Raw genomic sequence first — 72,089 nt, 5'->3', positions numbered from 1 at the left:
TATCAGGCCCTTCATATGTGATGTCGTGCTACATGCAGATCCTGCCTATAAGCCAGTCCTTAAAGTTCATGCCATGTCAGTATCTGAGCTGATTAGTCCAAGAATGAGACTGAGTGGTTGTGACTTTTCTTCATCACCGCCTTCCTGCTTGTCCAGGTTGCATTCTTTTATGTATTTAAAAGTAGGAAGGCCCAAGGATGAGATTGTGGTCGGGGGACAGAGAAAGCAAGACATACATGTTTACACGATTCGCAGCATTTAAATCAGAAAAGATTATCATAATAGTATTTCATCCAAGAAACACATTTGCAGCCCAAAGCCTAAAGTAAAATATAACTTATATTGAAATATTCCTAAGTAGGTTAAGTATTCAGGTTGAAAATATATAAACATGTAGTAACAAAAATGGACCAATAAATTCTGCAGGAGGAAGGAGTGGATGGATTATTAGAGGAAGAGTAACATTGAATTACAATTGTAATAAAATTAGTAAACAACTCTGCATTCCTACATTACAGGAACTTAAAATACATATAAATTTTATCATGTAAGCACTTTATTGAGCACCTGTACCAGATAAGAAATGGGGGCTAAGAAATGGAACATTCTCATTCTGCATTTTAAAGGGTTGATTTTAATCGCTGTTGCCTTTATAGCTGTAGGTATAAACAGTTGTGAAATTCAGCAGATTGCAAAAGGCATTGTCTAAACTGGCTGCAGATATTAACTCTCCTTGACTGTATGATTTTGAACTTTGTGACATCAATGACATTGTCATATGACTGGGGGAATGTGAGGCACAGTCTACTTGGCTCAGGGATATTTGTCAGCAGAGTAGATCAACAACAGGTCATGGACAGCAAATATGAAGTGGCGGAAGAACGTGAGACAAGTTATCTGTTTATTAAATGTGGGACTAGGGAGAAGTGGAATATGTGAATGATGATACTGTCATCATCTTCAATTGTTTCAGCCCTCATGTTAGCCACATCCTCAGTGATGGCTATAGCAATGCTGACCTCTGCACCATCATTTGCACCAGCATCGTGACAATATCCAGCCTTCTCCCCCCAACAGCTGCTTACAATTATCTGCTACTTTCACGTATGATGAATAAATTTCCTTCCAATTCTTCGTATTCCATTTTGTGTTGTCATCACTCTGATTCAGATGACCTTTCAGCCTTCCTCCATTTTCTTGAGTCCTTTACCTAACCAATAATGGCCCCAATTTTCTCCCCAGAACCCGTGATTTTGGAGATTTCCATACTCTTGTTGGTCTTACACCTTCTCCATATAGAGGCCAGTTACAATGACCTGTATGTGTCCCACTTTTAAAGCTCGCAGTCCCCTTCTATTTACTAGGTTCCACCTCACTGTCTTTGATTGCTCTCCCTCTTTCCTCAGAGATCCAATGCAATGAAACTTATTCCCAGAATTGAATTGCCTGCTTACCTCAGGACTCTCTGCTGTGTCATTTTCTTTGTGTTAAAATCTTTTAAACTCTGTAATATATTAATGCAGTACCTCTGTACTGCTAACTGGGCAATTTTCCCATTTTTTCTGTAGCCAAGATGGAAGTTTTCTATATTCTGAAGACAAAATCAAGTTTCTCCACATTTTCATGAGCAAAATGTTCATCTTTTTCCACGACTTTGCCAAATAGAGCTTTTCCTGCCAAACTCTCCAAAATGGCTGCAGCAAATGTAAATCAAGAACAGCTTCAATCACATGAATACTCCATTAAATAGCCGCAAAATAGGATGCATCTTGCTCACAACACTTCTTTCAAGAATGAATTGACCAAATTTGATATCCTGACATTGAAATCAGCCTGTTCAGGTTGGTATCATTAGGATAGCATCCATTCAAGGTCTTAGGTACGAGGCTACTGAATGTCATGTGTGAATACATGAAATAATGGCAGAAGATTCTCAAAACCCAGAGGTGTCTTCCCTATATGTAAAAAGAGAAAATATAAGACAAATCTTTGTATGAAGATTCAGCCCCATCATTATGTCTTCTGACTCACAAGCATTAGACATAATCACATTTTAGACTTGGAAAGGTTAGGACTCTTTGAGTAAAATGCAACTTGCCATGTTGCCTGTTAAAGAAATTGCTTTAGACTGATGTCCATATACACATCATGTGACTGTCCAGCGCTTCTGGGAAAGTTATCTCCTCATCAGTTGAGCATAACATTTGTTTTCTGGTAAATTAGTTCCTGGATGTTTATAGACAATAGATGCCAGCTATCTCTCCTATCAAACACTGAAGGATTTCTCCAGCATTCTGAGGACAAATCTAGGCAGATTTTATTAAAATAATGCAGGATCTGGTAAAGTAAACTGACAGCAGCTACATCTAGGTAAACCTACAGCAGAATAGTAGGGGGTGGGGGGGGGGGGGGGGGGGGGTTCAAAATACAATTGGTGAGAACACAGGCCCAACATGTTCCCGAAAGAGTGAAATGTAGAAGCAATCCGTTCAAAGAGTCCTGGATCTCTCAGAATATTCAGAACTAGATAAGACTGAAAAGGGAGTCCTTTAACAGGTACTAATAGAATAAATCAGTGGAGGCCTTCATGGAATAGAGAAAGTGCAAGGGGAATGAGGACACCAAACAAGGGTCATGCTAATACACTGGCAGGTAAGATGAACAAAAATCCCAAGATATTCTGGAAGTATACCAAGGAGAAGAGGATAACCAGGGAAAGAGTTCGGCCCTTTACAGTTCAAGTGGACAACCTGTGCTTAGAATCGGAGGACAGTGGTAGAATGATTAGATTCCCTACCATGTGGAAACAGGCCCTTCGGCCCAACAAGTCCACACCGACCCTCCGAAGAGCAACCCACCCATTCCACTACATTTACCCATGACTAATCCAGCTAACACTATGGCAATTTAGAATGGCCAATTCACCTGACCTGCACATCTTTGGACTGTGGGAGGAAACCGGAGCACCCGAAAGAAACCCACACAGACACGAGGAGAATGTGCAAACTCCACACAGACAGAACATGGGTCCCTGGTGCTGTGAGGCAGCAGTGCTAACCACTGAGCCACTGTGCCTCCCATAAGAGAATGTTATATGAGTACTTCACATCTGTCTTCAGTTTGGAGAAGGACGATGAAGGTACAAAATTTCATAAGAGTAGCTGTGAGGTTCTTGAGCAGATTGAGATAGGGAGTGATGAGATATTGGAGGCTTTGCTGGGATTAAAAATGGACAAACCCCCCAGGTCCAGATGATTTGTATCCCAGGCTGCTGTGGGGGGATGAGGGAGAAAATTGCAGGGGCTTTGACCAAAATTTTTAATTTTTCTCTGGCCACAGGAGAGGTGTCATAGGATTGGTGGAAAGATAATGTGGATCCACTTTTCAAGAAGGTCTCACATCAGTGATAGTGAAATTATTGGAAAAAATTCTGAAGGAAAGAATTGATATCCACTTGGAGAGGTGAAGTTTGATCAAGGATAGTCAACATGGCTTTGTCAGACAGAAGTTTTGCCTAACAAATTTGATTGAAGTTTTGGAAGAGGTGACCAAGTATGTCGATGAATAATGTCTTTTATGTGGATTTCAGCAAAGCCTTTCACAAGATCCCACATGGGAGACTGATAAAGAAGTTAATAGTATATGGATTCCAATATAACTTGGCAAGTTGGATCCAAATTTGACTTAATAAGAGGAGACAGAAAATGGTAGAAGGCTGTTTGTGTGACTGGGGCTTAGTGTCCTGTGGCATAGCAAAGGGAACTGTGTTGTTTCCCTTATTGTTGGCAGTATATATGACATGGAAGAAAATGTGTATCATGGGATGTAAGAAGTAATAAGTAAATTTTTGGATGACACAAAGATTAGCTGGTTGGTTGACAGTGAGGAAGAATGTTTCAGGTTGAGGGAGGATATAGACAGATTGGTCATGTGGGCAGATCATTGGCAGATGGAACTTAACCCTGATAAATGTGAGGTGCTGCACTTTGGAAGAAGTAACAAGATTCAGTGAATGGCAGGACAATAAGATGCTCAAAGGACCAGAGGGAATTTGGAGTGCTTGTCCACAGATCCCTGAAGGTAGCAAGGCAGGTTAATAGAGTGATTAACAAAACCTACAGGACACTTGTGGCAGTCACAGCCTAGATTCTATGAGCAGTGAGGTTATCTTGGAGCTGTACAGGACTTTGATGAGCCTACAGCTGGAATACTGTCTGCAGTTCTGGTTATTGCGCTATAGGAAGGATGTGAATACACTGGAGTAGGTGCAAAGTGGATTCACCAGGATGTTGCCTGGAATGGAGCAGTTTAGCTATGAAATGAGGCTGAATAAGCTTGGAGTGTTTTCTTAAAAGCAAAGAGGAGGCTGAAAGGGGCCCTATTTGAAGTAGTAGCTTATTAGGGGCATGGACGGGACAGATAGTAAATTGCTGTTCCCCTGAGTTGAAAGGGCAGTAACATGGGAGTAAACTTTTCAGATGAAAGACAAGAGGGGATCGGAAGACTTTTTTTACCCAAGGGTAGGGGAACTCTGGAATGCACTGCCTCTGAGGGTAAATGAGACAGAAAACTTCACAATTGTTAAAAAGTATTTGGATAATCACTTGAAATGTCATAACATTCAAGGCTACAGGCCAAGTACCGGAAAGTCGGATTAGTGTAGAATTAGACAAGGTTTTTGTCAGTGCAGACCTGATAGGCCAAAGGACCTCTTCTGTGCTGTATGACTCGATGATTCTTACTCAAGAAAATGGACAATATTAAGGCAGATGGAACACAGGAGCTACAAGAGATGGTTTCTTACTCCTGTATCACAACTGAGGTTGGAAAAGTGCATTGATTCCTTTCTGAGCCTACACTTCTACTGATAATTGCAAAATGTTCAATTAATCGCCATGGTGATATGGGCCATTAGACAGGCCTCAAGCTAAATCAGGTTTAGTTTTCGAAACAAGTCCATCAGGTTTCCTCAGTCAACAAACAGTGACTAGATTATTACAAATAAAACTTGCTCATTGAAAATGCAAAGATTATTGATGAATAGTTTGAGCTATGGAAATATATAGAAAACTGTATTTCTAATAGCTAACACATATACAGAAACATGCATACACAACTGCAAGTCAGAGGAAAGACAAAGATAACTTAAAACTCTGTAGATTGTTAATGTAAAACTATTTTGGCCAAATGACTTGGAAGGAAAGGAATAGTCATGATTGTCCCAAATGATGATCTGTACCCAAAGCTATTCTGCACCTACAAGCTACTGGAACTGGGGTATCTTCCTGGAGCAATTGTAGTTGTCAGAATACTCTTCCTGGTGACAATGTTCAGCACCATGCATTACTCCTCAGACACTTAATCAGTCCATGGCCAAGTGCAACAAGGAATGGACAATATCCAGACTTAGGCTGACAAGTGGCAAGTAACATCACATCACACAAATGCTAGGCTGTGCTCCTCAGATGCTGCCTGACCTACTGTGCTTTTCCAGCACTATACTCTCAACACAAATAAGGGACTATCTAACCACTGCCCCTTAACATTCAATGGTGTTACCATCACTGACACCCCACTATCAACATCCTGGCAATTATCATTCTTCAGAAACTCAACTGGACTCACCACATAAATGCAATAGCTACAAGAGCAGGTCCAAGGCTAGGAATATTGTGGCGAATAACTCACCTCCAGATTGTTTAAAGCCTGTCCATCATCTACAAGGCTCAAGTCAGAAGTGGGAGGATGCTGCTCCTTTAACAAGGTTATTCCATCCTTGGGTATTTTTCCGAGAGGGGTCATAAAGACAGAGGTTCCAATACGTCTGAAAATATCTAGTTGCAAAAGCTTTTTAGTTTGCTTTAAAAACACTTGTACAATGAAATGGGAGTGATTAATTCTCCCAGTTCAGGGTTTTGTTTTCTAGTTTTGGATTAGTTTTAAATGGGGACCCAAAGAAACAGCTCCATGCGGATACTCTCCCTCTCTCTGATAAGAACCTATGTTTGAATTTACCTTTTTGCCAAGTAGCGTGTTTATGGGATGTTGAAGGAAATTAGAAGAGATCTTTGCAAATTTGTGTTTTCGTGTCGGTTAGGTTTTCAAATAGTTATGTCATGCTAAATTCAGTTTTCTGTTGTTTGTGTATAAATAACTTCTGATTTGTTTAAAACTGAGTGGCTTGGCCAGCTGCATCCTTCCGGGAATATTCACTTTACATCTGCTTAAAACAACTAGAAAAGTTAGGTTCCTGGCTACCTTCTTAAAATGTTTTGAGGGAGTCTGGGCTGGTCCATTATAGGAGTGTGATGGAATACTCCCCACTTGCCTGGATGAGTGCAGCCCCAAAACACTCAAGAAGCCTGTCACCGTCCAGGACAAAGCCACACACTTGATTGGCACCACATCTGCACTCCTTCCACCACCAACACTCAATAGCAGCAATGTGTACTGTCTACAAGATGCACTGCAGAAATTCACCAAAGATCGGCAGACAGCACCTTCCAAACCCATGATCACATCCACCAAGAAACAACAAGGGCAGCAGGTATATGGGAACACTACCACCTTCACATTCCCCTCCAAGTCACTCACCATCCTGACTTGGAAATAAAGTTGGTTCTGCTGTAACGCGATAGTTCCATTCTCACACAACCCTGTGTTATAAGAAAATCGTGTAATAGCAGCACCATTTATACTAATGGGGCCAGAATTGCAGTATAACCAATACACGCTTTAAAAGTTTATGTTTTAGAAACAGTGTCCCCAATTTGTCAATTGTGTTACAGAGAATTCACATTAATGGAATGTGGGTTATAGCAAAATAACCTATATATCATTGTTCCTTCACTGTCGCTGGGTTAAAATCCTGGAATTCCCTCGCTGATCACATTGTAGGTCAACCTTCAGCAGGTGGACTGCAGCGGTTCAAGAAGGCAGCTCACCACCACCTTCTCAAGGGCAACTAGGGACAAGCAATAAATGCTGGCCCAGCCAGCGATGCCCACCTCTCACAAAATGAATACATTTTTTTTAAATGAAGGAGGTTATAAAATCCTCTTCAAGAACTCTCCATGAGTACTAAAGACAGTTTCAAGTGGGTTTTCAGCTCCTACGCATTGCTGAAAGGATTTGCAAAGAATGGTGGAAGGAGCGAAAGGCTGTTGTTCTTTAAGTAAGTTGTCTCAAAATCTGTCTGACTGGATTCAAAGGAAAGAACATTATTCCACCCACAAGTCAGGTCACATGACAGTTCTCCAAAAATCTTATACGCTGAATGCATCAAACTGAAGTCCCGGCTCCTTGGAAATTTGACACTGTTGCTGTTTTACCATAGGATTTTTGTAGTATGTGATGTCATCAGGACCCTGGAGGAACCTTGTAATGATATCACAAAGTTGCACATCACTGAACATAAATAGCAGAGTGCGGATGCTTTAGACTACATAATACTACACTGGACTAGAAGTTCAAAGAAGCTTACAAGCATTTGCATATAAACACACAAAGATTAGTTTTTAATCTAATGTAACTATAGGTCAGATTCTGATATATCAATGTTTACCATGTACAGCAATATTTATTATGAATGTATAATAGATAGTGCTGCATTGGAGTCTCAGCCTGAAGAAAGTTCTTGACTTTGCATTCTACTTGACCAGCCTGACTTGAACCCAAACTCAAATGTGGCTTCATGCCATCTGGTTACAATATCCTTCTACTTTGAAAAATGTCCCTTTTAAAAAGTTTTATAAAGTGTATCTGCTGGTCCAGTCAAAATTATTATAAATTCATTTTTGCATCATATCTTTTATAACACTTAGTTGGAACAAAGTCAGACAAGAATGGAAATGTTAGATGTGAATGGAATTAAGGGAGGAATTAAATTGCTGAGCCACAGGTAATTAATTTGTAGTTGGATATGGAATGTTCAGCAAAGCTGTCACCTGATCTGCATTTGCTCTCTCCACTCAGGAAGGACAACATTGTGAAGAGAGGATAGAATATGCTTAGCTGACAGAGGTATCTCACATTTGCTTGAAGTGCTACACTACAATGTCAGAAAAGATGAATAAAAAGTTAACAGAGTACAACTTTAACATCATTCTGTCCATTTTGTGCACCTGAAATTATGCAAAATTAAGTCCAAGGATCCCTATTTGATCGTCACAATTGCTTAGCCTATTCGAAATTAATAAAGGACATTTTTCAGATAGCCCTGGTGGCTTCCTGAAATGAGCATAGACATCCTTTTAATATTGCAATGAATATGTTGCATTCATTTAAACCCCTGTTCCTAAATTTACTTGTCATAGAGTCATACAGACATAAAGAGGTACAGCACAGATACAGTCTAACTCGTCCATGCTGACCAGATATTCCAAATTTATCTAGTCCCATTTGTTAGCACTTGGCCCATATCCCTCTAAATCTTTCTATTCATATAGCCACCCAGATGCCTTTTAAATGTTGTAATTGTACCAACCTCCACCACTTCCTCTGGCAGCTCATTCCATACATGCACTACCCTCTGCATGAAAAAGTTTTCCCTTAGGTTCCTTTTAAATCTCTCCCCCCTCACCTCTTGGTCTGGACTCCCCAAGCCCAAGGAAAAGACTTTGTTTATTTACCCTATAAGATCACCCTTCAGCCTCTGATGCTCCAGGAAAACAGCCCCAGTCTATTCAACCTCTCCCTATAGCTCAAATCCTCCAAGCCTGACAATACCCTTGTAAATCTTTTCTGAACTCTTTCAAGTTTCACACATCTTTCCTATAGGACAGAGACCAAAACTGCATACAAGTGGCCTAACCAATGTCCAGTACAGCCACAACATGCCCTCTGAACTCCCATACGCAGTGCTCTGGCCAATAAAATAAAGCATACTAAACACTATTCTATCGACTTGTGCTCCAAGTCTCTAAGTTCAGCAACACTGCCCAGGACCTTACCATTAAGTGTAAAACTCCTGTTCTGCTTTGTTTTTCCAAAATGCAGCACATCACATTTATCTAAATTAAACTCCATCTCCCATTCCTTGGCTCATTGGCCCATCTGATCAAGATCCCATTGTACTCTGAGGTAACCTTTTTCATTGTCCATTACAGCTCCAATTTTGATGTAATCTGCAAACTTACTAGCTATACCTCCTCTGTTCACATCCAAATCAGTTATATAAATGACAAAAAAAATCTTTTTCATTTATACTTTCACTGACAAGGACAATATTCGTTACCTTAACTGCCCTTGAACAGTACTATGGGTCTGAAGGCACATGTAGGCCAAGTGTTTTTTTTAAAAACAATCAGTGATACTTTCATGATCACAATTATTGAGATTAGCTTTAAATACCAGTTTTCTTTTTAATTAATTTGCATTTGAATTCCACCAATTGCCACAGGTGAGATTTGAACCCACATCCTTTGAAGCATAAGCCTGGGTAGGTAGCTTATAAGTCCACTGATATTACCACAACACCGCTACTCCTACAGAAAACAAATAACTAGGAAAAGGTAAGATGCAAGGTGAAAGGGTGATTTGGCAGAACAGCGACAGATATTCGCCTCAGGCAAAGGTAAGTAAGAAACAGAAGAGAGAAATGATTTTGGAAAGTGGAACAGACAAGAAGATGGGGCTAGGAGTGAGGAATGGAAAAGGGGAATGACAGGGAGAGGAGGACGTGAGAGGGGATTGGGAAGGCCTTGGTCACAGTTTTTTATCATTTAACTTGTGTTTATTTCAGATTTATTTTCTGACTCGCATGGGTGAAATGTTAATAATGCTCCAGTGAATGGAAAATCCCAGTGGTTGAGCAATTTGTTTTTGTGGTTTGCATGTTAAATTGATAACAAGATAAAAGTCGTTTTTCATAAACCAATTTTTTGCCTTCAGGATTTTAGAAAAAAAGAAGTACTTTGGCCCTTTTCAGTTTGGTAACTAATGTTATTTAAGGTAACTTATGGCAGTGGTTATGTTTGGCAGAAAGACTGGTCATTCATAACTGATATTTCTTGGCACTCCTGTTTCTACCCGCATTCCAAAGGATGGAATGACTGTAAATCGAATACAGCTGCTTTCAAAGTAAACATAACACTTTATTGAAGCAGTCATGTTCACAACAACATTTCCATAGGGTGTGGGCATAGAAATTGGATTTTTAATATTTATTGATGCAGCAGTGATATTCACTTAACTATGGTTCACAATTTTTTTCAGGAACAAATTATGAAATAATTAATTTGATGTTTACAGAAGTTTATTAGAAATGTATTCGTTTCGACTAGAGGCAGGAACATTTCTATCATTGTTGGTAGAGCCCAATGATCTAATAATGACCCAGATGCGACATTACATTGCCACTAAAATAAACAAAAAAACTGCAAATGCTGGAGATCAGAAACAAGCTCAGGAAGTGCGAGGGAAACTCAGCAAGTCTGACAATATTTGTGGAGAGAAAACCGAGTTAACGCTTCAAGTCCAGTGAACCTTCTTCAAATCTCTCCCCAGTACAATAAAATAAAATACTTAGCTCTTTAAATCATTTGCTGCTTATGCTATTTGGCATGAAAGTAGTTCCATTTGATAGTTTCAGCAGGTTGACACCTCATTTTAGGTATTCTTAGATTCCAGAACAACACACAATTGTCCAGCTGTGGCCAAATTCACTCCTTAAGTAAGCTTTAACCAATAACTCATCTACACTCCATTTTGCCATCTGCCACTTTACCAGCAAGCTGGAAATTATCTTAGTGTGAGGCGCAAAATCTTATTTATTCCCCGTCCAGTGTCTAACAGAATGCTGATCTCACTCTCTCTGGCTGATAAAATCAGTCAGTGCTACTGTTCCTTTTCATACAAACTTGCAATAACTAACCTGATCAATGGTCATGGCTGAGCAGTCACTGACCACCTTTAATGCGACAGAAAACCAAAAGAGCTCTGGATGCCGAAAGTTAGAAACAACAACAGAAATTGCTGGAAGAACTCAGCAGGTCTAGTAGCATCTGTGGAGACAAATCAGAGTTAATGTTTCGGGTCAAGTGACCCTTCCTCAGAACTGGTGGGAGCTAGGAAAATGTTGGTTTATTTGCAGAAGATAGACTGGGGTGGAAGGAGTAAACAATAGATGGGGATAGAACCCGAAGAGAGAGAACAGTTAGACAGACAAAAGAGTGGATATTGATCTGGTTGGGAGGGTGAATAGCTGTTAATGGGCACCATGTGTAATAACAGACTATATAATAACAAGGCCTGTTGTGAGTAAAAGAAAGAGAAATGTAATTTCTCTGTAACCCGAGACAAATACTAAAATATGACAACAACCATATGCAAATGCAGGTATCAGGTTTCAAGTTTATAAAGGGAGAGGGTCTTGTAGAATAGGAGGGTAAATAATGTGGAGTTTTAAAAAGTTCTTTGAATCCTTGAGTTGTTACAGCTAAACCTGGGATCACAGTTGTTTAGTTGATGCATCTTCAATAGTAGCATTTGTAGAACCCTTGAGTTCTCAGTAAAAGGATGGTTCTCCTATTTGCTTTATCACTGGTTCAAGCTTTTGAGGTGATGAGAAGGAAACGGGGAAAGGTCCTTGCTATTACCAACCCATTTTACTTCCACTGTCTACAACTTTGCCAATCAGCTAATGAAATATGTCTGCTTACATATTCCTAAGTTTGACTTTAATGTCTTTCCATACCAGATAATTACAGGCAACCCTTTCATGTCCAATATGTATAACTACACATGTAAGTATAAATAAAACCACGGGATGTGAGTTTCTTGACACTTGACTCAATTTCCAAACCTTTAGATAAAATGGTAATTTCAGTTCAGACGATATTGTCTATTCACATAGTTGTCTGAACTTACCTCAATCTGTGGTCATATTGGAGTACTTTGGGTCCACATTTATTCCTCCTTAAAAGCCATTTTACTCCATGAAAGCATCAGGTATTAAAATCAAATGGTGGAAGTTGAAAGTTGATCTTCCACATTTTACTATTATCATGAGATATTCCATTAAAACGTGCACTTCATCATAAAATATGAAATTGAAAGTATCATTTACAATAGCCTATAATAGAAGTGCAGCATACCATATTCAATTTCCATTAGCTAATACCCTTGATGATACAATGGCATTGCAAAGCATAAAATATCATTTCATTCAACTAACTGTGACTAATGTCAAGGGGATCCACTAGTAACAAGAAACAGTACAAAACACAATTACATGGAACTTTGAATTATAATTATTAGAAAAATAATGCAATTAACTACTTGTCAGAGTTTTTAACAATTAAAATAGCAATTATTGATAACTAAATAAATATTTCCTCAATATACTGACATTGCTGTACAGAATTTACTATTACTTATTAAAAGTAATTAAAGCAAAGAATATTAGTTATTCATCCAGTTCGAGTTCATTGACTTTCAACAGATAATTCATAAAACTTAAAACAATTCCAGAGTCCCTGTTAAGAATATTCTCCTTGTGTAAAAGCAGCAGCATAGAAATATCATGAACCATCTACCTGGCAATGTATTTTTGTAAATTACAATTCAACTAGATTTATTGTATGTTATTGGGGGATTTCTTTACAAATTAATATCACTGGCAAGAAGCTTAGCTTCATAGAAAGGCAGATCAGATGAACCATAAAGGGTTGTGGACTCAATTTGCAGTCTTTCCAAACTTCTGGTCATTAAATTTAATGAAAAGGATTAAGTCCTTTTCTTTCTTTCTATGTTCCAAATCATAAATAGTATTTGCTGATCTGGTCCTTTTGGGCCATCAACATGGAATTGTTGAGTGAGTATTTCAGTTTGGAACTACCATCAGTATCATTAGTGTTAGTGTTGTCTTGCAATAGAATTAATAATCTGGCATAGAATATACTTCATATGAAATGCTTCCATTCTATATCTAATATTTGGATGCATTTAAGGAGCAGTTTTTAAATTCCCTTTCAGGACAAAGTGGGACAGAAAACATTGAAGCAAGAGTAAAACATTCCCCCCCCCCAAGCCTGCCCTGCCATTCCGTATGATCTGCCCAAACCTCAACTTCTTTTTCATACCAGCGCCCCATAGCCCTCAACATTCCCGTATTCCAAATATCTACCGACTTCCACTCAAAGTACTTTCACTGATCTAACTTCCACAACCCCCAAGGAACAGAATACCGGACTACTTTCTGAGATAAAAAATTCCTTCACATTCAGTTTTAAACTATTATTCAGTAAATATGCCCTCTAGTTTGAGGTTCCCCACGGGTAGTAACATCTTTTCAACACCTATCCTGTCACGCCCCTTCAGAATCTTGTATGCTTCAGAAAGATGACCATTGATTCTTCTAAAGTCTAATGAATAAAAGCATAACCTGTTTAGTCATTCTTGATAGGTCAACCCCTTTCATTCCAGGAATCAGCTCAGTGAATCTTTTTTGAACTGCTTTCAATGTCTGTACATCCTTGCTGAAATATGGGACCAAAACTGCATGCAGTGCTCCAAATGCAGTCTTGTCAACACTCTAAATCTTGTAACAAGTTTTCCCTATTTTAAATTCTAACTCCCATCAATATTTAATATGTCTCCTCGATTACTCACTGCACATTGTGCGTCTCATGGTCAAGAATAAGCAGATCCTTTTGTGTTGCACTTTTTTGAGCTCTTGATTAAAATAATATTCTGCTTTTTAATTCTTCCTACCAAAGCCGCATGACCTCACAGTTTCTGACTAAACTATTAAACTCCATCTGCCAAGTTTTTGCACATTCACTCAACTTATTTATGTCCCAGTTAAGATTCCTTATATCATTATCATGACATATCCTTCCACTTATTTTTGTATCATCGGTAAATTTGGATACTTTATATTCTACCCCTCTCCAAATCGTTAATATACATGTTTGATGATACTATGGCTTTATGAGGTGCATTTTGCCCTGGTTTTCTTTGAAGAGAGGTTTTAAGACAAATGTGCTATGTTGTACATTTAAACCTCATAAAATAAACAGCTTGGGGGGATTCAAGATGGTGGCGAGCTGGGAGGATCATGTTTACTGGGCTCCATCCCACAACATCGGCAGGACAGAGCAAGAACCCATCCCATCCATGTTACTGTGAGTAAAAAAAGTTAAGAGCTACAGAACCTTAACATTTTACTTACCTTCATTTTTGCTGGGGGGAATGTCAAAAAAAGGTGGAAAGTCACCTGGGACTGGGGCTGCGGTTCAATCCACCAAGGCAGCAGGCTTGCTTACTCACCAGGCCTTGGTTGACGAGCTTGCCAAATCTCGCGAGGTCCTCGGGAATCAGATTGAAGAGAAAATCAAGGAATAGCTGGCCCCTGCCTCTGCTATGCTGCAAGACCTGGGAAAAGGGACTGATCAGCTTGAGCGATGGGCCACAGGGATAGAGGCAGAGGCTGGTTCATCCAAGAATCAGTTTCAATCTCTGGAAGCACAGGTCCATGGTTTGTTGGATCTGGTGGATGACCTTGAGAACAAGGGCAGAAGAAAGAACCTCCGTGTTGTTGGCATGCCAGAGGGGACGGAAGGTGAGGGGTCAGTGGAATTCTTTGAGAAGTGGTTCTCAGAATTCCTTAGTTCGGAGGCTGAAAATGGAAGGATAAATATTGAGAGAGCCCACTAGATTGTGGCACGAAGGCCAGGAATGGATCAGCGCCCTCACCCTGTCTTGGTACAGTTCCAACATTATGAAAACAAGCCAAGAGTCATGGAAGCTTCCAGACCCCAAGGAAGGATCCGTGGGTGTTGATGTGCAAGGGCTCCAGGGTCATGTTTTTTCCAAAACATTTCAGTGGTGGTGATTCAGAAAACGGCATCCTACAGTGGCATCAAGCAGAGATTGAGAAAGCTTGGTATCAAGTACTCTCTAAGACGCTCCTGATGAAGGGCTTATGCCCGAAATGTCGATTTTTCCTGCTCCTTGGATACTGCCTGACCTGCTGTGCTTTTCCAGCACCACTCTAATCTCCAGCATATGCAGTATCCAATTCTGCCTACTCTCTAATTAGATTCAGATCAATTAAAATGGATCTGTACATTTATTTGACTTGCCAGAGAAAGCAAGGAACTTTGTGGACATGCTGACTAAAACCAGATGATTATAAAGGCACATATAACAGAGTTGTTCGAGTTTGTCCTTCTTTGGAGAGGACTTGGTGGAGTCCCCTTTTGTTGGTAAGAAGTTGCGTCAAATTATGCTCGGGATGGATAGAGTTAATTTCTAAGTTAAGTTATACCAAGGAATGGGTGATGTATTTTCTTTTAGCTTACTTGTGTATATTACTAACCTTATTTTTTTCTTACCAGGTTGCCTGTGGTTGTGGCACGACCCTAGCTAGTAGGTGTTAAGAGGGTGGTGGGGATGGTTAGTAAGGTTTTGGGATGTGTAGGTATCCCTTTGAATGGGGGCAAATTCCTCTAATTAATGCCTTTGGCGCATTGTGTTTTTCTGTTTTTGGTGTATGTAGTTTTTGCAAGTTTTTTTAAGTTTGTTGATTTTAGTTTATGTATTTTTTGTGTTTTGTGGACTTTCTTGTACTGAAGCTCAGCAATTCGTAGTTTGAGTTCTCTCTCTCTGGAATCTAAATGGTGCAATAGAAAGATATGGCTAAGGATGTGTTCAACTGGAACATTATGGGGAGTCTCTCATCGGTCAAGAGGAAAAAGGTACTTTCCAATCTTAAAAGGAAGAGGGTGGATGTTGTCTTATTGCAAGAAACACACTTAGATGATGCAGAGCATCTAAAACTGCAACACAATGGCTATGACTGGGTTTACTTTTCATCTTTCAATACTAGGAGTTGGGGAAGGCCATACTTGCTAGGAAGAATCTCCGATTTAAGTTGTTAGACTGTATTAAAGTCATACACGGGAGATATGAAATCCTTAAAGCTCTCATAAATGGGGAAGAACACAGGATCTTAATTGTTTATAGTCCCCCCACCCACCCCCTCAAGTTCTTGATAGATGCACTTTCTAAACTGGTTAACTTCACATCTCAGCATATTACCATAGGGGAGGGATTTTAATTGTTTAATAGACCATGCGGTAGACAGATTGCCCATAGACCCCCTGATATCTTCTTTGTGATCTAAGCAATTAAGGGATTTGTGTGTCGAACTAGGATTATAGATGTTTGGAGGCACCTTCATCCTACAGGCATGGATTTTACGTTTTCTCGAGTCCACACAAATGCCATACCAGGATTGATCTCTTTTTGACTCCCTTAGCGTATTTGGGCTTGATGGTGTCATGTGCAATTGGCAATATCACTATTTCTGATCGTGCTCCAGTGTCAAAAATAAGGATACTATGGTTGGTTCGAGGCACTGGCAACTGGATCCCTTCATTCTTAAGGATAGCAAGTTTACTGAATTCTTTTCTACTGAATTCAGGGTTTATTTTTAGACATTAATTTAGACTCAGCCAGTCTCTGGGAAACTGCTAAAGCCTTTGATAGGGGGCTAGTTATTTCCTATTCTGCCGGGAAGACACAGCAGAAGGTTGAGCAGCAACACTTGCTTGAGACATGTCTGAAGGCAGCAGAAAAGGCATACTTCGATCGGTCTTCATTGGCTAAACTCAGACGATCACTGTGCTTTGGTCTACACTGAACTCCATGTTCACACGACCAGCTAAAATGGAGCTTACATTTGCAAAACAAAGGCTGTATGAACATGGGGATAGCTGGGCATGTACTTAACATATCTTGCCAGGAAAAAGAGTGCTCCCCAAGCCATTACCATACTGGAAATCTAACCCACGATTCTAAAAAGATCATGTGGCATTTTGGAAATTTTACTCCAAACTATACCAGTCTGAAAGCTGTGAGCATGGGCGGGTTAGGATGGAGTCTTTTTTTAAGAATTTGGACCTCCCGGGAGTGACCCCTGAGCAAGAGTCTCTCCTCATGCCCCATTATCAGTGCAAGAGGTGCAGGAGGCTGTGAAGCAGCTTCAGAATGGAAAGGAGCCTGGTCCGGACGGAGTTCCCAGTGAGTTTTATAAGAAATTTGTAAGTACCCTGTCAGGACCAATGTTTAGCATGCTCAACAAGTCGTGGCCTCCTCCCACCATCTTTAAGAGAGGCAAACATTTCTCTTATCCTTAAAAAAAGCAGGCCTGGGAAACTCTGCTTCCAATAGGCTCATCTCACTCTTAAATGTTGATTTCAAAATCTTATCTCAGACTCTTGCACTAAGACTAGAAACTGTGCTTTCCTCCACCTTCAAGGAGTATCAGATGGGTTTTATAAAAGGTCTCAGATTGTCAAATAATGTCAGGAGGTTACTTAATATGACTCATGTATGTCAACAATGATCTCCTTAGACGTGGAGAAGGCGTTTGACCAGGTTGAGTGGCCATAATTTTTTATACTTTAAAGCAATTTGGCTTGGGTGAGGTCTTTATCAGATGGATCAAGGTTTTATATAGTGACCCTCTTGCCGCTTTCCTCACCAATAGTTTGGGGTCAAGCAATTTCTATATTCTTAGGGGCAGTCAACAGGGTTGTCCCTTATCACCATTGCTTGTCACATTGGTGATTGAACCACTGGTGGAGGCAATACATAGGGATCCAAACAATCTGCTCTTGGAATGGGGACAAAGTCACATAAGATTGCATTGTGTGCAGATGACGTTTTTGTCTTTTTATCAAACTCAGCAGTTTTGGTGCCTCATCTGATACAATGCATTAATTTGTTTGGTGGCTTTCTGGGTTACAGGATCAATTTTGCAAAATCAGAGGCCTTGCCAACAGGTGGCCTCCTGAAAACGTCTGGGCCTGAGGATGAATCTCAGTCTCCCTTTAGATGGTCACAGGAGGGCTTTCTCTACTTAGTTATATTCATTACTCCTGTCTTTGATCGGCTATTTAAAACCAATTTTACCCATTTATTTGACAGAATCAAACAAGACCTTCGAAGATGGAAGGCGCTTCCGATCTCTTAGTTAGGTTGGATACCCTCATTACAATGAACATTGTCTGCTGTATCCTATGTGAATGCTTCCTCTGCTTTTTACTAAGCAAACATTTAGAAGACTGAAGGGCTGGTTCAGTTCCTTTATCTGGTATCACAAATGACCTCTTATTAAACTGACTAAACTGCAGCTACCTCACAGACTGAGATGACCTAAGATATCATAAACTATCAATTAAAGCTTGTTCCTATTTTACATGAATGACTGGGCCCAGGGGACCCTCACTCACTATGGTTGGATACCGAAGCATCTCAGGTAAGATACCCCCTTACTAGCTTGCTGTTCTTGGACAAAATGAGGACAGCTAAGGAATATTGACATAGCCCAATAGTTAGTAATACTGTTAAAACTTGGAGGGCAATGCGTCAGAGTGAGGGCAATATTGCCAAAACATCACCTTTACACCCATGGTTGGTATGCCAGGTTTTCAGCCGGGGTTGATGGACTCAGCCTGAAACGTCAATTCTCCCGCTCCTTGGATGCTCCCTGACCTGCTGTGTGCTTTTCCAGCACTTTCTAATCTTGACTCTGATCTCCAACATCTACAGTCCTCACTTTTGCCTATGGACAGTGAGGGGTGTGTCTTGCCTGGGTGTCTTATTCGAGGGGGATATACAATGTCTTTTGACCAGTTGGCTCGGAATACGAGTTGCCCAGTAGGAACCTCTTCTGTCTTTTTCAAATTAGAAATTTTAATTCAAAAAGAGACCACACCTCCGATTCTTATAGATCTTACATGGAGAAGAGGGTGCTGAGTACTGAGAACACACTTTCTGTCAGCAATGCCTATCTCTATTTGGAGAGGGTCCTTCTAACGAGTCCGAATGACTGAAAGGTATGGGAGAGGGAGATGGACATTGAGATCTCTTCTGAAATCTGGGAGGATATCTGGGAAAATCCAAGGATGATCTCGATATGCAACGGGACCCATGCCTTGCAAGTGAAAATTCTCCACAGGGTCCACTTGGCTCCAGACCGCCTTTCAAAATTTAAAGCAGGTATATCTCCACTATGTCCTAAATGCAAAATAAGTATGGGTACGCTTACTTGTTGTCTTTGGTCCTGCCACAGACTGTGGGCATTCTGGCACAATGCGGTAGGTGAATAGAGAGGGTCTTGGGGCAGAGGTAGAGATGAACCCGGTGACTCTTTTTCTTGGCCTTGTTAGTCCACTTCCATTAGATGCGCACAAAAAAAAGCTTTTCAGTATCCTCACTTTTGTGCAAGAAAGCGCATTTTGTTAGGATGGGTGCCTGAAAACCCCCAGGGCTGGCGTAAGCTAGTCATGGAACACATTCCTTTGGACTTTCTTAGGTGCACCATAAAACTGAGTATTTTTATAGTATGTGGTGGCCCTTTTTGGACTACTTGGGTACAGATATGTTTGCCATACTAATAAGGGACTTTATATAGCCATGATGATTGTGTTTAACGAATCCAGTATCCAGAGATAAGGAACGATGAACACATGAAAATATATAAAGATAAGCTCTAGATGGTTGAGGGCTATTACTTTGTTTCGTTGAGTTGTTTTATTGTTATTATTAAAGTCATGATTTTTTAATTAGTTGTTAGCTATTCATTTTTATTTATTTATGTAATTAGTGGGTTTCTTTGTATTGTTTTATTTAGTATTTGTTGTAATATCCAAAAAAATATTTTTTTAATAAAAACAGCTTGTGAGGCTTTGGGCTTTTTTTAAAAGCAGGAACAGTAGAAGCAGCCTGAATGGGTGAGGCAAGCTCCACAGAAACCAGGATTTTTAGTTTTAGATTTTCAGTAGCAGTTGCTGAGGTGTTGAAGCTGGATGTGGAAGCTGTTTTCCCTCTCTCTGTTACAGCTAAAAGCTGGGGGTTCTCTTCCTGTTGCAAGAATTGTGTGTGAGATGATCTGTTTTATGTGAGACTTTTCGTTTTGCCAAGGATGTGTTTGTGGGATGTTATCATATTGGAACAGTTACTGTTTAGTAGTTAAATAATCTATTATTCTGTTAAGTTTTCCAACAGAGTTATTATTCCCATTTTTATTGTTGTATTTTAACTATGGTGTATGAATAAAGTGTGTTTTGCTTCATATCTGGTAGTTTGACCAGTCAAATTGCAGCCTGAATGCAACACTTGTCTCTAAAACAAGTAAAAGTTAGGGTCTAGGCTATCTTCTTAAGATATTTAGAGAGGGTTTGGTCTGGTCCATAACACATGGTCAATAACTGAGGTCACAGGACTAATCCTTATAGCACTCTTCTGGTTATTTATAGCCAACCTGTAAATGACCCACTAATACTGACTCTCTGCATTCTGTTTTAACCAATCCTCAATCCATGCTAATATATTATCTAAAACACTAAGCTTCTATCTTGTGCAGAATGCTATTATGTGGGACCTTATTGAATGCCTCCTGGAAATCTGAGTACACTGCAACGACCAGTTTCCCTTCTTCAACTTTGCTTGTAATGCCCTCAAAGAACTCCAGTAAACTTTTCAAAACAATGTTGACCTTGTTTGATTGCATTATATCTTTCTCAATGTCCTTCATTTTTTATTTGCTCACAGGACAATAGCTGGCCAGCATTTATTGTCTTTCTTTCATTCCCCTTGAGAAGCTGGACATGAGCTGCCTTCTTGAACAGCTGCATTCCATGTGTTATAGGTAGATTCACAATGTCATTACAGAGTGAATTCCAGGATTTTGACCCCGTGATAGTAAAGAAATGGTGATCTATTTCCAAGTCAGGTGAGTGGCTTGGAGGGAAACTTGCAGTTGCTGGTGTTCCCATGAATTCATTGCCCTTGTCCTTCTAGATGGAAGTGATCATCAGTTTGGAAGGTGCTTGTCTTCAGTGCATCTTGTAGATAGTGCACACTTTTGCTACTAAATGTTGGTGTTGAAGGGAGTGGATGTTTGTGGATATGTTGCCAATCGAATAGGTCGCTTTGTCCTGGATGGTCAAGCTTCTTGAATGTTGTTGGAATTGCACTCATCCAGGCCAGTGGGAAGCATTCCATCACACTACTGACTTGGGCTTTGTAGATGATAGACAGGCTTTGGGGAGTCAGGCGATGAATTATTTGCGGCAATATTTCTCGCCTCTGACTTGGTCTTGCAGTCTCTGCATTTATATGGCCAGTCCAATGGAGTTCCTGGTCAATGGAAACTCCAGGATGTTAATAGCGGGAGATTTAGTGATGGTTACACAATTGAATGTCAAAGAGTGTTGGTTCGGTTGTTTCTTATTCAAGATAGTCATTGCCTGACATATGTGTGGCATGAATAAGCCTGAATAATATCTAGGTCTTGTTGGATTTGAACCTGGACTGTTTAAATATCTGAGGAGCTGCAAATAGCGCTGAATATTGCTCAATTTTAGGCAACCTTCTGTGCTTCTAGCCTTTTGATTGAGGGAAGGTCATTGATGAAGCAGCTGTAGGTGGTTGGGCCTAGGTCACCACCCTGAGGAACTCCTGTACAGATGTCTTGGTGCTGAGATGATTGCCACTAATAATCATGACCATATTCCTGTGTGCAGGTATGACTCCAACCAGTGGAGAGTTTTCCTCCTATTTCCCATTGATATCAAGTTTGCTAGAGCTCTTTGATGCCACTCTGGATCAAATCCAGCCTTAATGTCAAGTGTTGTCACTCTCACCTCACCTCTGGAATTCAGCTCTTTCGTCCATATTTGAACCAAGGCTGCAATGAGTGGCCCTCGCAGAACCCAAACCGGGTGTCAGTGAGTGGGTAGTTGTGAAGCATGTACTAATTGACAGGCACTGTTGATGACACCATCCATTGTTTTCCAACAGAGTACACAGATGAGGCAGTAATTGGCCAAGTTGGATTTGTCCTACTCTTTGGTTACAGAATATTCCTGGGCGCTTAACCATGTTATCAGGTAGATGCCAGTGTTTCAGCTGTACAGCAACAGCTTGGCTAGGGATGCGACAAGTTCTGGAGCACAAGCTTTTGCTACTGTTAGAGGCTTGTTGAGAGGGCCCATGGCCTTTGCAGTATTTGGTGCCTCCAACTGTTTTTTTGTGACATCACATGGAATGAATGAAATTGGCTGAAAACTGACATCTGTAATGGTGGATGCCCACTGGAGGATGTCTAATGGACTCTTAACATTTTCATAATGACAGATGTCAAACCAAACAGTGGCTTCACATGTGTAGTGGTTTTTTCCATTGTGATAGGGACTGTTGCAAAACCCTTCATCCAATTAGCATCTTGTTTATATAAGATCTTTAAGATGTTTGCAGTATCCTCCGCCATTGCAAAGAATTGGTTTTAATTATCTGCCTTTTCTTTGTTATTAGTTTCCCAGTGACATCCTCTAGTGGCCCCACACTCATTTTACCTACTATTTTTTATATACCAGTAGAATTATTTGCTGTTTGCTTTTACATTTTTGTTCAGTTTACATTCACAATCAATCTTCTCCATCTTTATTAGTTTTCTGGTCATCTGCTGCTGGTTTTTAAAAATTCCTAGTCCTCTGGACTATCACTAGTTTTTGTCTCCTTGTGGCATTAGTTTTTGTTTAGTTATTCTCCTTTATTGCCCTTGTTAACCATTAGTGGTTCATCCTTCTAATCGTGTCTTTCACTTTGATTGGAATAAACTTTTGCTGAGCATTTAGAATTTCTGCTAAATGCCACTGCTTGTCTATTGACATCCCCTTTGTCTATTTTCCCTGCCCACTTTAGAAAATTCTTTCTTCATAGCTTTGTAATTGCCTTTATTTGTGTTCAGCACACTAGTTTGAGACACAAGTAACTCTCCCTCAAACTCAATTTGAAATTCTATAATGTTGTGTTCGCTACCCCATAGAGGATCCTTAACTACAAAATCTCTTAATATCCTATTTCTCCACAAATTACTAAATCTAAAATAGCCTGTTCTCAAGACAATTATGCAAGTTATTGATCTAAGAAACAAACCTTGATGTACTCGACAGCTTTCTGTTCCATGTTACTCTTGTCCATCTGATTTGTCCTGTCAATATGTATATTTTAATTACACATGGCAATTGTATTGCCCTTCCTATGTGCCTCTATATTTCCTGATTTATACCTTGTTCCACAGTGAGGCAAATCTTGGGGTTCTACAGATGACTTCCACCCTCTTTCTCACACAATTCCTTATTTCCCTCCAAACTAACTCCACATTGTGATCTATTGCATTGATATCATTACTCATCTTTACAACACCTTTGATACCTTTGTTTTTTGATAAAACTTCACACCTCCTCCTTTATTTATTTCATCATTTATTTCTATTTGCACCATCAAATAGAGAATTGCTCTATTTCAATGAATGCGAAAACTGTTCCTCGCAGTATTTGATTGACTTGGATTTGATGAATTATGCTATTTTAGCACATTGTATTATAGTACATTGTGACTTTGTACTTGAGCTGCATTTTGCTGCACTGTGTCCTGGGCTATGATATTGATTTGTACATTGATATTGTAGTTAAAGTTGATTTTATTATTGTTAATTAAATTGTCTTTAACTTAATCATCCTTAAATTGCACTGATGCACATTCAACTGAGAAGAAACTGAGTAGATGGTTGAATCTTTCAAGTTTTTGGCTAAGTGTCAGCCAATTTGGTCCAGTTTCATGGAGAGTTCTTGTCATGAAGCATAGCGAGATCTCTTGCTGCCTCCTACCAAATCCATCTCATTAGCTACTACCTCACCTCTCTCACCCAATTTTAGCCCCATTTTACTATCCACTATTCTGGACTCGCCACTTAGCAAACACCTGCTGAAAGACTGGAGCCCGCCATCTTTCAAGGTCAGAGGTCAGGCAGCATCTGAGGAGCAGGAAAATCAATGGTTCGGGCCGGAGCCCTTCAGCAACGCATCCCGGTCCCTGCACTTGAATCCTCTCACTAGGAAAGCCAACTTACCATTTGACTTATTCATCCCCTGTCGCACCTGAAAGCTTACTTTCAGTGACTCCCAAGTCTTGTTCCACCTCCCCCTTTCCCAATCTATTACCATTCAGATAATAATCTGCTTTTCTATTTTTCATTTACATTCATCCAAGAATTTATATCATGAACAATTGAACAATGTCATAACGGTCATCAGATTGATCGAGGAGGTGAAGGAGCAGAACTGTGCAATTTTAGCATTCATGTAATGGCTAAACCCCAGCAAGTCTGAAAGATATCATAATGAACAGAAAGGAAAAAGAACTGAGCTGTTATAAAACCAAATGTACTACTCAAAGAATAGTGGAGTAGCATTCCAAAATGGAATAGAATAACTATATAAAGGCGGAACATTTAAAGAATGAAAGGGGAAGAACAGGATGTAAGATTAATTGAATAAGTCTATGAAGAACCAATGCAAATATGATGTGCTGAATGATCTCCTTCTGTAACTTATCTTTCTAAGACATAGGACTATGAGACCTATGCTTACAACAGCAGCTGGTGTATTCCCTACAAGTAAGCAGTATGAGTGTTTGAGAAAGAAAGGAAGAATGGAGCTGGATTGTAGAAAATAAACATTAAAAATTGATACAGTATATAGCAGTTGTAGTCAAATCCAGTTAAAATGAAGACCATTAGAGCAGAAGAAATAGGAATAGGAGTCGCATATGTGGCCCCTTGAATGTACTTCACCTTACAACAGGATCATAGCTGATCCAACATTCCTCAGATTCACTTTCCTGTTCTTACCCCATAACCCTTAATTCCTCTACTAAGGTAGCTCAACCTTAAACATACACTAGCATCCTGCCCCCACAGATCTCTGCAGGAAGGAGTTCCAAAGACTCACAACCCTTTTCATGTCAGTCTTAAATTGCTGCCCCTTTAATTTGACACTATGCCCTCTGAACCTAGATTCTCACCAGAAGGAAAGCATCCTTTCAGTGTTTACCCTGTAAAACTCATTAAAAATTCTATAAAGTTTCAATGAGGTCACCTGCGATGCTTCTAAACTCCAGTGAGTAGAATCCTAAGCTGTTTAGTCTTTGCCCATAAGACAATCCCACCATACCAGGGATCATCATAATGAAACTTCTCTGAACTGCTTCCAATGAAATGACATCTTTCCTTAAATAAAGGGACCAAAACTGCTCAGAGTTCTCCAGATATGGCCTCACCAGCACCTTATACAGTTGCAGTAAGGCTTCCAGATTTTGAATATCTGGTCACCTTGCATGAGAGTTTTCTTTGGATGAAGAAGTTTGATAGTGAGGAGTTGGAGGAAATCAACAAGCAGATGGCTGACTTTACTGTCAGGCTGTGATGTGACCAATGATACCAATTGCACCCACCTCCTGCTCAAAGGACCAGGATAGAAAAATGTGACACAAAACAGCAATGGGGAGTGAGGTAAACTGGAGGTAATGAACCAAGAATTGGAATAGCCTTGATTTTTACAAATAAACTTTCAAGCAGGTAATTTAAAGTGAACAAGTAAACCCTGCAGCAAGAACACTCAGCAAATTGTAACTCTGACAAGCTCTACTTGACATCTCCTCTTGTGCTAGATGTCCAACAGGCGCCTGCTTAATATGGGTGCTGAGGGAAAAGTATGGCAGCACCGCAAAACGAACCGAATATTAATAATGATAAAAATTAAAGTCACTTAAACGGGTGACTTTGATTTTCACTTGATTCCCCGAAAACGCGCAGTTTCTGTTGGGCAGTGGCGTAGACAGCGACAGTTGCCGGGGTCCTCGCTAGATGCGGTGACGTGGGATAGCGCTGCCACTTCCGGGTCAGAGGACGCTCGGGAACAATTGAGGAGAAGAATAATGTGAGTGGGGGAGGGGTGAGAGGGCGGTGGGCAACAGGAGGGGAGCCAGGGCGCGGGAATGTGAGGAAACAATCCGGGGGGAGAGCGAGCGAGAGAGAGAAAGAACAATGGGTACGGGAGAATGGACAGTGGGAGGGGAGACGGGCTACAGTGTGAGTTGGGGTGTGGGGAAACAATCGGGGGGTAAAGAGAGAGAGAGAGAAAGAACAATGGAGTTGGGGGGGTGGTGTGGATGAGAGAGAGAGAACAGTGAGAGATTGAGGGAGAAAATAATCTGAGGGATTGAGGGGGTGTGTGGACATGGGGCTTTGACTCGTTGGATGTCACTCAGTCTTTAATATAAAAAGTAACCCTGTCCTGTGCCACTTGCTGGTACACTCTCAGGGATTTGCAGGGTATTAACCCCTGTCAGTCATTTTGGTGTTGACATTGCCCATTGATGCCCCCTTCCCCTTCCACCTGTCTCCTGTTCCAAGTTTGATACTGCTTAAAACAGTTCATAATCACAGATAAGCACTAATACTAGCACCTTTATATATGTAACTCATTTTATGTTGGTTAGGTTGTTATTTGTTTTAATAAGTAATATTGTGACTGAACAGCTGGTGGAGGCTCACTAATTCTATGGTTTTTCTCAGGTCAAAGGTCACATTTAAAATCACGTTGACATCGGATCCAAAGTTACCTTACAAAGTGTAAGTTAGTATGGCCAAGAATAGTCTCTGAGAGCTGGTACTTCGTGGCCTGGAACACTTTTTCATCATTTTAATGCATGATCACAAGCGATAGGATTCGAGAAGTGAATCATTCAGGGTCAAGAGTGTGGTACAGGAAAAGCGCAGCAGGTCAGGCAGCATCCGAGGAGCAGGAGAATCGACCTAGGCTCCCTGCCTCATTCCTGATGAAGAGCTTCTGCCTGAAGAGTCTATTCTCCTGCTCCATGGATGCTGCCTGACCTGCTGTGCTCTTTCAGCACCCCACACTCGACTCTAATCTCCAGCATCTGCAGTCCTCACTTCAGCCAAGTGAATCACTCAGTCCATCAAACCTGCTCCACTATTCTATATAAGGTATACAAGATAATGAAGGAATAGATAGAGTCAATAGCCAGAGACCCTTCCCCAGGGCAGGATTGACGAGTACGAGGGGTCATAGTTTTAAGATATTAGGCGAAAGGTATAGAGATGTCAGAGGTAGGTTCTTTATGCAGAGAGTTGTGAATGCATGGAATGCGTTGTCAGCGGTGGTCGTGGAAGCAGAGTCATTAGGGACCTTTAAGCAACTGCTGGACAGGCACATGGAGAGCAGTGAGTTGAGGGGTGCGTAGGTTAAGTTTTATTTTGCATTAGGATTAAACCTCGGCACAACATTGTGGGCCAAAGGGCCTGTTCTGTGCTGTACTTTTTTATGTTCTAATCATTTGAGGTGGTTTTAAAAATACTTGTCATTGATCGTTAAATGTGGAAAAGATCCATTATTTTAGTTACTACTTTTATTAAATGTAATATTTATGATATTCACCTTAGAACTTGAATGCATGCAGCAACTGCAGCAAAACTGATGAACTGGTATTGCAAATCAGTGTGATCTGACAACCATTACAGAGGCATGGTTACTGAATAGCATAGATTGGCACCTGATTGTGACATTTAGGAAACAAACTTGACAGAGGTAGAGAGGTGACTGTAAATAGTCTTTTTAGCACAGAAGAGGGGTGACCTAAGTTCAGGAAACAAGGATGTCAAAGCAGTTTTAGTAGAGATGAGAACCAATAGACAACAAGTCGTTTGAGAGTTGTGTACAGGTAACCTGACAGTGATGATGGTACAACATACTATAAAGTGGGATCTGGCACACAGTTTCAAGAAAACATATGACTGCTGTAAGTGCCTGGGAGAAACCTCTGTCCTGTTAACAGAGATGTTCATACTTTAGAGTTTGACAGGCAAAGCTAATAGATAAAAGCTATTGGTTTTGTTTTGAAAGTTCAGAAGGAAACAAGGCTTTTGTTCAAAGGGAAAATTATTTCTTTTAGCATGGGTATCAGTTCAGGGAACCAGTATCTTTGGCAGAAGTGACCATTAGTCTGGAAAGCTTTCAAGCCAGGTGAGTTTGAAAGAGAAATCTTTTTAAGTTGTTAGATCTGAAAAAAGTTAGACCATCAAAATTATGAACAATTCATGTTATTTGATTAAGAAAAGAATCGTAAAATTATCTCCACATTTCAAGACATTGAAGAAATGCCCTTATTCTTGTAAGTCAGGAATGTGTGTAGCTTAGGTGGAAACTTACAAAGATGGTGTTCCCATGCATTTTCTGTCCACTTCTAGGCAGTCAATGTCATGGGTTTGAAAGATGCTGTAGGAGAATCCTTGGTGTATCGCTGCAGTGCGTGTTATAAAATGGCGTAAACTGCTGTCACTATATGTCACTGGTGAAGGGAGTGAAGGTTGAAGGCAGTGGACAGTGAGACAGTGGGCTGCATTGTCCAGAAAGGTTTTAAGCCTCTTGAATGTTGTAGGGCCTGTGCTCAAACAGAGAAGTGAAGAATATTCCACCACATTCCTGATTTGTGCCTTGTAATTGGTAGATAGACATTGGGGAAACAGAGGTAAAAACAATGACTGCAGATGCTGGAAACCAGATTCTGGATTAGAGTGTTGCTGGAAAAGCACAGCAGTTCAGGCAGCATCCGAGGAGCAGGAAAATCGACGTTTCAGGCAAAAGCCCTTCATTAGGAATACAGCCCTCTATTCCTGATGAAGGGCTTTTGCCAGAAACGTCGATTTTCCTGCTTCTCGGATGCTGCCTGAACTGCTGTGCTTTTCAAGCACCACTCTAATCCGGAATTGGGGAACAGAGCATGAGCTACTCTCCACACTATTCCTAGCATCTGACCTCTTTTAGACATAGTATTGAATAGATGGGGGAATAGCTAGATTCAATATTTGACGTTATGACATGTCACTTCTTATTAGATGATATTCAAGATGCTGCAGATAAACACAAGCTGCTTCAGTATTTTGTAAAGACTACATCTTTTTATTTTGCCGTTGTTCTGGCTGAAAGGAGATAAAGGACTGTTTTGATCTGAGGATTGTGGAATGGATTACTGCCCTTTTTAAAGGAAGTTACCAAAACTGATTGTAAGTGATGTTTACACTGATGCTTTGTTCAAGGATTGCAGACAGGTTGGCACTGGGGGATGTGTACAAAATAAGATTTATCCAGCAACTAATAGCTTATGGTGAAGCTGTGACCAGATGTGGATGTTATATGCCTTCTGCTTGCCAACAACTATGTGGTTAGTTCCTGGGGAGCTCAACAGTTTGTGGATGTGAATAATATTACTGGATGGGGAGATGATGTTTCTCTGCACTAGATAATAGCTGAAGGAAGATAGTTATCTTCTCCCACTAGTTGCTGTAAGCTGTTGCTTTCACCCAGGAAGTCAGGTTTTACAAGTGGTGAGCATATCACCTATACCTTCTGTGAGGATGGACTGAAGGACATTAAGTCTGTGCAAGCAAAAGGATAATTTCAGTAAACCCTGTGGAACAGGCCATTGAATTGTTACCCCAGTTTTATTTCTTGTCCAACCATTGCACCAATGGGTTTTGTCTATCTCTGTCTGTGTTTAGAGATTACAGTTTTAACATTTTATGTCAACGGTTCATAATTGTTTCCTGTAGCTAGAATTTATTTATTTGTAATAAAAAGAAATTCTTGTTAGGAACAGCAACGTGGTCCAAGACCTCAGTCTAAAAGACCGGGTAAATTGGGAAATTCTTGTTTACTTTGATAAATTTTTAAACTTTGTGATAACATCGGGAAGAGCCGAACTTGATTTCCAGTGTGCTACCCTAGTGAGGTGTAACTATCTGAGGTCTTGTAAATGATGCTGAGTATTGTGAAATCATCATATTTCCCCACTTCTGACCTTATGATGGAGGGAAGGTCATTAACAAAGCAGTTAAGGATGGTTGAGCTCAGGACACTTCCCTGAAAAGCTCTTGTATTGATGACCTGGGACTGAGATGATTGTCCATCAACAACCACAATCATCATCCTGTGTTCTAGGTTTGACTCCAACCAGTGGAAAATTTTCCCATGATTCATGTTTACTGTGTGCTCCTTGGTGCCATTCATGTCAAATGCTGACTTGCACTTCAGGGTGGTTGCTCTTCATCTCTGGAGTTTTAATTTCTTCATGTTTAGACCAAAGTTGTAATGAGTTCAGACTGAGTGGCTCTAGCAGTTCCCAGACTGAGCATCAATGACGAAGTCATTGCTTCAGTGCTGAGCAAGTGCCACTCGCTTGTGCTGCTGATAACGTCTTCCATAACTCTTAAGTTTGCTCGCTGAGCTGGAAGGTTCGTTTTCAGACGTTTCATCACCACACTAGGTAACATCATCAAAGGCACTGGTGGCATGGCCCGCTTTTCCTTATGTTTAAGTTTCCTTGGCTTGGTGATGTCATTTCCTGTGGTGGTGTCAATTCCTGTTCTTTTTCTCAGGGGATGGTAAATGGGATCCAAGTCAATGTGTTTTGCTTGTTGTCTGTCAAGTTCGTTAGCTGCTGTTTTAGTGTGTTGGTGAGTTTGTGGGCTACTGCAATGCCAAGAGGTCTGAGTAGTCTAGCAGTCATTTTCGAGATGTCTTTGATGTAGGGGAGAGTGGCTAGGGTTTCTGGACATGTTTTGTCTGCTTCTTTGGGTTTATTGCTGAGAAATTGGCAGACTGTGTTCATTAGGTATCTGTTCATTTTGAATACACTTGGTGATTTTCCTCTGTTCTTCATTGTTCCTCTGTGCTGCAGTGTGTAGTATCTTGTTGAAATAATGTTCTAATACAGCTTCATTTGTGGGTGTTGGGATGATTGCTTCTGTAGTTCAGTATTTGGACGGTATGTATTGTTTTCCTGTTGACGCTGGTTTGAAATTCCCCATTGGCTGTTCGCTCTACTGCGACATCTAGGAATGGCAATTTGCTGTTGTTTTCCTCCTCTTTAGTGAATTTTATGCCAGCAATGATATTATTGATGGTCTTGCAGGTTTCCTCTAATTTGTTTCCCCAAGGAAACCTAAACACAGAAATAAAAAGTAAGCCGTGCTTCATCCGGCGACTCACTGATGATGTTACCTCGTATGGTGCCAGAAGGTCTGAAACAAACCTTCCAGCTCAGCGAGCAAGCTTACAGAACCTCAACCTGAGCTAAAAATCTTCTCAAAACTTGCTATCTTCCATGACTTTACTGATTCCTGAAAGTACACTGAGTAGGTAGCTAGATTTTTGATAAGCAAAAGAATGAAAGGTTATTAAGACAAAAAAGTAATCAGAGGTAGGCAGGCATGCAGAGTAATCAGAATGATTGTGATCTTATTGAATGATGAAGCAGATTCGAGGGACTGAGTGGCCTATTCCTGTTTCTAATTTGTATTTTCCTGATTGTGCTATGGAAATATTTTTTGTGTTTTGAATATTTAAATACATTGTTATTTTCAACACATTTATGATGCTTTTGTTTAATTTGAAACCTCAGTTTAATTTGAAAATGTTTGTATTTATGTAAGATTTCTAAAATTGATTAGTAGTGTTGGGTGCATTTTTGTGTTTTTGATGCAGTGCATGTATTCCATTGAGTGCTCAGGTGATACGTAACTGTCATACAGCAATTGTAATGTACTCAATAAGAGCAAATAATTATAATTTGCAGTACATTATAACTTTACATCTACGAGCAAGATGTGTGTAATTACTTCTGTTTGTGATAAGAAATTGTTAATGAAGACCAGTTTAAAATTGTATAACCCAGACATTGTAAACAGCATTCCTACACCCCCTTCCACAAGCCAGCTCTCCACTTTCAACATTGTCAGAGATTGAGTGACCAACAGTGTGCTTGCAGATGATATTGTTATGAAAGTATCATTCATAATGCGGCCTGCTTGTAGAAGCAACTGTCTTTGGACTACTTGTTCCCAAAGCTTTCCACTATTTATTCTTATCTCATGCTTAGTCATTTTAAACTAATGAATAAAGATTGTTATCATTCTGTTATTATAAATGTTTCCCCTCTTTCCGATTTTCATCTGTAAAATGTCTTAGTCCAGGTTATTGAATAAGAAATTGAAATGTAGTCACGTTCTGGTGGTAAGACCGTATACATCATTGTGTTTCAGATTGAGTGTGCCTGAAGTCACACCTTTCACAGCTGTTTTGAAGTTTGCAGCAGAAGAGGTAAGTACATTAGAATGCATAGTAGAGTTATCGAATTGTGTAGGACAGGAGAAAACCATTGTGTCTGTGGAAGCTCTTTGAGAATTGTTTAATTTCAAATCCATAGAAATAGCACCCGTGATCACATTGTTTTATACCAAATAATTTTCAGTCTATACTTTAATTTGTTATAAGCAAAACCAGAGTGTTCAGCAATGGTGTTTGTAAAGTTTTGACTAACTGCGGTACAACAGTACAGCAATTTTTAAAATAACAGCACTGCTTTTGAGGCAAACATGTAGTCATGATGTACTGGGTGAAGAATGTTATCTGGTACTTACTTGATAATTATTGTGCGTGCGTGCGTGCACCAGAGAGTGGTGAGTGCACGGAATGCACTGCTTGCAGTAGTAGTACAGTCAGAGACATGACAGACTTGCACATGCACATGGATGGCAGTAAATTGAGGGGTGTATAGGTTAGGTTGATCTTAGATTAAGATAAATGCTCAGCACAACTTTGTGGGCTGAAGGGCCTGTACTGTGCCATACTATTCTATGCTCTATGTATTCAATGCAGGGTGCTTGGGCTTATAGTCCTGAGTTCCAAAGTAATTTTCATAACACTGACTTTTAGGATTTAAGATTTTTAAATTGTGTTTTGTACAGATAGAAATAGCTGAAGTGAAAATTGAATCTACTTTTTCACCGAATTTCAAAATGAAGCCCTAGAAACACTGTCTGTAAGCCTGGCCAGGAAGATTTAGTTCAGATATATCTGAAATGTGGAGATACTGTTCTAGATGTGAGATAAATAATGCGTAAAGACATTACATGGCGTTGGAAATTACCTTTACCACCCCACCTTATGTAGCACAGTTAATAGAGTCATACTGCGTGGAAACAGACAGTTTGGTCGAGCTCATCCATGCCGACCAGACATCCAAATCTCACCTTGTCCCATTTGCTAGCATTTGACTTATATCCCTCTCAACACTTTCTATTCATATACCCATCCAGATGCCTTTTAAATGTAGTAATTGTACTTGCCTCCACCACTTCCCCTGGCAGCTCATTCCATACACACAGCATCCTCTGTGTGAAAAAGTTACCCCCCAGAATCTTTTTAAATTTTGCCCCTTTCACCTTGCAGTTATGCCCTCTAGTTTCCACCCAAGGAAAAGGACCTAGGCTATTCACCCTATCCATGCTGCTCATCATATTATAAATTACTATAAGGTCACCTCTCAGCCTCTGACACTTCACAAAAAAAAAGCCATAGCCTAGTCAGCTTCTCCCTATAACTCAAGCCCTCCAGTCCCGTAAGTAAGCAAATAAATATTTTCTGCACCCTCGCAAGTTTAACAAAATTCTTCCTATAGGAGGGCAACCAGAATAGTACGCAGTGTTTTAAAAGTGGCTTCACTAATGTACAATGTGACATCCCAACTCTTATACACAATGTTCTGACAGAATATTTGAAACTTTCCGAGGCATTTGATAGAAGCATTGCTGGATCACGTAAGGAGATGCTGTCCTCGATCTTCTGGTAGGAAGATGGTCTCTGCAGCAACTTTGATGGCAGTTGATGCCAATTTGGATTCAAGGCTTTTCGGTGAAATGCTATCCAAGGCTTTTTTTTTCTGTGGATTGAATTTATTAACTACTTTGTCTTTTTTGTATAAATCAGCTGTTAAGAACTCAGTATTTTTTAATTTTAAAATCAACTTGTCCAGATATATTGTGTCACACCTTTAGATCAGGTGGGACTTGAACTCGTCCTGGTTAAGACTCTACCACTGCATCACAAAAGCACCATTAAAACATCTGTGTTTCTGAATAGATTGCTAATTTATATGCAGAGCCTGTCAGAGACCATGCAGTGACAGCAAAAATTTAATCTTGTAGCTGTTTCTATACCAGTTCCATCTGTCTCCCCATAATATCTATTCAGTCAATTAATTAATCCCATTCAATTGCTTAAATATTTACTTAAAAAGTAGTTACTCATCAGAACAATACGGTCGTCCTGATGCAAATGACCTTGCAGGATCTTTCCATGAAGTTGAAACCTGGTGAGTGGAATCCTCTAAGCCAGTCCCCAACTGTGTGTTAGAGCAGGAAACATGAAGTATTAAAGTAATTCAAACTTCCCATCACTCTTGACTTCCTGTAGAATGAAGAGACTGTAAACTAGGTATAACTGACCCAACTCCTCTCCGCATCCCACAGAACCAACACTCTCCCTGACTATGGGCACAATTTCTCACACTGAGTTTCACCTCAAAAATCTGTGTGATTTTGTTATCTGCTAATTGAGAATAATCAAGACATGACATTTATTTGTTGGGAAAATGTTGGAATCAATTATGAAGGAAATCGCAACCAAAATAGATAGAGAGGAGCCAGTAGATGCGTTATAGTTGGACTTCCAGTAGGTGTTTCACAAGGTACCTCACCGAAGGTTAAATCTTGAGACCTCCAGGGTGTTGGACTTAATATATTGACGTAGATAGAGATTTGGCTAATGAGTAGGAAACAGTGAGTTGGAGTTGGAGTGTCTGTCCACTGCAGAGTTGGCAAACTAGAGATTCAGCATGCTGGTCAGATGTGTTTTTTCAGTTAATTTATTTTGAAAGTAAGGGGTTCTTTTTGGCAACCTGTAGCCAATGGTATTCCAGTGGGATCAGTCCTGGGACCACAACTGTTGACAATATTTGTAAATGACTTGGAGGAAAGAAGTGAATGCGCTGTAGTCAGATTTGCAGACAACACAAAAGTAGGTGGAAAGCCATGCTGTGAAGGGTGTATCAACAGGTTACACCAGACATTGATAGGTTGAGTAAGTGGGCAAATGTTGGCAAGAAAAAGGAGTATAATGTGGGAAAATGTGAAGGTGGTCATTGTGGAAAGGGAAACAAAAGAACAGCATTACTTAAACTGAGATGTTGGAGAAAAGTGCAACTCAAAGAGACTTGAAGCACAGAAAACTAACACACAGGTGCAATGGGTAGTCAGGAATGGTAATAGAATGTTGATCCTTATTTCACTTGGAGTATAAGAATAGGGAAGTCTTTCTGCAACTGTTTAAGATGCTGGTGAGACCACGTCTGGAGTATTGTGAGGAGTTTTCGCCCCTTTTTTAATGGTAATTTTTATTTGGAGACGGTTCAGCAAAGGTTCTCTACGATGATCCTTGGTGTGGAGGTATTTCTAATAAAGAAAGGCTAAACAAGTTTGGACTTTACTCACTGGAGTTGAGCAGGATGACAGGTGATCTCATTGAAGCATGTAGGATTCTGAAGGGGCTTAACAGGATTAATGCCGAAGGATGTTTCCCACATGGAAGAGTCTGTTTTAAGATTAGATTACTTACAGTGTGGAAACAGGCCCTTCGGCCCAACAAGTCCACACCGCCCCGCCGAAGCGCAACCCACCCATACCCCTACATCTACCCCTTACCTAACACTACGGGCAATTTAACATGGTCAGTTCACCTGACCTGCACATCTTTGGACTGTGGGAGGAAACCGGAGCACCCGGAGGAAACCCACGCAGACATGGGGAGAATGTGCAAACTCCACACAGTCAGTCGCCTGAGGCGGGAATTGAACCTGGGTCTCTGGCGCTGTGAGGCAGCAGTGCTAACCATTATGCCACCGTGCCGCCCAACTGTGCCACCGTGCCGTCTTGGACCATAGGACATTGTCTCAGAATACAATGGCATCAATTTAAGACTGAGCGAAGGAGGAATTTCTCAGAGGATTGTGGGTTTTGGGACTCCTCACCAGGGGGAGTTATGGGGACCTTGTATACTTTTAAAACTAAAATAGATTCTTGATCAGTAGGGGAATCTAGGATTACTGGGAAAAGGCTGGAAAGTAGACATGAGGAATGTTGGATCAGTCATGATCCTATTTAATGGTGGAGCAGGCTTGAGTGGCTGAACAACCTGCTCCTCTTCCTATTTCTCATAGTGTTATGGTTTTATCCAATGTCTGTCCTTCATGTAGTCGCTTGAATACTCTTGGGCATTCACACGTGTGCAAAATTGAGAGCGAATAACTTCCAGTACAGAGGCGGAAAAGAGTAAACGGTTTAAAGATCTGTGGGTGTCTTTGAACCATAAGGTTTTAACCTGAGTATACAATTGGGTTATCATCACTAACAAATGTTAAAGTTGTGTATTCTGTTCGCTGTAATCTGTTGCTGTTTTCCAATCAATGATTTCAAACAGGGCATTGAAAGAAGTGAATGTGAAATGAGACCTGGAGGTGTCCTCGTACACCAGTAAGCATGCTGGTTGTGGTCAGATGTGACTCCATACTCTTAACTTCCCTCTGAAAAGTCATTCAGTTCTCATGAAGGTGACTCAACATATCCTGCTTGATGGCATTTAGGGATGGAAATAAAATCTGACCTGCGATTGTTTTAAATATATTTGTTCATGTTATTTGGGTGTCACTGTCTAGGCCAGTACTTATTGCTTTGGAGTAGGTGGTGGTATAAATGCAAATGAAACAGTTAGAAAAATGCTACAAGCCACTGCCAGTTATATAATTCCTTTTGTATCTGTAGTCATTTCTTGCTTAAAGCTGTAGTAGTATTTCTGAAAACAGCAACTTCAAATGAAAACATTACACTAATTGGATTTTTCCATTACAACCAATGTAGAAGCTCCTGTTAGGTTCTGTAGGCCTTTTCTCATCATAAAAATCATTAAAACATTATATCAGTAATTAGAAATACTTAACATTACTAAATCTTTAAGTGAAATTACTTGCAAGTTAAGTTAATTTAATATATATAATTGGAATGCATTGAAGTGACTTGTTAGAATTGCTGCCTATCCAGCATGCTGAATCTCGAGCTCGCCAACTCTCCAGCGAGGTGGCTCTGCAAATTGCTGACCTGTCCCCTTGCTGTTTCTTGCTCCTAAGCCTGTGACTGAGGGTTCATGAGATGAGTAGAGAGAGCAGGAAGAGTAGTTTCAAATTGTAGGTTGCAGACATGAGCCACAAATTGGAGAGATGAGATTGGGGTAAGTTGGCATTGACTGGGGAGGCTGGATTGGAAGATGTTACTTTAAAATGTATCAGTTGAGTGATGTGACCCCATCCCAAACCCGACATTTTATTTTAATTCAAAATGTGAATGCAGGCCATATCACCTGACCGTTAAAGTGGAACAAGTTAAAATAGGTTAATTTAAACAGAGTACTGACTATTTGGAAATTAAAAAGCCTATGCTTCATGAGAATGTTGAAAAAGGCATCAAGGTTTTCTTTTTAAACAAAGATATTTTGAATCATTTTTAAAAAGCAACTTGACTGACTGTGCTTTACTGCTTGCTTCAGGTAAGTTGCTAAAAGGGAGCCTTTAAATAAATCAAATTGTTGAGACATCTCTAGACCAGTGAGCGTTTCAAAGATAAAAGAATAGGATTGTTATTAATTTAAAAGGAAATTAAAGTTATGTTTTTGGCAATGTGCAAGATAAGATTGAAAGGAAAATTCAACAGTAGAATGGTGCATATTCAAAATTCCATTTTATCAAGGGATGCTTTTGAAGAAATTTTAATATGGAATATACATTGAGCTTCTATCACAAAAGTAACACGTACTTCAAAAATTGTGTATGCAAAGTTTAAAATCAGATTGGAGCCAAATTTAAGGTATCTTAGAACATGAAACAAGATAGCATAGGGAAAGCCCTTTAGCCCACCATATTTGTGCCAACCATGTTGCCATTTCTCAACTGATCCCTGATCCCATCTGTCCTCTATTCCCGGCCTGTTCATGTGTCTTTCTAAATACTTCTTAAATGTTGCTTCTACTACCTTCCCTGGCTGCATATTCCAAGCACTTATCACCCTTTGTTTAAAAAAAAACTTGTCTTGCCAATCTCATTTAGATTTTCTCCCTCTCACATTAAACCTATGTCCCCTTGTATTTGACATTTATACCCTGGGAAAAATAGTCTGACTGTCCACCCTGTCTTATCATAATTTGCCCCTCAGTCTGTGATGCTCTGGTGAAAACAATCCCAAGTTTGTCCAACCTCTCCTTAACTTTCCAAATATTGACTGGAAAAGCTGTAGTTTGAATACTTTAGTTGGGCCAGTTTTTGTCCAATGTGTGCAGGAGGTTTCCTGACATGGTATGTAGATAGGCAACAAGAGGTGAGGCCACATTGGATTTGGTACTGGGTAATGAACCAGGCCAGGTGTGAGATTTAGAGGTAAGTGACCACTTCGGTGATAGTGATGATAATTTGATTATGTTTACTTTAGCAGTGGAAAGGGATAGGCATGTAATGCAGGGCAAGAGTTATAGTTGGGGGAAATTATGATGTGATTAGGCAAGATTTAGGATGCATTGGATGGGGAAGGAAACTGCAGAGGATGGGCACAATTGAAATGTGGACCTTGTTCAAGGAACAGCTACTGTGTGTCCTTGATAAGTATATATCCTTCTGGCAGGGAGGAAGTGGTCGAGCGAGGGAGCCGTGGTTTACTAAAGAAGTTGAATCTCTTGTCAAGAGAAAGATGGAGGCTTATGTGAGGATGAAGCGTGAAGGCTCAGTTACGGCGCTTGACAGTTACAAGTTAGCCAGGAACGACCTAAAGGGAGCATGAAAAAGAGCCAGGAGAGGAGGTTAAGTCTTTGGCAGGTAGAATCAAGGAGAACCCTAAAGCTTTCTATAGGTATGCCAGGAATAAAAGAATGGCTAAAGTAAGATTAGGGCCAGTCAAGGACAGTAGTTGGAAGTTGTGCATGCAGTCCAAGGAGATGGGAGAGGCACTAGATGAATATTTTTCATCAGTATTCACACTGAGAAAAGACAGTGTTGGCAAGGAGAATACCGGGAAACAAGTTGTTAGACTAGACAGGATTGAAATCATAAGGAGAAGGTGTTAGCAATTCTGGAGAATGTGAAAATAGATCATTTCTGGGCTGGATGGGATTTATCCTAGGATTCTCTGAGAAACTCGCGGGAGATTGCAGAACTTTTGGCTTTGATCTTTATGTTGTCATTGTCTACAGGAATGGACCAGAAGATTAGAGGATAGCAAATGTTGGCCCCTTGTTCAAGAAGGGGAGTAAAGGCAACCCTGGTACTTACAGACCAGTGAGCCTTACTTCGGTTGTGGGTAAAGTGTTGGAAAGGATTATAAGAGGACGTATAATCATTAGAAAGGAATAATTTGATGAGGGATAGTCAACATGGTTTTGTGAAGGGTAGGTCATGCCTCACAAACCTTTATTGAGTTCTTTGAGAAAGTGACCAAACAGGTGGATGAGGGTGAAGTGGTTGATGTGTATATGAATTTCAGTAAGGCATTTGATAAGGTCCCCTAGGGTAGGCTATCACAGAAAATACAGAGGTATGGGATTGAGGATGATTTTGCAGTTTGGATCAGAAATTGGCTAGATGATAGAAGACAGAGGGTGGTGGTTGATGGGAAATATTCAAACTGGAGTTCAGTTACTAGAAGTGTACCGCAAAGATCTGTTTTGCGGCCACTGCTGTTTGTCGTTTTTATAAATGACCTGGATGAGAGCATATAAGGGTGGGTTAGTAAATTTGCGGATGACACTAAGGTCGATGGAGTTGTGGACAGTGCCGGAACATGTTACAGCTTACAGAAGGACATAGATCAGCTGCAGAGCTGGGCTGAGAGGTGGCAAATGGAGTTTAATGTGGAAAAATGTGAGGTGATTCAAGTTTGGAAGGAGTAACAGGAATACAGGGTACTGGGTTAAGGGTAAGATTCTTGCAGTGTGAATGAGCAGAGAGAGCTCTCGGAGTCCATGCACATAGATCCCTGAAAGTTGCCACCCAGGTTGATAGGGTTGTTAAGAAAACATATGGTGTGTTAGCTTTTCTTGGTAGGGTGATTGAGTTTCGGAGGGATGAGGTCATGTTGGGGTTGTACGAAATTCTGGTGTGGCCACATTTGGAGTATTGCATACAGTTCTGGTCACCGCATTATAGGAAGGATGTGGAAGCTTTGAAAAAGATGGAGAGGAGATTTACCAGGATGTTGCCTGAAGTGGAAGGAAGGACTTATAAGGAAAGGTTGAAGGACCTGAAGCTGTTTTCTTTACAGAGAAGGAAGGTTGAGAGGTGACTTAATTGGGACATATAAGATGTTCAGAGTATTAGATAGGGTGGACAGTGAGCGCCTTTTTCCTCGGTGATGGCTAGCACAAGGGGGCATAATTTTAAATTGAAACATCTCTATGACTTTATGACTCTATGAAGGGTAATAGATATTGGACAGTGGTCAGAGGTAGTTTCTTTACTCAGAGAGTAGTAAGGGCATGGAATGCCCTGCCTGCAACAGTTGTAGTCTCGCCAACTTTAAGGACATTTAAATAGTCACTGGATAAATATATGGATGAAAATGGGATAGTGCAGGTTGGATGCGATTCAGATTGGTTTCGCAGATTGGTGCAACATCAAGGGCAGAAGGGCCTGTACTGCGCTGTAATGTTCTATACAGTTAATACACTCCAACCCAGCCATCATCCTCATTGATATCCTCTCCAAAGCCACTTCCTATAATGTGCCAACCAGAAATGTACATGATACTCCAAATGTGGCCAAAAGTAAATTTATACAGTTGCAACATGACTTGCCAAGTTTTATACTCAGTGCCCTGACTGATGAAGGCAAGCTTGGCAATGCCTTTTTTTCACTGCCTTATTCACTTGTGTCGTCTCTTCCAGGGAACAATGTACTTGCACGGCAAGATCTCCATATATATCAATGCTCCTAAGGGTCCTACCATTGACTGTAACTCTTGCAATTTATCTCCCAAAATGTATCGCCTCTCACTTGTCTGGATTAAGTTCCGTCTGCCATTTCTCTACCCAGCATTCCAATTGAACTATATCCTACTGTATGCTTTAACCATATTCCTCACTCTTCACAACTCCTCCAATATTCATGTCATCTGAAATTTACTAAGCAGACCACCCATGTTTTCATCCAAACTGTTTATATAACATACAAATAACAGGTCCTTGTACTGATCCTTGAGGAACATCGCTTGTCACAGACCTCTACAACTACTTTCTGTCTTCTTTGTATCCAACCTACCAAATCATCGTGGATCCCATGTGATTTAATCTTTTGGACCAGCCTACATTGAGACACCTTGTCAAATGATTCAGTAAAGCCCATACAGACAGTATCCACTGCCCTACCGTCATCAATCATTTTTGTCACTTCTGCGAAAAACTCATTAAGTTTGTAAGACAAGATCTTCCCTGAATAAAGCCATGCTGACTATTCCTAAAGCATCCATTCTTCTCCAAATGTGAGTAAATCCTGGCCCTTAGAACCTTCTCCAGTAATTCCCCTACCACTGATGTAACATCCAGCAGCCTGCAATTTCCTGGATTATTCTTGTTGTCCTTCTTAAACGAAAGAACAGCATTGCCTATTCTCCAGTCTTCCAGAGTCTCACTTGTGGCTAAAGAGGATGCAAAGATTTCTGTCAAGATCCCTTGACTCCTAGTATCTTGGCATAGATGCCGTTAGGTGCTGGAGACATATTTACCTTCATGCTTTTCAAGACACCCAACACCACCACCTCCTTAATAAGAACATGCCAAAGAATATCAACATACCCTTCCCTAATGTTAACACTATCCGTTTCCATCTCCTTGGTGAATACCATAATGAACTGCTCAGTAAAAGCCTCTCTGGCTCCATGCATAAATTCCTTTAGTGGGCCTACCCTTTCCTAGCTATCCACTTGCTCCTAATATGGTAAAAATGACTTGAGACTATCCTTAACCCTACTTACCAAGGGCATTTCATATTCCCTTTTAGCCCTCCTAAATCTTTGTTTAATTTCTTTCCTACATCCTTTAAATTCCTCGAGGGCCTTGACTGATTTCATTTCCTTAAACCTTACATTTGATTCCTTTCTCTTTTTGACTAAACTTTCAATATCTCTTTTCATCCAAGGTTCCTGAATCTTGACATCCTTACCTTTCATCCTCTCAGAGACATGCTGGTTCTAAACTCTGATCAACTGCCCTTTTAAAAGACTTCCACTTGTTGGATGTGGATTTACCCTTAAACAGCCATTCCCAGTATAATTTCTCCATGTCCTGCCTAATGCTGTTGCGATTAGTCATTCCCAATTTAGCACATTCATCTGAAGATCAGTCTTATTCTTAACGATAACTATCTTGAAGCTTAGAGAATTCTGATCACTGTTCCCTAAATGCTCCCCCACTGAAATTTTGATTGCCGAGCAAGACTCCAAATACAATACAAGGGTAGCGGGTTTTGAGAAGATTTGTAGCTCGGTTTGAGGTCCTGGATGTAAGTTTGCTCGCTAGAAGGTTCGTTTTCACATGTTTCGTCACCATACTAGGTAACATCATAAGTGAAACTCTGGTGAAGCAGTGGCAGTATGACCTGCTTTCTATTTGTGTTTAGGTTTCCTTGGGTTGGTAATGTAATTTCCTGTGGTGATGTAATTTACTGTTCTTTTTCTCAGAGGGTGGTAAATGGGGTCCAAGTCGATGTGTTTGTTGATAGAGTTGCGGTCAGAATGCCATGCTTCTAGGAATTCTCGTGCGTATGTCTGTTTGGGTTGAACAGGTACCCAATGGACATAGTCCGTTGATTTCTCAGCAACAAACCCCAAAAAGCAGGCAAAACACATCCAGAAACCTTAGCCACTCTCCCCTGCATCTTAAAAATGGCTGCCAGACTACTCTTGGTAGCCCACACTCCCACCAACACACTAAAATAGCAGCTCATAAACTGAAAAGACCCTGTACAGACAACAAGCAAAACAAACGTCATTTACAGAATACCTTGCAAGAACTGTAACAAGCACTACATTGGACAAACAGGCAGAACACTAGCCACCAGGATACATGAACACCAACTAGTCACAAAAAGATATGACCCACTATCATTATTATCCTGACATACAGATGAGGAAGGACGCCACTTCAACTGGGCCAACAGATCCATCCTAGGACAAGCCAAAAAGGGACATCACGAGAATTTCTAGAAGCATGACATTCCAACCGAAACTCCATCAACAAACGCATCGACATGGACCCCATTTAATATCCTCCGAGAAAAAGAACAGGAAATGACATCACCAACCTAAGGAAACCTAAGCACATAAAAAGAACGCAAGTTATAACTCCCTGCTTCACCAGAGGCTCACTGATGATGTGAGGAAATGTCTGAAAATGAACTTTGCAGCTCAGCAAGTAACTTGCATCAAGATCCTTCTCTTGTGTTATAGCCTCACTGGAAGATAACCATTAAGTATTGCTTTCTGACATGATTAATGAGAAATGGTGATTCTTTGAACAATTCTGTGAAGATAACTTACAATTAACTATTTATTTTGTGTAATTCCAAGCTATTTTGAAATTATATTGAGCAGAATTTTAAGTTTAAGCAAGTTAAGGTAAGATTTTGAATGGCAAATAGAAGCAACTGACTTCTTCTAGAGAGCAAGAAAACAGAGCACAAAAGTCGGGCATGCAGGGCACAGTAAAAGTGAAAGGGGAAAGAGAAGGAGGCAGCAAGATTGCTTTCAAGTTGGCACTGGTTTTCTGAAGTTCTGGACTTGAAACGGTAACTGTTTTCCCTTCACACATGCTCCCTTGCCTACAGAGTTTCTCCAGCAATTTCTGCTTTTCTTTATTTCTGGCGTTCTGGTTTATCACAGCTGTTACCATTTTGGCTTCATTAACTGCCATAGAGAGGAAATAAAATTTGCAATGAGCCTTTATATCCTTGGAAGAAATTTTCCAGATCTGTCACATTTATTACTTAAGATTACCTTGTCTCACTTCATGACTTGTCAGAACAATATTATTTAGATTATGCAAGAAGGCAACTATTTGTGGCAAAGACTTTGCAGACATGACTAATTTCAAGATGTGAAGTAGTGACGTCAGTTCATCTTTGACAATCATTTGATTTCAAAATTCATATATTTTGTATCGAGCGAACAGTTGTTCTTTTAGACTACATTTTTAAAAAATCAAATCAACTTAATTAAAATTGAGCCCAATTCTGCATGAGTAAATGCCAAAGTAAATGTCATTGTGACTAACAATTTCAGTCGTCTTCAAAAACGTTCAGTCCCAGAACTGGACAGTTTTCACTAAATAAATTACAAATCCTATAATTTGATATCTACATTAAAATATAGGAGAGATTCAAAAACAACTTGAAATCTTGATCATTTGTGAGTAAACAGTCTTTGTTTCAATTTGATCATTTATTTTGAATTGAAATTGTTGAGATGGATTCAGCCTGATTGGTATTGGTAGTTAGAAACAATCTTGATCTGGCAGCATTGGAACAAAAGTGAATTTGTAAATAATGAATATCTAGCTTATTTGGAGTTATGACTATCTGTTCAAAACATATAATTAATGTTGTGGTTCTGTTCGCCGAGCTGGGAATTTGTCTTGCAAGACAAATTCCCAGCTCGGCGAACAGAACCACAACAACGAGCACCCGAGCTACAAATCTTCTACCAAACTTTGAACATATAATTAATAGTCTCATGTTGCACCTAAATCCTTCCCACTTGGATTGCATATTGCTATTTACCCAGTTACTGTGATGTACTGCAATCGCGACCTTGTTTAAATAAATGTCACCATGAGCAGTGTATTTCTTCTTTAAAAATATGTACTTTAAGTAGAATGTCCACAATACAATGATCATCAAGAGCATCAATTATATGAGAAAGATGAGGATGCATTCTCAATATGCACTCAGAATTATTAATTGGCATAAGCTAATTTCAGAAGATTCTGCTTTTGTGTTCAAAGAACTTGGGTATTTCAGAAACAGATGATCAGTATAGGAGATCATTTATTAAGTGTTTTTATGTTGTTCCTTGGAATTATTTTGCCCTAAGTGTGCCTACCTGATTAAATTATCTTGAAGAAAAGGTAAGAGTATTTTGCCAGCCTGTGTCTGATTCTGGCTTAATTTGAGCTCTTACTTATCTGTGATGGTGCAGGCTTGTTTCAAGCTGACAGCAGTGACCTTATCAAAAAATGTAGTGAGACTTGGATTAAATTCTGTTTTTGCTTCTAGGGTACTATATTTGCATAGAGGCATGTAAGCTTCTCTGACAGCAAGAATGTAATCTTAAAAAATGGATTTGTACTACAATCACGCTTTCTAAAATTCAGTCATGGGACATGAGCATCACTGGCAGACCAACATTATTGCCTGACCCTAATTGCCCATGTGAAGGTGGTGGTGAGTCCATGTATTGCAGTTAAACCCACAATTCTATTTGGGAGGCATTCCAGGATGCTGTTGTAGCAATAGTGAAGGAAGAGTGATATATTGCCAAGTCAGAGTGGCGAGTGACTTGCCGGGAAATTTGTAAGTGGCAATATTCCTATGTATCTGCTGCCATTGTCCTTCTAGATGGAAATGGTCATGGATTTAGAAGATGCTGTCTCGGGGTGTTCAAATTTCTGCTATGCACCTTAGAGCTTGTGCACACACTGTACTGATCAGTGGTGGAGAGAATGGATTTTTTTAGATGGGGTCGCAGTCAGGCGGGCTGCTTTGTCCTGGACGGTGACAAGGTTCTTGAATGGTATTGGAGCTGCAGTCAACCAGGCACTGTCACACACCTGAGTTGTGGCTCGGCTGTCAGGAGTTAGGACGTGAGTTATATGCTGCAACATTCATGACCTGTGACCTGCTTTTACAGCGACTGTGTTTGTATGGCAAATCCAGTTCAGTTTTTGGTCTATGATAACCCCCAGAATGTTGGTCACAGGGGATTCAGTGACAGTAGATCCATTGAATGTCAAAGGGCTATTTTAGATTTTCTTTTATTGAAGATGGTCATTGCCAGGCATTTATGTGGTGCAAATGCTACCTGCCACTTTTCTCTGTAACCCGTGTATTGCCCTGGTCTTTTTTGCATTTGAACATGGACTGCTTCAGAATCTGAGGAGTCGTAATGATGCAGAACATTGTGCAATCATTTGCAAATATCCCCACCTGGCTGTCTGGTGGAGGGAAGGTCATTGATGAAGTAGCTGAAGATGGTTGAGTCTAGGGCCCTGGGGATCTCTTGCAGAAAAGTCCTGTAACTGTGATTACTATCCTCCAACAGCCACAACCATCTTCTAATGTGCCAGGTATGACTGCAGAGCGTTTTCCTCTAGGTTCCCATTAATTCCAGTTTTGTGAGGGCTCCTTTATGCTATACTTGGTTGAATGCAGCCTTAATGTCAAGGATTGACACTCTCTCCTCACCACCTGGAATTCAGCTCTTTTTGTCCATGTTTAAAACAAGGCTGTACTGAGGTGAGGAGCTGAGTGGTCCTGACATTGCCTAAATCACTAAGCAGGTTATTGCTGAGCATGTGCTACTTAATGACACCTTCAGTCATACTGATGATTGAGAGCAAACTGCTGAAGTGGTAATTGGCAGGATTAGATTTGTCCTACTTCTGGTGTGCAGAACATACCTGGGCAATTTTCCCCATTGTTGGCTCGATGCCAGTATTGTAGCCCTGCTGGGGCAGGTTGGGTAAGAGATGTTCTGGAGCACAAGTCTTCTGTATTATTGCCGAAATGTTATCAGGGCCCAGAACCTTTGCAGGATGCAGTGCCTCTGTTTCTTGCTGTCTGGTGGAGTGAATCAAATTGACTGAAGACTGACATTTACAATGCTGTGAACAACTGGAGAAGGCTGAAACGGATCACCTATTGGGCACTTCTGGCTGAAGATTGTTGCAAATGCTTCAGCTTACCTTGGCATTAATGTGTTTCCTCAGCCATCATTGGCGATTGGGCTATCTAGTGAGTTGTCCACCACCTTTCACAAATGGATATGGCAGGACTGCAGAGCTTACATATGATACATTGATTGTGAGATTGCTCAGCTCTATCACTTGCTCCTTATGCTATTTATCATGCAAATAGCCCTGTTTGGTAGTTTCACCAGGTTGACAAGTCATTTTTAGGTATGTCTGATGCTGCTCCTGACATGCCCTCCTGAACTCTCCATTAATTCAGGGTTGATCACCTGGCTTGTTGGTACTGGTTAAGTTGGCGGTATGCCAGGCCATGAGGTTTCAGATTGTGTTATGTATCTGACTGTGCTGCTGTTGATGGCACAATGTATCTTATTGTCCAGTCTTAAATTGCTAGAGCTATTCAAACTCTGTCCGATTTAACACAGTGCCTCACATAATGGAGTATATTGCCAGTGTAAAGGTTGAGACTTCCTCTCCACAAAGACCGTGCAGTGGTCAGATTTACAGATATTGCCGTGGACAGATGTAATAAGTAGATAAGTGAGGATAAGGGCAAATATGTTTGTTCTTTTTGTTGGTTCTCTCACCACCTACTGCAGACCCAGTCACGCAGCTATGGCCTTTTGGACCCAACCAGATCGATCAGTGGTGTTATTGTCAAGCCATTCTTGATGGTGGGCATTGAAATCCCCCACCAGAGTATGTTTTGTGCCCTTGCCACCCTCAGTACTTCTTTCAAGTGTTGTTCAACATGGAGGAGTGTCGAGGGAGGGAGGATGGTATGTGGTAATCAGCAGGCAGTTTCCTTGCCCATGTATAAATTGAAACCATGAGACATCATGGTATCCCAAATGTAAACCACTGTGCAATCATCTCCTGAGGAAATCTACCCATAAGGTATTCCTTGCAGTTGATAGAGAGGTTGACCCTGTTGCTTATGTCGAACATTCACCATGGATGGTGATGGTGGTGGCTGGAACATTGTCTATAAAATATGGTTCCATGCATGTGACTGTCATGCTGTTGCTTGCCTAGTCTGTGAGACAGCTGTCCCAATTTTGGCACTCTGGATTTGCACCAATGGGGTATGTTGAACTGAACTAATGACTTGGTGACTGAAATAAATCTTAAAACAGTGTAAAGTTTTGCTCTGTGAAGAGCAGATTTCTGAAGCTGCCTGGCATCATTTAATTGTAGAACAGTATAACTGACAACATGGTCATTTGGCTTGTCAAGTCTGTCCTTTTGAGTTGCAAACCAGTTCAATTCCCCAGTTCTTTCCACATATCTCTGCAATCCAATTCCAGCTGCCTGCTGAATCCATATCCATTAACCAATCAGACAGTTTGCTTGAAATTCTAATCACTTGTTGGCTAAGGAAGCTTTTCAGTATTGTTTCTGATTCTTCTTCCAGTCACCACCTGATCACTCCAGCTGGCACAAATTGATAGAACTGGCATGGCATAAGGTCTGCTTACTATATGTAAGTTTTAATTCAGATTTATAGCCAGAAATAAACTCTGGCTTGTATAAAGCTCCAAATTCTTGTTTGAGCAAAATCCTGAACATAGAGGTTTATAATATCATGAGCATAAATAGGGTGAATAGCCAAGGTCTTTTTCCCAGGATGGGCAAAGTCCAAAACTAAAGGGAAGAGGTTTCAGATGAGAGGGGAAAATTTTAAAAAGGACCTGAGGGGCAACTTTTTCATGCAATCGGTGTTGTGTGTATGGAATGAGCTGCCAGAGGAAGTGGTGGAGGCAGGTACAATTACTGCATTTAAAAAGGCATCTGGATGGGTATATGAATAAGATGTATTTAGAGGGACAGGGACCAAATGCTAGGAAATGGGATAGGTCAGATTCAGATATCTGGTTGGAACAGATGAGTTGGACAGCTATTTCAGTGCTCTGTGACTATGACCTCAAATGCCACTTTGAAACTTTCTGATGAAGCATCATTGACCAGCAGTATTCTTCCTTTCAATTATACTGCTCAGAATTTCTGGAAGTTTCTGGTTTATTCAAGAGTTTCAGTGTATGTTGTATTTTCCTTTCTTTCCAGAACGTGGTTTTATCAGTATGAAGGAGGAAAGAAACAAATAAACAGTGTTTCCAGTTCTAGTGGGAGAGCAATCAATCCCAAACTGCATAACTGCAAGTCTCCTTTATAAGTATATTCAAAAAGGCGTGCATTATCCCTTGCCTCTTGCTAGCACAACCAGATGTAAAACCATATTTTGATATTTAAATCTGTAACTGGATTATTACATGCAGTGTTTGAAAGGTAAGGATTAAAATTTTGGCAATACAATCCTTTTTGTACTTAGTTTAAAATGTAAATCTGCAAACAGAATGGACTGAACTACACTTTACTATCAGCTGCATAAAAAGTTTTAAGTTGTATAAGAACAGCGACGTCACCCTGACCTGTGAACGGTGTATAGAAATAAATAAGCGTGTGCACATTCGATTCATGATTCTCGTGAAGATATTAAATACATCAACTTTACAATGATGCGCAATTTTACAGTTTTCTAAATAACTCATTGTTATTTAAAGGAGGTGATAATCAAAAATCTCCAAAGCTTTACCGCACCATCCTCCTCCCTTATTACCAAATTTAAAAGGAAATGAAATAATTTGCGTTTTTATGAAATAATTTTGCTTTTTCAGGCAGTGCAAGAACATTTTAGAGCTAGCAAAGTGCTTTTGAAGTGTAGCCACTGCAGTAAGACGCCATGATCAATTTCATTCCCCATGTTGATGCTCCAGCTGTGATTGATCAGCATGGCATTGTGCTAATAATTTGACATTTCCATTCTCCTGTTAAATTAAGGATAGATCCAGAGGACCTGAAGTTGACTCCAGTAACTACATTTCTTGAAATCCGATCTAATGAGTAAGCTTATGGAAAAGTGTGGTAGTTAAACAGCAATATCACCAGTAAATATAAGGTTTTCTTTGCAATGTGGTTAAGTTGCCTTTTTAGAAAACTTGGAGAAAGTGAGGACCACAGATCCTGGAGATCAAAATCGAAGAGTATAGTGCTGGAAATGCACAGGTGGTCAGGCAGCATCAGAGGAGCAGGAGAATGGACGTTTTGGGTTTATGCCCTTTAATAGGAATGAGGCTTGTGGGCCAAGTGAACAGAGAGATAAATGGGAGAGGGTGGGGCTGGGAGGAACGTAGTTAATATATTGTGACTAGGCCGCCATAGCTTTCTGTGTTAGCGAATTCTACAGGTTCATTCTTCTCGAAAGAAATTTGTCAGTATCTCATTGCGAAAATGGCCTACCATTTATCCTCTGACGATGACTCTGTTGTGGACCTCCAGCAACTCCAAGAAACTTCCTTTGTGCTAGGTTTCAGTTTCAGGCCATTGTCTCTCTTGGCGATAGGTAGAAATTGGGGGTGAAAATGTTAGGTTGGAGAGAAGGGTGGAGCGGATAGGTGAGAAGGAAGATGGACAGGTAGGACAATTCAAGAGGACGGTGCCAATTTGGAAAGTTGGGACTGGGATAAGGTAGGGGAAGGGGAAATGGGGAAACTGGTTAAATCTACATTGATCCCATGTGGTTGGAGGTTCCCAAAGCAGAAGATGAGGCATTCTTCCTCCAAGCTTGTGGTGATTAGGGTTTGGTGATGGAGGAAGCTCAGGGCTTGCATGTCCTTGGAGGAGTGGGGGGGAAGAATTAAAGTGTTCAGCCACAAGGCAGTGCGGTTGGTTAGTGTTGGTGTCCAGAGATGGTCTCTGAAAATATCCGCAAGTTGGCATCCTGTCTCCCCAATGTCCTATCTCCTCTATATGACTGGCTGTGCTTTTCCAGCACCACACTTTTCAGAAAACTTAGCAACAATTAATTCAGTAGAAACTCCACAAATCCAAGTACAGTACTGTGATAAATGTATTAATAAATTAAGTAGTGTCTAACACAATCAATCAAGAACATAAACTGAGAAAATCTGTCTTATAAGATAAGTTATTTCTTGCAGTTGATACAGAAATTTTACTCCGAGGTTATGCTCCATAGAATCCTCTTCCACACTTTTCACTGATTAAAGTTTGAATTTGAATTTGGTGGTTTGTTTCTTTTGGATGTGATGAGCTCTGAGAGGTCAAGGAGGAGATAGGAGAGAACCTAGAGAAAGGTACAAGTTCAACGTTAGCATAGAGAGGAACCTTGGGGAAAGTTCAACCTATGGGCAAGGTAATGGAAGGTAAGTAGCAAATGTATCTTTTTGGATGGTGTTTTCTTTGGTGACAAAGAAATCATGAATTTCTTTTTAAAGGTGAGGGTAGACAATACAGACAATAGACAGTAGGTGCAGGAGTAGACCATTCTGCCCTTCGAGCCATTCATTATGATCATCCTCAATCAGTATCCTGTTCCTGCCTTATCCCCATAACCCTTGATTCCACTATCCTTAAGAGCTGTATCCAACTCTTTCTCGAAAGTATCCAGAGGCTGGGCCTCCACAGCCCTCTGGGGCAGAGCATTCCACACACTCACTACTCAAGAACACGGTGGCACAGTGGTTAGCACTGCTGCCTCGCAGCGCCGGAGACCCGGGTTCAATTCCCGCTTCAGGCGACTGTGTGGAGTTTGCACGTTCTCCCCGTGTCTGCGTGGGTTTCCTCCGGGTGCTCCGGTTTCCTCCCACAATCCAAAGATGTGCAGGTCAGGTGAATTGGCCATGCTAAATTGCCCGTAGTGTTGGGTAAGGGGTAGATGTAGATGTAGGGGTATGGGTGGGTTACGCTTCGGCGGGGCGGTGTGGACTTGTTGGGCCGAAGGGCCTGTTTCCACACTGTAAGTAATCTAATCTAATCTAATCTAATCTCTGGGTGAAGAAGTTTCTCCTCAACTCTGTTCTAAGTGGCCTACCCCTTATTTTTAAACTGTGTCCTCTGGTTCGGGACTCACCCATCAGCGGAAACATGCTTCCTGCCTCCAGCGTGTCCAATCCTTTCATAAATTTATACGTCTCAATCAGATCCCCTCTTAGCCTTCTAAACTCAAGCGTATACAAGCCCAGTCGCTCCAATCTTTCAACGTAAGATAGTCTCACCATTCTGGGAATTGACCTTGTGAACCTACGCTGCACTCCCTCAATAGCCAGAATGTCTTTCCTCAAATTTGGAGACCAAAACTGCACACAATATTCCAGGTGTGGTCTCACCAGGGCCCTGTACAGCTGCAGAAGAACCTCTTTGCTTCTATACTCAATTCCTCTTGTTATGAAGGCCAGCATGTTATTAGCTTTCTTCACTGTCTGCTGTACCTGAATGCTTGCTTTCATTGACTGATGTACAAGAACACCTGAGGTCTCGTTGTACTGCTCCTTTACCTAACTTGACTCCATTTAGATAGTAATCTGCCTTCCTGTTCTTGCCACCAAAGTGGATAACCACACAGTTATCCACACTAAACTGCACCTGCCATGCATCTGTCCACTCACCTAACCTGTCCAGGTCACCCTGTAATCTCCGAACATCCTCCTCTCATTTCACCCTGCCACCCAGCTTTGTATGGCAGGGTAGAGGAGGAACAGGAGAGAAGTTCAAGAAAACTTACACATAGAAAAGAAAACAGGAGTACCTTCACATTCAAGATGATCTTACAATAATGAGCAGCTATATCAGACAAGAAAAGATGGGCAGACTGGGTTCTTAGAAGAAAAGAGGGATCAGTTAGCTAAGCTGGTGTGCGATGCAGAGTAATGTGAACAGCATGGGTTGAATTCTCGCATGGCTGAGGTTACCTTGAATGACTCTCCTTTGCAACCTCTACTCTCGCCTGAGGCGAGGTGACCCTCAGGTTCAACCAGCACCAGTGAGAGAACAGCCTTATGGCCTGGTATGAGTATGGTGGCTTATAGTTTTTTAAATAGGAGAAACATTGGTGTGGAGTAACCTAATAAGAGGCTTTTAAAATGTTGCATTGTTTTGATTGTGTGGATTTGGACTGAATGTTATGGGGAAGAACATAACTAGAGGTCATCATTAAATTGCTACCAAGAAAGCCATTAGGAATTCAAAAGAAATTTCTTTCCTCCAAAGGATGGCTTAAATGTGGAATGTAGAAGCATAGGAAATAGGAGCAGAACCAGGCAATTTGACCCATCTGCCCCACCATTCACTTGATCATAGAACATAGAAAAGTACAGTACAGTACAGGCCCTTCGGCCCACGATGTTGTGCTGAGGATTAATCCTAACTAAAATAAAATAACCTAACCTATGCTCCCCTCATCTCACTGCTGTCCATATGTATGTCCAGCAGTCGCTTAAAGGTCCCTAATAACTCTTCCTCCACCATTACTGCTGGCAACTCATTCCATGCATTCACAACTCTCTGCATAAAGAACCTACCTCTGACATCTCCTCAAAACCTTCCTCCTAACACCTTAAAACTGTGACCCCTCGTAGCAATAAATCCTGCCCTGGGGAAAAGTCTGTGGGTATCAACTCCATCCATGCCTCTCATTGCCTTGTACACTTCAATCAGGTCACTTCTCTTCCTCCTCTCCAGAGAGAAAAGTCCAAGCTCAATCAACCTGTCCTTGTAAGACAAGCCCTCTAGTCCAGGCAGCATCCTGGTATACCACCTTTGCACCCTCTTCAAAGCTTCCACAAATTTCCTATAATAGGTTGACAGAACTGGACACAATATTTCAAGTGTGGTCTCACCAGGGTTATCCTTCAACTCAATGCCATACTCTTGCTGTCTCCCCATCAGCCTTCACAACTTTAGCCCCGAGAAAATTGTCTCTTTCCTAATATATTGTGACTAGGCCTCCATAGCCTTCTGTGGTAGCGAATTCTACAGGTTCATTCTTCTCGAAAGAAATTTGTCAGCATCTCATTGTGAAAATGGCCTACCATTTATCCTCTGACGATGACTCTGTTGTGGACCTCTAGCAACTCCAAGAAACTTCCTTTGTGCTGGGTTTCAGTTTCAGGCCATTGTCTCTCTTGGAGGCAATGGAGGGTGTGATCACTGATAGTGAAGGAGAGGGGGAAGAGAAGATGTGTTCGATGGTGGCATCTATTGGAGGTAATAGGAAGGGCAGGGGATGATCCTTTCCATGTGGAAACCACTGGGGTGGAAAGTAAAGACATGGGGAAACCAATTATCCTGTGCAGGAGGGGATGTTCTGTGAACAGAAGTTCTGGAGGTGAGTTGCATAAAGCTGAAGGCCCTGCTGATCACATACTTGTTTGAGGGAAAAATAAGATCATGTTGGAGGCTGCCCACTGAAGGGTAGCATCATCTGAATAGATGTGATGGAGATGAAAAAACTGGGAGAATGGAATGGCATAGAATCCTTGCAGGCCAAATTGCAACATCTTATTTGTTCCTGAGCTGAGCTTCTCATTCTTGATGTAAGTTTCTTGCTGAGCTGGAAGGTTCATTGTCAGACTTTCATCACCATTCTAGGTAACATCATCCGTGAGCCTCCAATGAAGCGCTGGTGTTATACCCCACTTTCTATTTATGGGTTTAGATTTCCTTGGGTTGGTGATATAATTTCCTGCTCTTTTTCTCAGAGGGTGGTAGATGGGGTCCAAATCAATGTGTCTGTCGATAGAGTTCCGGTTGGAATGCCATGCTTCTAGGAATTCTCGTGTGTATCTGTTAGCTTGCCGTAGGGTAAATATGTTGTCCCAGTCAAATTGGTGTTTCACCTTCATCTGTATGTAAGAAATATTAGTTATAGTGGGTCATGTCTTTTTGTGGCTGGTTGGTGTTCATGTATCCTGGTGGCTAGTTTTCTGCCTGTTTGTCTGATGTAGAGTTTGTTGCAGTTCTTGCAAGGTATCTGCCAGACTACTTGGACCTCTTAGCATCATGGTAGCCCACAAACCCACCAACATGCTAAAACAGCAGCTAATGACCTTGAAAGACCCTATACAGACAATAAGCAAAACAAACGTCATTTACAAGATATCTTGCAAGATCTGTAACAAACACTACATTGGACAAACAGGCAGAAAACTAGCCATCAGGATACATGAGCATCAACCAGCCACAAAAGGACATGACCCTCTCTCACTAGTCTCCTTACATATAGATGAAGAAGGACACCACTTTGACTGGTACAACACATCCATCCTAGTGCAAGCCAAACAGAGATATGCACAAGAATTCCTCGAAGCATGCCATTCCAACCAGTATTCTATCAATAAACTCATTGATTTGGACCCCATCTACCACCCTCTGAGAAAAAGGACCAGAAATGACATCACCAACCCAAGGAAATCTAAACCCATAAGTAAAAAGCGAGACATAACACCAATCCCTCACCAGAGGCTCATTGATGATGTTACCTAGCTTTGTGACAAAATGTTTGACAACAAACCTTCCGGCTCAGTAAGCAAAACTACATCCAGATCCTAAACCTGAACTACAAACCTCAAAGCTCACTGAGCTTCTCATTTACAGAAAATAAACATTTTGGAGCTATTGAATAATGCCATTCCATTTGCCAGGAAAAACGATTGAAGGCAGATCCTTCTGTATATGTTGATTGCTATTACTAATATTATTTTGCAGTCTATTTTCCTTTTCCCTTCTTACAACTGCTCCCAAAAAAAATCTTACTGTAAATGTTCCTCTGCTTAGTTCCATAAAATGTCGAGAAGACTTCATGCAGTGAGAACATTTTGCTTCTGTTTATTATCTGTGACCGTCAGCAGTATCAGCAGGGACTGTCATAACTGCTGACCACTTTTTAATAATGATTCTAGCACACTGTTTTGTATGTCTTTTTATCTTTAGAAAGTTCACAGCTTGTGCCATGAATCATAAGTGTTGAACAGCAGATGTTCCCACTTCAATGATGAGCCCACACTTTTGTAATAATTTTTGTATTTCACATGCCAAAGTTGAATAAGAAACTCAGTAACTCCTTTATCATTTACATTGAGCCAAAGCATTCAACTACCTCTGCTGCAGCATAGGTTTTTATATGCAGTGCATTTTTATTTTGACGGCTGGGAGACCAGCCAGGACGATTTGGAATAAGTTGAGTCTGGTGATGACAAAGACTTGATGCAAGTTTGAGCAGCTGATAGCTGGAGTTTGGATTGAAAATGGGCGATGCTACAGGGTTGATATAGGTGGCCCTGGTAATGGAGACAATATTTATTTTATTTCTTCCTTCTACAAGCTCCATCTTGGTCCATCATGAACTTGGTATTCACTTTTTTGGAAAAGTATTCATAAAGTGAACAGAGTGTTTTTTTTTATTGTAGCAAATGATCATAAATTGCAGATTTTTCCTTGCTTACCTCCCCCATTCCTGGAGAGTTTCATTCCCCTGGTAATTTTGAATGCTATTGAGGTCTGTTTTTCTAAGCAGTGATTGCTAACACTAAACTGCAGTCAACCAAGCATGTGCACACATTGTGGAAGGCATGATTTCTAGCACTGATATCATCATGTAGGCTTTCTATGCTTAAAAAATTCTACTTTGGGGAATCAATCCAAATATGTCCTGGTATGTTAAGCAAATCCAATGGTTATCTAGCTGAGAAAGCAGCAATAATAACACCGCTATTAGGCCCCATAACATATTCTCTCTGTCTATACTTTAACCAGTGGCATTGCTATACTCTTCTCCATAGGCTACTTTGTCAGCTAACTGGAACTTAACTTGTTTCCATGTGGAAAGTCCTTCATTTTCCACCTCTCTCAATGTTTGTGAGTAACTAGTGTCTCAGAATGATCATTTGCACCATTGGCATTGCTCCTTTTGACATAAAGTCCTGGTAGCTCTTCTGGTCAAGAGACACCAGAGCAGTCACTGAACACCTTCAATACTATAGACACCAGTCTTGGAGCCTGAGTTTCCATGGAATGCTTAGCCATCCATTTGCTTTTACATGGACTGGCCTCCTGCTATGAAAACACTTGAGGCAGCTTCTTAACTATCTCCCATCTGGACTCCTTTTAACAATCAGCAACAGTTCTGCTTTATTTGCCTGGCTTCCCTTTTTTGGTCCAGCATTTCTCACGGCTATTTACCTCTCTGCCATCTATCCCGTGTGAAGCTTCTCATACAGGTGTAAATCAAAATAGGAGTTCAGGGTTTCTTCGCAGTTAACTGGGTGAACTAGTTTTAATGCATTTTGATATAAAATGCTAATTTCAGTTCTGATGCTTCGTTTATTTCAGGTTGGTTTTATGAATCCTGGCTAATGTGTGTGGCCATTTTAAGTCAGTGGGTTTTTTTTTCATTTTTTAAAACCAGTTCACTCCATGAATGTCCCAGATATTAAAATCAGATGTTGACATTCAAAAATTGATAGTCCATATTTTATTGCTATCGTGACAAGTGTTCAATTATTATTAAAGATCTTGGTTTATACTCGTCTTCAATTATTTTCAGGATTTCAAAATCATCTTGTCATTTAAGTATTTTTAAGTGAATGTGTTAAATTGGTGAGAATAATATAAAGTTGCTTACAACACAAAAGCCCATTAGTGTCAATAACAGTGAAATAGGTGCAACTATTTGGCTCTTGTGCTAGTCAAGATCCAAAACCTATTTTGATGATAACACCTTACTTGAACCCAATTTGCATAATCTCCAAAAATGCATTAGGAGAAATTGTTGATTTTTTAAAAAGAAATTATTTTCAGACATTAATTTTTAAAATGTTTCTCAATGTCTTCCTTTGTTTTCAGTTTAAAGTACCTGCAGCAAGCAGTGCTATCATAACAAATGGTAAGGAAATATTCAGTATTTTGATACAATGTCATTAATATCATTAACATTGAGTGTTTTGCTCCTCTTTGGATAAATGTTTTATTGGCAGATATTGTTAAATTCTAAATCCAGAATAATTATACAATAAGCATTTAACAGCCTGAAGTGTGTACAGTATTTGAAAATTCAGGTTGCAAGTTAACATTGCCAATATTTTTATCACTCCAGTATTTTTCATAAGGTACTCAATATGTATTACTGTAGTGTAGGCGCAATAAGGAAAATGTCTTTGGTGCTTTTGAAGAGAGACAATTTTAGAAAATTGACACAACTCTACATTCCTTCAAAATGCACTGAATAGAAATATGTTGAAACAGACGTTCATGCAGTTTTTAAAAATGTTTTGATCACAAGTCTGAATTGCTGAATAATCTGAAATGTAAAATATAGCTAGTATACTTACTTTTCTGCTGTCACTCAAAATTGTCATCTTATTTGCAGCAGTTTTCACCATATAACAAGAATAGATAGAGGTTTGCAAAAAAGCAAATTATAAGCATTTAGAATCCAATGTACCGAACAGCCACACGTGATATCAAAGATGGGAATGCCAATTTTGTGAACGGTCTATCACTTCTGTGTATACACTGCAAATTATAGCTACTTTAACTGCAATGTAATTATGTTCCAAGCTACTATTCTTTCTGAAGTCTGGTTGTCTTCCTCCTGGAATTCCGATAGTTTAAGATGAATTTGTTTCATTGCAGATGGAATAGGCATCAACCCTGCTCAAACTGCAGGTAAGTGAAATTGTTTAAATTGGCAAATTTTGGGGGGCTATTATAGTTGATTCTATCTGTTTTATAATATATTGAATTTTATGATTTTTGAGCAGTTTCCAATCTTCACGTTAATAAGTTTTTTAAAAAATTACCAATAGATTTCATGCATATTTGAAACTGAATATATACCTTAAGTTCGTCTTAGGCAATGGTTATTTATATCTGTAATATCATGTTTATTTACATTTGTGTTTGTAATCATTTAAGAACAAAAAAGGGCACAAGGATTAGCAGGTAGACTTTTTACCCCTTAGAGCCTGCTATGCAATGCATTTGTTGAAGCTCTTCCATCAAAACTTCTATCCTAAATTTATTTGGAGATCAATAAAGTTCTGGATACAATCTTAAAAATGCACAACTGAGCATCCACAGTTCTGAGCTAGAGGTCTTCTAAGTGAACCAGAGTCATGGTTCATTGAAATGCTTTATATGAGGGAAAGAAAAGTGAAGATGAAGGCAGCAGCACCCAGACACGACATGGCCCACTTAGAAGTCCAAGAGGTAGGCAAGAAAGGAAGGGAATCTGTTCAACTGCTTGACAATGATTGTCTGTTGTCCAGAGGAGTACAAATAACTGACTCAGGTGCCTGTACGTTGGGCTGGTCTACATGCCAGATAGACTGCCTTGAGTATCTAGATTGATAAGCTACTTTCCAATGACCCAGATCAACCATTCTAAAGACACTGTCAGCTCCTCCTTCCCCCACTATCCCAGGTTCCAACTCTGTGTTCTGAGATTGTGAACCCTAGTTGTAAATTCTCTGGTCAAGGGAAATATCTTTCAAGCACAAGCCCTTAAATATTTCATAAGTTTTAATAAGGCCACTTCTAATTTTTCAAGTTCTACTGATCATAGAGCTAGTCTACATGATCTCTCCTCAGAGGGCAAGTCCTTCGTCCCAGGAAGCATTCTTGTCAACCGTTGTTTTATTCCTTCCAATGATATCATATCCTTTCATGGGTAGGCCCATCAAAACTGTACACAGTACTCCAGATGTGATCTCACAAAGGCCCTGTGCAATTGCAGTAGGATTATTTCATTTTTGTCCTTTTGTTTAAAAGTAGAACATCCTGTTTAATTTCCTAATTGCTGCTTGTATCTGCATGATAAGACCTCTGACTATATACATTGAGACCTAGATTCCTTTGCATACAACTTTTCCCATTTGCTCACCATTTAATAAGCTTTCTGCATCTCCAATTCTGCAGCAATGTGCATGACGTCACCATTTCTCCATATTACATTTCTAACTGCCGTGGATCAGGTACTCCTTTGCTTCCACCTCACAGTTTACTTTTCACCTAACTTTGTATCATCAGAAAATTTGGATACGTTATACTTCATCTATAACTTACATAAGGGGATTCAGATTGTTAATAGCTGAGGTCCAAGCTCTGATTCATGCAGTATCCTACTTGTTATAAACTGCAATTCAAAAATGAGCTTTGATTCCTTCTCTTCCTTTACCTCCTGAAATCCATACTAATATATTTCCCACTTTCCAGTAAACAGTAATTTTGTATATTAGTCTATTGTGCATTACCTTGTTGATTTTAAAAAAAAATTGCACCCACTGTATATTCTAATTTTCTCCTGTATCCATGGTTCTTATTCGTAAATTGGTACATTTTTGAAAACTCTTGATGCATCTGTCTAACCTGCTTTTCCTGTCACAAATCTGTGACACTCCATAATCATATGGCGATTGCTTTGGTACAAATTCCTAATGACAGATTCATATATTTTCCATGCAAATGATGACAGGCTAGCCAGTCTATAGTTGCCTGTTTTCCCTCCAACTACTTCTGAAGTTCAAATATATTCATGCTGTTTTCGGGTGACAGCATAGAAATGCAATTTGTAGCTGCAAATAACCTGAAGTAATTTAATCTCGAACTCGCAGTTACTGTGCTTGGATTTGGTGTTTGTTTTAGCTTGCCTTGCAGAACTAGAAATTGAAGCATCTGCCTTTTGTAAAGGTCTTTGTTGCTTAATGGGCACACATTTTTCCATATTTGTAATGAGTATGTATTCAGTGTGTGGGAGATAGGTTTATCTGGTAGTTGCATGCATGAAGATCTGGATTGAATGTGCAGTCTTAACAGTCAGTGTGCAGGTTAGCTGTAAAGAAAAATAAATATGCACGCTCGATGTTTTGGAATGAAAATAGGTCATGTAGCACTTGACACGCAGATAAAAACCCAACTGGTCAATAAATGAAGACTGAAATGTCATAGGTGTAATCATTTTTTCATAAAATTTTAACCTTGCTTTGATTTTACATTAGTGTAATTTAGGTGGATGACAATGTGTAGGTGCAGGATGAGTAAATGGGAATAACTGTCAAATTGATTCAAATGTCCACAGCTTACTACAAGCAGTGATAAGCATAACAGTCTGATTTCTGGCTTGGGAAGTAGTTGGGAACCCGTACTCATGAAGATACTTGTTTGAAATATCTGTAGAACTGTCAGATGAAGCAACCCATCATTTAAATAAACAATTAACTTGTGGATTGCCTAGAGGTTATTAATGTATAACAATAATTTTCAGAATGTACTAATTTGTTTCAGGAATAACCAAGCCAGACAATTGAAAATCCAATTAAAAATTGTACCATAACACTTGTAAAGTCAACAGTGAATTTGGAATACTTGATTTTACATTTTGTGTTTATAGGAATATGCAGGGCATCTAAAAACTATTAAAATATTAATCCTAATTTCACCCCCACCCCAGTGTTAGTTATTTTAGAGATATGGTATTGTTATGCTCTTAAATTTTCTTTCATTCACATTGTACAATTCACAATCTCATGGTTTGTGTTTCAGTAAAACATTTCATGTCATTTAAAGTTATACATCTTCCTCTCACGTTCTAGCATTGCAATCTCAATCAAGATGCATCTATGCTGTATTTTTCACTTGTAGTTTATTGAAATTAGCAATGTGGAACAAATCAGAATATTGTCCAAATTTTGCACAATGATTATGCTTGATATTAAACATTTAAATCTTTAACTATAACCAATATGTTTCATGATTTGCAGTGAATTAAAAGCAGTAGGTCATTGCTATCTCTCCAGAAGAGAGATTCTCGCTTTAGAGGTTGCTTAACCAAAAGTATTTTTTAAAAAACTAAGCTAATACTGAAGTGGACCAAAGATGTGTAGGCCAGGTAAATTGGCCATGCTGAATAGCCCACTGTGTTAGGTGCATTAATCAAAGGGAAATGAGTCTGGGTGGGTTACTCTTCGGAGGGTCGGTGTGGACTTGTTGGGCCGAAGGGCCTGCTTCCACACTGTAGGGAATTTAATCTAATCTAATCTACTGCAGTAGCAGCATCTGATTCTTCAAACTATAAATTCTTAAATTTATTGTTTTTTTTCTTTCTCTTGTGTATTCTGTATAAGATTCCAAATATTGCATTGCATTGTTTATATCTTTATGTAGGTATGTTAAATGTTTTATATTAACAGGAACATTTATGTCATTAACAAGATAGCATTAGAATTAGTACACTGTTACTGAATAAACAAAGTTTAGTTTATACTTAATTGGATTCTGGGAGTGTTACTATTATTTCAGTGTTTGGAATCCACAATACTCTCCATTGCTTTGTTAATATTGTAATGGAGTGGTATTTGTGTGACCTGTTCATTTACTGCATGTTTAAGTTTTATTCTTTACTGGTCCATGCATGGTAAACAGGTCAGGCATCTTATGTCTATAATTACTTGGTGGGATGATTAGGTTTTAGACACAGTGAATAATTTCAATTGGATTTAAGAGATGGAAATAAAATAAAGGTGACAATAGATCAGTGTAATCATATTATGTTAAATTTAATTCTAAACCATGAATTATACATTTCTGTTACTAATAAAATAATGGATTATTTCTTTAAATAGCACTATGAAAATAATGGATTATTTCTTTAAATAGCACTGTGAGCACCTAACATATTGAGAGTGAATATTGATGGCGGCTTTATGTGACATGTGGACATTGATTTCCATGATAAAAGCTTGAAAAATATGCATGTTCAAAATCTTTATGTAGACTATGATCCATATAGTTAACAATTGTTTTATCATTATTTCAATGAAAGTGTGAGCAAATTAGCCTGCAATGTAATTGTTTTTTAAGAACTCCCGGGAGAAATAGTAAGCATTGTTTACACAAGTTTCACCAGTGAAGGAGGCGTTTTGGTCCATCTCGTCCATGACAGCTCTCTCTAAGAGTAACTGTGAGAGTGCCATTCCTCATCCTTTGTCCAAGTCTCCACAAGTTATATAGTTATAGAGACAGCATGGAAACAGACCCTTCAGTCCAACCCATCCAGATATCCCAACCCAATCTAGTCCCACCTGCCAGCACCCAGCCCATATCCCTCCAAACCCTTCCTGTTCATATACCCATTCAAATGCCTCTTAAATGTTGCAATTGTACCAGCTTCCACCACTTCCTCCTGGCAGCTCATTCCATATGCGTTCCACCTTCTGTATGAAAAAGTTGCCCTGTAGGTCTCTTTTATATAGAACTTCTGTGCTCAATACTCTGACCAATAAAAGAAAGCCTTCTTCACTATCCTATCTACCTGTGACTCCACTTTCAAGAAGCTATGAACATGTTTGTCTATTGTAAGAATGTACTAGGAGAACATTTAGAAATACATAATGGCTGCATTTTCTACTGGTCAGAGGGTAGTTATTCCAGTGTACAGGAAAGTTGTGCATTGGGACCCAGCAGAATCCCCATTGTAGTAGACTCTGAAAAAATTGCCTGGGATGTTGAAGCATCAACAGGATGCAGTTGCTGCACGAAAAGAAGTTGCTAAAAGTCTGAAAGTTTGAAAGTTTCCATGAAGCAAACTGAAATATGTAGGAAATGTTAGAGTCAGAGTCTAATTCCCAAGTAACTATTAAACATATCCTGTGCCTAACTCATCCAATTACCCAGCCAAAAGTGAGGACTGCAGATGCTATCTCTCCACCCTGGAGGCTTCCTGCCTCTATTCCTGATGAAGGGCTTTTGCCCGAAATGTCGATTTTCTTGCTTCTTGGATGCTGCCTGACTTGCTGTGCTTTTCCAGCACCACTCTGATCTCATCCAATTACCCTCTAATCTGACCTGACACCTTCACCCTACTTTCTCCCAAGCCCCTTCTCCCACTCACCACCTAACCCTGCTGATGGTCCTGGTCCCACCATTCAGCACCACTTCCGCCATATCCAACCTGACTCCTCACCCTGCAGTAGGTCCGAACCAATTCCTCTCCCCATCAGACACACATCATCCACTCCAGAATTAGCCCAGAACTCCCCAGATTTGACATGCACCGTAGACAGGAGTTGATCTCTCTCTCTCTCTCTCTCTCTCTCTCCCCCCCCCTCTCTCCCCCCCCCCCCATCCAACTAACCCAGCCCTGAAAGTATGATTTAACTTGCCACCTGCTGCCTTCCTACCAACACCCCCCCCCCCAGCCACAGCTACAGCCTACACTCCCAACACCTTATCACATTTAATTGAGGAAATTGCTGTTTGATCGCAGCTAGCAGCACCTTTACATTTCAGAATATAGCAGCTGACTGCTGTAAAATCAGGGAGTGATTTGTCTTGCCCCAACATTTCAAAAAAAAACTGTCCAAATAACAATAGAGACCTGCATTTCTGTAGGAGCCCTGAATGGAATTTCCGCTCTCAAATTTGGGGATCCTTTCATTTGTTGTATAAAATAGCTACATGAGAAAAAGCGAGCATACGAGTTCGGAAGGTATAGTGGAATGTTGGCTTTTATTTCAGAGGGAATGGAATATGAAAATAAAGTTTTGCTGTAATAATCCAAGGCACTAGTGAATAGCACCTAGAATACCATGAGTATTATCTAAGGAACGATATATTGGCATTGGGCATAGTCCTGAAAAGGTTCACCAAGTTGATTCCAAATATGGAGGGAGTCTCTTATGAGGTGAAGTTGAATGTGTACTCATTGCTTCTTGTCTTTCTAAACTCCAATCTGTGGAAACATCGAAGATTCTTCAGGGGTTTTACAAGATAGATGCAGAGAGGTTGTTCACCCTTGTGGAGGAGCCTGGGATGAGAGAGCATAACCTCAGAGTAAGGTGTTACCCATTTAACACAGAGATGAGGAAATTCTCTGAGCAGAGTGAAGCTATGGAATTCTTTACCACAGAAGGTTGTCAGGACTGGGTCATTAAGTATATTCAAAGCTGAGATGGACATATTTTAATCAGTAAGGGAATCAAGGAGTATGGGATAAAGGCAGGAAAGTGGAGTTTAGGATTATCAGGTCAGTCATGATCTCGTTAAATAATGAAGCAGGTTTGTTGAACTGAATGGACGACTTCTGCTGGCCTGTGCCTAATTGATATATTCTGCATATTTATAATGAAAAATAATTACATGGGTCTTCAAATTATACAATACTAATAAATGAATAAGTTAATGGCTCCTTTTGAACTCTTGGGAAGAAATTATCTTTTGCATGTAAGATTTGATATTTGTGTTACAGTATCATTTTAAAACCATAATATGTTCAAGCTATTAAACACAACTAGAATAGAAAATAAGAAGGTCGCTGAAATAGTCAGCTGTTCTATTTACATTGTGGTTGTCTTTTGGATGCACACAATATTCCACAAATGTAGAAAGCATAAACACTTTAGGTAGTCATGTCAGATGAACACATTAAGAATGTTCTGTATGCTTTTACTAACCAGTTTTCTTACAATGGCTCTTTTATTACAGGAAATATTTTTCTAAAGCATGGATCAGAATTGCGACTTATTCCCAGGGACCGAGTTGGAAGTCTTTAACCATTTGTCATCCAGAGATCATTTGCCTACAGAAGAAAACGATATTTATTTTCAAAATTATTTTTAACTCCTTTGTCTTGTCACTTTTGATATGCATTCCTTTAAGAGAATCTCCGGTAGGACTCCACTGAATTAGGTGGTAGCACCTTAAGCAGAGAAAAATCTAAAATGCATATGGTAAACTCATAACAGTGCTGCCTAAAATGTGTTGTAATGTAATTGAGAAAAAGATTGGGCTGAAAAGAAATCTAATCCTTAAGCAGGGACTGCTAATACCTTAAGAATGTAAACCTGTTAAGTAAAAGTCACACAAGGAAATTACAAAGTATTATACAAAGCTTCTGTAAAATGCTTGGTATTAAGTAGTCGATTGGTAGATATCAGTATATTTTAACCTTGTATCATTTGTTTTCTGTATTAAGAAGATACAAATTCTGAAATTCATTAAAATAAAATTGAACTGCAGAAGATATTTTATCTTTGAAATTACAAACTCAGAATCACCGATTGACTATTGCACAGCAGGAAGCCATTCAGCCCATCTTGCCTATATCGGTTCTTTGAATGGGCATTTCATTTATTTCCATTTTTGCACCTTCTCTGTGTAATCCTGAAGACTGTCACTTTTCAAATAACACTCAAACTCCCTTTGAATACATCAGTTGAACCTCCCAAGCAGTGCATTTCAACCCTGAGTTCCTAGCCTGTTCTGAATTACGTTTTCAAATATAATATTTACTGTTCCACATTATATAAGAGTGCATTTGATAGATCAGTCTTTTAAGTAAGTATCTCCTTTAGACAGACTGCTCTGAACTAAATGTTAGAGTAATTTTTTTGTGACATCTTTTCATTTTCCTAGCGTTTGAATTGTATTAATTGTCTGAATTCTATAATATGTATCTTACTTGGTGTCTTATGTCCGGGAGCTACAGTTTTTCCTCACCAGTTAAATGGTTTCCTCCAGCTTGAGGTGAACTGGTGATCAGACTTGACGCCAGATGACTCATTCCAGCAGAGTAATTAGAGCTTGGGCAATGCACATCAATAGGTCAGCCTTCCTGAAGATGCACATTGTAACTTGGAAATTACAAAAAAAAGAGAAGAATATCTGCTGTGACTTTGACAGGCATCTATGAGTTAGGGAAGTCTTGATTGAACTGTGCATACAAGTAATAAGACTGGTATTAATCTGGATTTATAGTTGATGCTGTCAACTTGTGCTCAGTTAATAAATTGAACTAAAGCCTGAATACATCAAGCATTTTTTTAAGCTTGGCATTCTACTCGATGATAAACTGCTATTGAGGTTATTTCTTTCATCACAAATTTCAGAAGTGATGCATTTTTTTGTTTACTGCCTGAATGTGCACGAGTTGGAGAGCACAAACCTTGCACTAAACCAAAGAGAATTGATAAATCTGAAGGACAAATTTTAAAATGCAGGAAATGTCAGTAACTGAAAAAGAAGGACAATGTCGTATTTCGGGTGGGACCTTTCTTCAAAGTAGCATGTATTTGGCACTCTTTATAATTTTGACCTACAGCAGGTAATGCTTTTCCCTTGGTTTAGCTGTGATCAAAAGCATCAGCAAGCTGAAGCATCTGTCTTTTCAATTTTTGATAGAAAATGTCCCATGAATTTACCTATTCTTATGTTCTCATCCAAGAGCAAATGTATGGTACATCATTTGGGCGGCATGATGGCTCAGTGGTTAGCACTGCTGCCTCACAGCAGGTTCGATTCCCGCCTCAGGCGACTATCTGTGTGGAGTTTGCACGTTCTCCCCGTGTCTGCGTGGGTTTCCTCTGGGTGCTCCGGTTTCCTCCCACAATCCAAAGATGTGCAGCTCAGGTGAATCGGCATGATAATTTGCCCATAGCGTTAGATGCATTAGTGTGGGTGTGGGTGGGTTACTCTTCGGAGAGTCAGTGTGGACTTGTTGGGCCAAAGGCCCTGTTTCCATACTGTAGGGAATCTAATCTAATCTAATCTTCAGATGCTTCATCTCGAGTTTTACCTTGATGCTTTTATCAGTGTTGATTTGTCATTGCCTTCCCCTTTTGGAGCTGGGGTGAGGAGGCAGGTCCTAAGCCTTCATCAGGCAGAATGGGATCGAACCTGCACTGTTATTCATAACCACATTTTGACTAAAAATCCAACTTTACAATTGCGATTTCATCTTTTATATCTTTAAAATTAATTTTCAGTCTGATGTATAAAAGCTAATAGAGATCACAGTGATCTAGAAAAGAATAATTCAGCCCTAAGTAGTTTATTCCTTTATTACATTTCATACAAATTGTATGCGTTCATTCTTGATCAGAAGGCTACTGTTAATTTTCATGAAGTCATTTGGGCTGGATAAATTAATGCATTGAGAATTATGTAGATTTTTAGCTGGTCTGAAAACCTGGTGGGCCCAAGCTTCAATTATATGTTGCTGATTTAGAGCATCTTATTGTGGATGGCTATTAACTATAGAAAGGAAGAACATTGACAAGCTATTCGTTCCAGCCCACGCTTGTGGAGTTTTTTTATTAATGAAATCTTGATCTTCGTCCCAGTATTATTAGTAGTCATAACGTTAATTGAATTACTGTGCGCAGTAATATAGGAGTATGTTCAGGGGTATGGCATGGAGAGTGAGAAGATGTTTGCATAATGACTTCAGGTCTGGAAGCAGCAGAAAGGATTGCTAATTTCACCCTGAATGCAGCCTTTTAGGGCTATGCTAAAAATACAAAGGATTTTTTTTTCAATTAATGCAGTCTTTGTAGTGATTCTTTTAGTCTGTGTTATGACAGTTGCCCATCAAATGTTAGGAATAATCTGAGTCTTCCTTCATGAAGCTAATAGGAGATCCAGTATCAAGCTGTGATGCGAATTGTGTGAAATGGAGAAGTGGGCAAGTTCTTGTCTTTAGTGACTAGTATTGTAGGAGCATGGAGTAAAAAGCAGCTCCTCTGTAGGCACATCTCGACAAAAAAGCTGGATTGAGGTTATGTCCTTCTGTAATAGCACTGTTGCTAAGATATTGAGGGCACTTGATAAGGTGGATTAGGAGAAGCAATTTTCTCCAGTTGAGGGGTCTGGGTCTATATAATGTGAAAATTAGAGCATGCCTTTTAGAAGTGAAATTGGGAAATGCTTCATCATGCAAAGGGCAGTTGAAGTTCAAACTACTTTGCACAAATGTCAATTAATGTTCAAAACTAATATTGATAGAGTTTTGCTAGCCAAACATATTGCAGACGATAAACCAAAACAGATCTATGATCTCTTTGAATGACAATTGTCTTGATCAGCTAAATGGCCTACTGATGACCCTAAATTTGAAAATAGAATCAGAAATATATTAACAATGGAAACACAGGAAACAAAAGTATTTATGCTTCACAGAGGCAGTAGTTACCAAGTGTGCACCATAGGAACTGGAACACATGAAGTATGTACTTTCTTTTAAAATAGGCACCTCCCCGTGGCTCATTACCATAAACACCACTGATGAGTAGCCTGCCTTTCTATTGAATGTCATTAGTTGATTCTTGTAGTTTGTGCCAATGAAGCACATAATGCAACTATGCATGCATATTTTAAGTCTGTGGAAATGAGTCTCAATTTTTGAAAATTGCTTCATTTCACAGAGCTACATTTTGAAGGAACCTCGTAAACCATTTCCATGGAATGATTGATTTGTGAGTTTAGTTCACTCAGCAGAAACTATTTAAAAATAAATCCCGACCATTTTTATTTGTTCTGTTCATGATTTCTGCACTTACCAGTCCAGTTTCTTTTTTAATTGTTGCCGCCATATACCAATTGTGCATGACAGATATTGCCTGGGAGCATTTCAAGATTGTTTCTATGTAACAAGCTTCAACAGCTTTCTTGTAAATATCACAAGTAGGCAGAGCATCTCTAAGTTAAATACAGTTCAGAAAGGTTTTATGTTGATTAGTAAGCTTAATTAATGCATTGGAGTTTATTGAAAGTTTTAATGGCCAGTGGTTAGGAAGGGAAATCCTAAAGGGAACGAAGTAGTATCCTTTTTATTTTGTGTTCAAGTTTTGTTTCTTTTAAAAACGGATGACCTTACTGACCTCAATAGCTGAGGCAGATTGCCTGATCGTTTTTTAAGAAGCCTCCGAACCAATTGCTTGGGGATGTGTTCCATTCTAAAGTTGACACAAAAGAATGGAGATGAACCATCTGGCTTCAGCCAGGTCTGGATAGGGGCAAATGTCAAGAATATTTTTGCTGGAGTGCATTGGCTGGCACGGTGGATCAGTGGTTATCACTTGCCTCACAGCACCCGGGACCTGGGTTCGATTCCAACCACAGGCAACTGTCTGTATGGAGTTTTCACATTCGTCCCGTGTCTGTATGGGTTTCCTCCGGGTGTTCTGGATTTCTCCCACAATCCAAAAGATGTGCAGGTCAGGTGAATTGGCCGTGCTAAATTGCCCATAGTGTTAGGTGCATTAGTCAGCAGGAAATGGATCTGGGTGGGTTACTCTTCAGAAGGTTGGTGTGGACTTGTTAGGCCTAAGGGTCTGTTTCCACATGGTAGGGAATCTAATCTAATGCTTTTATAGTTATCTCTCTCACAATGGAAAGTCCAACAAAGTTAGCTTAACAGCCTTCTGAGTCCACCAAGATTGGCCATCAACAGCTGATATGTCTGTACTTCTCAAATGATTGAAATCTGAGCTTGATGAGTTATTTGAACATAGAGTTCTGAGATTCGAAGTCAATTGCTCCAGAGGGAAAGCAGAACCCCAGACAGCCTGCCTAGGACCATAAGACATAGGAGTGGAAGTAAGGCCATTCGGCCCATCGAGTCCACTCCGCCATTCAATCATGGCTGATGTGCATTTCAGCTCCACTTACCAGCATTCTCCCCGTAGCCCTTAATTCCTCTAGACAACAAGAACCTATCAATCTCGGCCTTGAAGACATTTAGCATCCCGGCTTCCACTGCACTCCGTGGCAATGAATTCCACAGGCCCACCACTCTCTGGCTGAAGAAATGTCTCCGCATTTCTGTTCTGAAATGACCCCCTCTAATTCTAAGGCTGTGTCCACGGGTTCTAGTCTCCTTGCCTAACAGAAACAATTTCCTCGCATCCACCTTTTCCAAGCCATGTATTATTTTGTACGTCTCTATTAGATCTCCCCTTAATCTTCTAAACTCCAACGAATACAATCCCAGTATCCTCAGCCGTTCCTCATATGCTAGACCTGTCATTCCAGGGATCATCCGTGTGAATCTCCGCTGGACACGTTCCAGTGCCAGTATGTCCTTCCTGAGGTGTGGGGACCAAAACTGGACACAGTACTCCAAATGGGGCCTAACCAGAGCTTTATAAAGTCTTAGTAGTACATCTCTGCTTTTATATTCCAACCCTCTTGAGATAAGAGACAACATTGCATTCGCTTTCTTAATCACCCTCCATCTCTGTCTTCAAGTTGCTCATTGGAAAGAAGTGTACCCAATGCCTGCATGAAGGAAAACTGCTGGGTGCAGCTCAACAGGGAAATTACTATTGCACAGTGACATCTGGAAAGTTGTAACTCGTGAATTAACTTTTAAGATCTTGTGATTTACCGAGACTTGTAATTTAAGCCTTTTTGCTCCTGCCCTGAATTTCTTCTTCTCCTGAATGTTTGTGTGTGTAGTGGACAGGCAATTTCCCTAAATGTTATGTTAAGAAACCCTACGTTTTATTATAAAGGATTTCACTGTGAGTTTATTTCAAAGACTGGAATCCAAAACTGCATCGTACAGATATGGAGAACATGCTTCAGCCTACCTCTATAAAGGAAGGAAATTTAAAAAAAGAGTAGCTTAATGAACAGCTCACTGTCTCATGTTCAAGAGGGCCAAAACAATCAAATAAAATTGATCCCAGTTTCCTGTATGACAGGGCATATCCAATAAGATCAAACTCTACTGATGTCCACCCCATAGCTGTGCATTCCTTTTCCTTTACAGACTTTCTTTTTAACTTATTCATTCATGGAATGAGGGTGTTGCTGGCTAGGTCAACATTTGTTGCCTATTCCTAAGTGCCCAGGCATCATTAAGAGTCAAACACATTGCTGTGGGTCTGCTGTCACATGCAGACCCGACCAGGATAAGGATGGCAGTTTCCTTCTCTAAAGGATATTAATGAGCTATTCTTATTCATTGAATTCAACTTGTTCACTGTCTGTTTAAAACTTACTACTGAGTCTACTTCCACAACATTTTCAGTTTCAATTTTAGAAATTAGAAATGTCTTTTGTTGCTGGGACACAAATGGTATTTTAAATTTCTGCATATTTAAAATGACAGTGCCCAACTAAGACTGACCCTGCTGTTTGATATGTTTTCTGTAGTTCTGGTTGTGGTCAATAGGAAAAAATATGGTAGTCTTCTAGTAATTTTTGTTACTCTTAGGCAGCTCCAAACTAAATCATATTGATTAGAAATAAAATACTACAGATACTGATAATCTGAAATAAAAATAAATTGTTGGAGTAACTCAGTAGCTCTAGCAGCATCTGTAGAGAGTGAAACTGAGTTGTTGTTTTGCTCCAGATCTGACTTCATCAGTTAAACAAAAGATTTTGCTGCAGGGTGACAGTGCAACAAAATATGCAAAGAAGAGCAAATAACTAAAAAGAAACGGCATCAAGAATTATTTGTTCACCCAGTTTCCAGTACTCATCAAGCTAATGACAGCTTTGAGCATTTCCTGGATTCTAAGCTATCTTTGTAAACCACTAATGACCATGTACTTTCATCTAATGGATAAATGCATCGATTCATTTGCTTTCTTCTGGAATTAGTCTTCAGTTTTACTTTTGCCCATAAGAAAT

General features: G+C 40.0%; 1 protein-coding gene across 1 annotated transcript; it reads left to right on the top strand.

Annotated features, from left to right (window-relative positions):
* Positions 1-25,714: 25,714 nt before the first annotated feature.
* ufm1 (ubiquitin-fold modifier 1) lies at positions 25,715-65,689 on the top strand. Its single transcript, XM_072577167.1, has 6 exons — positions 25,715-25,796; positions 26,435-26,491; positions 31,979-32,036; positions 57,519-57,558; positions 58,308-58,340; positions 65,154-65,689. Coding segments are annotated over exons 1-6 (258 nt in total). The 5' UTR covers positions 25,715-25,794; the 3' UTR covers positions 65,222-65,689.
* The last annotated feature ends 6,400 nt before the right edge of the window (positions 65,690-72,089 follow it).

The sequence above is a fragment of the Chiloscyllium punctatum genome, chromosome 9 (assembly GCF_047496795.1).
Source record: "Chiloscyllium punctatum isolate Juve2018m chromosome 9, sChiPun1.3, whole genome shotgun sequence".
In the NCBI taxonomy this organism is placed as follows: domain Eukaryota; kingdom Metazoa; phylum Chordata; class Chondrichthyes; order Orectolobiformes; family Hemiscylliidae; genus Chiloscyllium; species Chiloscyllium punctatum.
Note: the sequence above shows the minus strand (reverse complement) of the source record. Positions and strands in the feature narration are given on the sequence as shown.

What these genes read in the sequence shown, in the direction of transcription:
- ufm1 (XM_072577167.1), top strand. An exon ending in CCAAAGTTACCTTACAAAGT is followed by an intron (nt 26,492 to 31,978) that starts GTAAGTTAGTAT and finishes ATTGTGTTTCAG; the next exon opens with ATTGAGTGTGCCTGAAGTCA. An exon ending in CAGTGCTATCATAACAAATG is followed by an intron (nt 57,559 to 58,307) that starts GTAAGGAAATAT and finishes GTTTCATTGCAG; the next exon opens with ATGGAATAGGCATCAACCCT.